Below are 60,948 nucleotides of genomic sequence, written 5' to 3' on the forward strand. Positions count from 1 at the left end.
GAACGTAGAGGGGAAAAAAACGAAGGAGAAGTGAAAAAGAAACACACACACTGGTGAGTGTACATGTAGATGAGTGTCGATGAAAAAGAAGATTTTCTGATAAATGGTTGATAGTCCAGCAGTATGCGTCTCTTTTTCCCTTTATTCTTTCCCCCTCTACGCTCAGCTGGAAAGCTCCAGGAGCATCTATAACTGCGCGGTAGTGCTGAAAGCGCAATGATAATCAAGTTTTTCTACGTGCTTCATTTTCTAAAACTAAACAACAACAAAAAATACGGAAGATGTTACAATCCGTATTTGCTAGATATATACTTAAACACCTCACGCAAAATGTTCAGCCTAGTGTCGATCCCTCCTGTGCACTCGTGCGAAAAGCTCAGTTCGTTTTCGAGACCCTTGAAGTGTACAAGAAGTAAATGTTTTCGTGTTATGTTGCTAACGTTTTCCTACAAGGAAAATTTAACCTTTCCACACTTCTCCGGTGACCTGGAATATTCACGCGCCATTTTGTGAGCTACACATCAATATATATATATTTTTTCCCCAATTTTATGAACACGGTGTTGATTAAGCGAATGTGATCGGTCGCTACCTGATCGAACACATCTTTAGGCAGCGCTGCGAAAGAATAGGACTGGACGGTATTCCGGAGGTCTGACACCTGAAAAATAAAAAAAGAAAGAGCATTAAATTACATCGTGTAATTTGCGAGAAAAAAAAAATTTCGAGCCTCGTTAAATGCCTATCTAAAATTATGAAAGAAAGGTTAATATTAAAGGCTAGCGGGTTATTTATATCCAATCAAAATTCGTACTCCTTGGTTGCGTAAAAACAAATATTGTATTCATTTTAGCATTAAAATGCTAAGCCAAGCTTAGAGGCAGAATTGACCCAAAAATTAAAGTTTCGGTTCCACGCAGTGTCCCTCAAATTAACTGCGGCGACAGTCGAGGACGTCGCACACTTCGCTGTGCAAAGACTACACACTATCGCACTGAACACGCGCAATTTCCCGCTAAATCTAGCAATACAATAATGTCCGCTAAGTTTGAAGGATAAATTTTCCTACCAAATTTATCGCCTTGGCGGAGAAATGCGCGAAGTATTTGCCCGCTAAATTTGACGGGAAACTTTCTCCGCTAAACGTGACGGCGCCCAGTGGCGTCACGGTACACCTTGACGTTACGTGACATTGAGACGTCAGGCAACACTGAGACCTTACGCAATACCACCTAGAAGACAAGCCCTGCATATGACGTTATCGTCGGTGCCTACGGGGTATTGCCTCCCCGCGACACCTCGCCAGTAACGGCTGTCGATGTGTTCCGAAGGTTACCACCCGCCGCTGTGTTCCGAGTCAAGTATTTGACGCCACGATTCGGATTCGGAAGTCGAAAGTGTACTTGCATCTTCGGCGAATTTGTGCACGACCGCCGTGGGTACCAGGAGACTGATGAAGTGCATGAATCCGCTTCCCAGGAAGAAGAGCCGGATGTTGTTCGACGTGTTGGGTACAAAAATGTAAAAGATGGAGCCGCAGAAAAGACAGGCCGCGTAGCTGTACGTGTACATCAGTCCAGTGCCCAGGGTGACGCCAGTTTCGTTGACACAGGTCTTCAGCGTGTTCAGCAGAGCCCGGTACTCTTCTAGCATCTCTTTTTTGCTGGGAAACCAAAAAAACGAAGAAAAGTGACAGAACAGCCGTGAACGAACAAACGCTGGTACAGCGACAGACAAACGGACCTTCCAGTAAGCTTCTGCGCATGCGTACACACTCTCCCTAGGCCTATCTTCCCGCTGCCGTTGTAGGGCATTGTCCCGCAGGGCCAACATTGTCAGCGTCTATCCAGGCGCGTATTTAGTCTATTTTGACGCTTCGTTTTTTAGTATCGATAGTAGGGGTATAAAAAGCACTGAAGCCCGATACAACGGCACGATGCCAACGCTTTCTGACGAAAAATGGGCCGGTTCCGATAGGGCCGTAAGCAAGCGAATCTCCGAGGTGGCCTCCGTGCAGGGGCGAGAAACATTGGAGGGTGTTTAATTAAGCATTCACCCCCCCCCCCCTCCCCCCCCCCCCCCCCCTTCTTTCTTTCTACCGCATAAACCAGGGCAACGTTTGGAGTCAGAAAAAAAAAAAAAAACGCCGCCGCCTGTGTCTAGTTGTCGAAAAATGTGCATTTGTAACGTGTCTAAAAAAAAAAAATGCTGATTAGGGTTTTTTTGGATTTGCCTCAGGGTTTTACTCTGTGAGAAAATCTCAACACGCGTCCCGGATGACTTGTTTTCTGGCAGTATGCCTCACCGGTCTGGAGGAACGAGGGTGGACTGCATGCAGGCCTCGATGTTGCTACGGATGCATCTGAGGTAGAGCCTGAACGCACCGAAGAAATAGGTCAAGCAGATCCTGGGCATAAGGCAGGTCGGCAGGATGACCAAGAGGTAGTCGACTCCGAGGACAACAGACAGACACTGAAACGATTTGGGCACGTCCTCGACATGCTTGAGGTGGATGAGTCCGAAATCGCTGATGACGGCCAGGCCCAGGCAGAAGACGACCAGGGATATCTGGACACGAAACAGACTGTGGGCACTCAAAACCGAAGGAACGCGCTGCGTGGCGTTCTATATTGCGAAAACGAAAGAGGGACACATAGAAGACAGCACAAACCACACGGGCTTTCGACCGCATTGTCTTCTAGGTCCCTCTTTCGTTTTCATAGTTTGGACATCAACATGATCAACCATCCACCCCATGGCTTACGGTGATTACATTGCAATTGCTTTCTGATTGGTTGTACGTCTTTCTTATCGGCGAATGCCGCAATCAGGGTGATGATAAGGTACTCGGGACTCCACACAGCGCTTCCTAAGCTATCAGTGACAATAGAAGCTTACAGTGCTGCCAGCCTTAGGGATTCTCCCCTAGATCAAGGAATTTCCGTCATCGTCTAGGGGCAAAGGGAAATTTGGTAAAATCTAGGGACTTTTCGTTTCATGGGTTCTAGAGGGCTTTAGAAACAAGTTTCTTTCTCTTTCCCTCTTTCTGCCAGCCGAGGCGCAGGGGGGAAAAGGCTTCTTTGTATATTTTGATGCCAGAGATAATCTCCAGTGATAACAACAGAGATTTGGGGGGGGGGGGAGGGGGGGGGGGAGGGTTCCACGAAGCAAATTTAACCTTTAAATGGCCACCCAACTACGGGAATCAATTCTGAAGCTACTCCATAACGATAATATCAATATTGACGCAAAGTAACACATTTTCTGACAATCCAGGAAATCTACAAAAGTTTCGGATAAAAATCGGGAAAGAAACAACTGCGGAGGTTGGCAGCACTCGCAGCTTAGTTCAGAAAGGAATCATTTGTCACGCTTGGAAACTTGGATGAAAATGCTTAGTTGCTCCATCAGACCGGAGCACATATTTCCCCCAGTAAAGCCTTGGCTGTATTTTATGTATTCTTGAGAATTTTTATTGTTATAGCCAATGCCCGTGTCTTAATTAACGCTTTCCTGATTAGCAAATTACGAGCGAGGGCGTTCGTACGCGAAAAGAGGCAAATAAGACTTCGCACCACGTCTGAGAAATACTTGATCAAGTGTTTCGATCTTTCTGTTTTATTTGTGATTTTGCGAGCGATTGGGTGTTGCGGCAATTAACTTCCTCCTACGAAGTAAAGACAGGACATGACTGTACCAAAAGGAGATTCGCTGAAAGTCTGCACCTTGCCGCTGCGAAATCTGTATATATAATATTGCGGTAGCGATATATGCTGTTCGGTCGCGTGGGATTATGTAATGGTAAGACCTGAGTGATGATTGGGGATGCATGGGTCAAGGAACCATTTGTAGGCTGCCTGCTTTTCTCACAAATTAGAAAACTGAAGAAAAAAAAAAAAAAGCCGCGAATGTTAATTTATTAACAGGTTCAAACGAGCTGCAAGCCAGGACACTGACGTGTCAGACTCAAGGAAATGTATGTGGGTTATGACCTATAAGAAGGGCTCTGTATTTCCGAATAAATCTAATAAACTACGAAAAACACGCGCAGGTAAAAATATTCTCTGACCAGTCTTCATCACCTTTTCCTCAAATTCTGCAACAAATTTGGTACTGTATCTTTTTTTTATTTTTTTTTTATTTGTACTTTTGTCCGCGTGACAAATGCACGTCTTTAAAGCCCTCATAAAAAAAAAAAAAAAGAGGAGGCCAAATTTTTACGACAATAGTTCAACGCGTCTGGCTCTTTCAGTCATTCACCTTCGGACCTTTCTCTAAGACAAACCTCGTTCCTACGTAACACTTGCCTTGAATTGGCCTCCTAAAAAAATGAAATAAAAATAAAATAACTCCAATTTATAGTGAACGGTGAGCGAATACTCCGGAAACCTCCAAATCTGAGGTGAAAAGTAGATTCCGAAAAACGCCCTCTTATTTTGCCAAAAACTAATACTCCGAAAGCGCAGAACCCTAGCTATGAGTTCCTTTCTTCATGTTCTCTTAAAGGAGCTGTGCAACGATATTCAGCTGGAATGTTTTTCACTATACACGAGCTTACTGGCACTAGTGGGACTCAAGGATACTCACACGCAACGCCACTGGCCAAGAAACTCCTTTGTTGCGGTGTAATTTCAAGGGCAAAAGCGATCATTTTCATTCAATCTCTCCTTTGCAAAATTTCATGACGTAACTCGGGGATCGCAGTACACCCAAGTGACGATATTTGAATGCGGTTCATAGATTGGACCCGAGCATTGCGTGGGCACTCGACTTGGGCTCGTGACAACTGCTAGCTCGAGAAGCATTCGGGTTGTGACCCGTGTCCAATCGCTGCAACGACGACAACAGCCGAGCCATAACAATGTCTGGAACTAAGCGCGTGTCCTGCGCTTTGCCAACCCCAGCGCGTGGCTATGATCAACACTGGCGGCATATAATCGGCTCCAGATCACGTGGCCACTTGTTCTGGCTGCGAGTTGAGGGGGTGAACGCTGCTCGTTTTTCCTAAATTTTTTTCTGGGACTTCTATTGCGTGGGGTGAAAAACGAACGCGTGTTTCATATGTCATTAACGTTAGGGATCCGTTTTAAGCGATATTTGTGCACAGTACAAAAATTGTTGCATCGCTCCTTTAATCTGTTCGAGGCGAAATTATATACAGGCGGTTTCATTTGGATTCAGGCAGCGAGGTGCAGTCGTATTTTTTTTATTTTGCTTCAAATTTTTATATCTCGTGGCGCATGTTCCAAGAAGAACAATCCTTCTTGTGTTAATGTCCGGACATGTTTAGTTTCTGAGGAAAAAAATCTCAAAGAAGCGGGAAAGAACAACGAGGTGTCGATGATTGTCGTGTGTGGCGTTTTTGAATCACTCTCAATCTCAAAGTATTCAAAAGAGAAGGTCTTTTATTTTTAGTGTGGTATATGTGCAAGTAGGTAAGACGCCTTTATAACTACCATTTTTTATTCGTCGCTCCAATTTTTATAAAAATCGCCAAGCATGCCTCCGCGAACAACTGTGACCTATATTGCGGATTTGTTTTTGAGTCGAATATGTTTAGTATCGCTTTTAAAATAATACCACTTGTACAACCTTTCATTGCCTTCCAAATGAAGTGAAGTTTGTGTTTTCATCATGTACGAGTACTGAGAAATGAATTATAAAACAGAGAAGGTTTTCGCTTTTTGTTCAATTTCAGCACGTTGTATAAAAAAAAAAAAAAAAAGCTTTTTTAAAACGTTTGTCGTGTTGCGTTTTTTTTACATCCTTTTTTATCCATCATACATTCCGTTCGAGGTATATGCACTAGTATTGAGGTTTAAGCCTCTAAACATGCTAAAAAAGAGCAAATGCTGATGGTGGCTTGAGGGGTTATAGCTGTATATTTTATTTTTTATTATAAAAATCTAAGGGACGTTTAATAAATAATTATATAAAATACATTAATGTCGTTAGGCGTATAATAACAAGTTTGCAATTCCAAACGCCTAAACACAATAAAATCGCAACTGCCGAAAGCGAATTTTCATACAATTTCGGCCGGTGGTGTGATTGGAGAGGCCTCAAGCCTAGACCCTATGCGCTACATAATCTTTACTATGTTACAAATATTAAAGTATAATATTGTAAAACATCTGAGTAAAATGCACTTCCTATCAGAAACCTAGATTTTTAAATGCAAAATTTTAGGTTTTTAATGCGAAGCTCACGTTGATAACTGAAAAGAATAATTTTTTAGCACATTTAGAGGTTTAAAATTGAAAACCAGTGCGAATACCTCTAACGGAATGTATCCTGGGTAAAAGAGTGTGGTAAAAAAAAAAAAAAAAAAAAACGCGACGCGAGCAAAAACAAATAAACAAAAAATAAAAAAAAATATTTCTTTGATACAGCGTGCTGAAATTGAACGAAACGTGAAAACCTTCTCTGTTTCATAATTTATTTCTCAGTACTCGTACCTGATAAATGCAAAAACTTTGATTAATTTGGAAGGCAATGAAAGGTTCTACACGTGGCATTATTTCAAAAGCAAAACTAAACATAGTCGACTCAAAAAAAAAAAAAAACGCAATTTAGGTCACACTTGTTCGCGGAGGCATGTTTGGGAATCTTTACAAAGATTGGAGCGACGAACAATAAATATTAGTTATAATTTAGTTTTACCTATTTGCCTTATATACCCCACTAAAAAAAATATAGATGTTCTCTTTAAATACTTAGAGATTGAGAGTGAATCTAAAACCAAACACGACAATCATCAACACCTCGTTGTTCTTTCCCCCTTCTTTGGGATTTCTTTTCCTCAGAAACTAAACATGTCAGCACATTAAAATAAAAAGGATTGTTCTTCTTGGAACAAGCGCCACAAAATATAAAAATTATAGGCAAAATAAAAAATACGACTGCACCTCGTTGCCTGAGTTCAAATGAAACCGCCCATACACTGAATAAACAGCGAAAATCTGAGCTTCGGACTTCGATTTCTTACCTGAAATCCAAGGCATCCCAAAGAGTAGTTGAGCAGAGTTTTGAAGGTATCCCGTGGTGCGTTTAGAAGCGGTTCTAGACCACAGCAAGTTTTAATGAGCCGGACAAGCCTGGCACGCCGTCTCAGAGCCGTCCCCAAGTTGATGGTGTATTCGAGGCAGACACAGAACACAAACGCGATGTAGGCGTAAGCGTGGAAACGTTCGACCCGGTTCAGGTCCCAGGAAAAATGCCAGAAGCCGAGGAAACTTACGGAGCCCATACCTGCACATACGAAAAGTGCGCCATATAGTATTGGTGAAAGTATTCAAATATAGATCAACTCATGTTTACACCAACAAGGTAGAGGAGCGATAAACTGGTATCCCGTTCACAAGGCAAAAGTGACCCCCACTGGGCTGCCGCCATGTTGTACAATTTTGACCATTAGACGCGTGACCATACCAAATCCTGAGGCTTTGACGGAAAATTCAGCCTATGTCTTGCGATTGCTGTAAGAAACATGATAAACTATTTTTTTCAATACAGTTAGCCCCAGAGATCAGTGTCTAGTTCTGATAAAACCCCAAAATACTGCACCGCGGCTGACGGCACCTAGCGGAGGCATTGCGAAGCTGCATGAGTTTTTTTTCGTAAAAACACGTTTTGAACTAAACACAAACGAAACATAACTTATCTCGCCGGTACTGTTATTAAAATCAATACGCAATAATATTTGCGTGGTACTTTTTTAAAATCTAGACGTAAAACTACAAGGTCACGTGTCTAGTGGTCAAAAACGTGCAACATTTTTTACCACCAGACACCGGCGAAACTTGCTTTCGACGAGTTGTATCTTTTTCTTACGGTCCGTAAAGATGTCTACGTGTTCTCAACGGCAAGTCTCCCGGCTTACACATGGTTTCAAAGCACTTCTTCGGCGAATGACGACGAACGAGCAGAAAACGTGTCTTCAGCACGCTGCCGCCAGCCTCTGCAACGCTCCAAAAAACGCAAGTTTTCAACAAGCAAGATGACCGTCCGGTGGCCGCACTTGCGGAGCGAGGATGCGCGATCCAGCAGTTGTCATAGTTATCAGTGGCGGTATCCTTCTACGTGCATGAGTTTATCTGCATCCTTATCTTTGGGGATTAATGCCTCGTTCACACTTGCGGACCGGCGGCCGGATCCGCGAGAATTCTGACGCCCGGCGACGAAAGCAGGCAGAATTTCCGGCGCTCACAGCAAGCCAATCAGAACGCACGGGGGAAGTGGCGCTTGCTGACGTCAGATCCCCGCTGACGAGCACCTTCAGTCCGAGCGCAGTGGACGCCACGAGCCATGCCAGCCGATCCAGCGCCGGGAGAAAGTCGCGTGACCTGCCGGTGGGGCGGGACGACACAGGGAGCTCAAGGTCGCGTGACACTCCCTCAACGCCGCATTGGCTGGGATGGCTCCTAGCGTCCGCTGTGCTCGGACGGAAGGTGAAACGGGGTATAGCGACGATGGCGACGAGACGCGCGCGGGCAAGAAGGAGGTTTGGGAGCTCTCGTCAGCTCTCATCTGTTCGGTAAACTGAGATACGCTGGCGCCGCGCACACCGCAGACGGCAACAAAGGTGGACGGCCCGATATTTTTTCAGCGAGCGAATCCAGTCGGCGTTGAGGGTGTATTTCGCAAGTGTAAACGACCCATAATACTAGGTCTGTTCGATTCGCCTGAACTGGCTGAGCTAGTTCAGCAGTGCAGGAACTGGCGCATTCGATTCAACCAGAAGTGGCACAGCCGCTGCACTGGTGCGTTCGATTCATCCCAGTTCTGAACGAGCTCAGACACATTTCATCAAAATCTTGCACCGGCTCCGAAGTTTGTTCAGCGTCGATGCAGAAGCAGACGACGAGAGCAGATGACAAGAGCAGGAGACAGGAGTGCTATGTTGCTAATGTTGCGCTCTTTGGACTCCCAGGAGACTTGGAAGAAGGAAGTGACGTATGTGTGAATGAACGTATCTTAGCAATACCACGCATCGCGGAAACTCACCTTCTGACGCCGTGACGACATCGCAGTAATTAACTACGACACACTTCCGACGCACGACCGTGAATAGACCTGTGCGCCGCAGCCGCGCCGCGCCGCCGCCGCCACCGCCCTGCGCCGCCGCCGGAATCCCCAGAGCCAGCACGCCGCCGCCGCACAATAAATCCGGCGCGCCGCCTGCGCCGCCATCTTTCTTTTTTTTTTTTTTTTGTATGTGTGTGTGTGTGTGTGGGGGGGGGGGGGGGGGGGTATTTGTGTTTTTTTTTCCTGCTTCTGTATGAGTTTTACCTACTGTATTATGCATAAAAAATGAATAGATACACTTGTGTCTGTGTCCTTTTCCCCTTTCATTTTTACTCCTGTATATACATATCAATAAATGTAGAAGTTCCATAGAAAACGGAGACACGGAACGATAAAAAAACGAACAAAACAAGTCTCAAACACAGTTTGTAGTTTATTTGAACAACGAACGTTGTTACATATACCTCAAGACCGTCACCACCAAAAAAGAAACACCTCTTCTTCACTGTCACCGAGAGCCGGACACTCGACAGAACCCATATGATTCATGATTCAGACATATCTAAATGATTCAAACAAACCAGCCACCCTGATGACCTCGCTTAAGGGCTGACCAGCCACATATGCGATAACAGGCCAATCCAGCTCCAGCACAGCCCTTACCATTCTTAGAAAACCCACAAAACAAGACCTTATAGAGACACAAAAAACGCTTCATATCACTGTCTAATGCCAAGGACGGTATGCTTACACAATTACCAGAGGCCAAAATACGCATGGTCTCCCTCAGAACTCTCCTACCATTGCTGATTGTTGGGCGAGTTGGTATTGTGCGTGAAAAACATGACTGCGCTTTAAGACATAGACAGAGGAAGAACACCACAGAGCGCTTTCAACTGATTTCATCGAAGAGCCTCAGCGTAGATACGCACTGCGTCACTGCACCACATCTCAACCAATCCGTGGCACCGCCGCGGACCGCAAATACACTATCTCTTTTTCTGCAAAGTCATTTGAAACCACGCATGAATGCAGGTGCACACCATTAATTGCTTCTTCCACTGTTCTCGGTAGGCACAAACATAGGACTGTTAGAGAGATAATTGAGGCGGACGCCATCAATAGTTCCGGCACGTGTTGTACACATGTTTTTTTCTGGCACCCCTATGGACCACCCGAAAAGGAGGTTAACCTTTCTAATTTGTTTGAAAACTAAATTTACACCGAACCTCCCTGCCACTGATATAAAGTTATGAGAAATTCAGGTAGTAAGGCACACACACAACATTCTTTAAAACCGTTTTTTTTTCCGCAGGAGCCGGATTAAGCGTACGTTCCTTACAGCTTGAGCACAACGTAACAATCCCATCCTGGTGTAATTGTTAAAATGGTTGTCAACGAAAATTGAGTTTGGCAGAAGGCGTTGTCGGTTTTATCCAGAAACGCCTGACAGGAGTGGAGCAACAGTCCTTGTCACTCAAAAACTCTGAGCAATTGATTGAAATATTGAATCCGCATCGTGGTAGAAGGTGAGATGTGACAACTGTAGACATCAAGGACTTATATTACTCTGAATAGGTCTGAGCTGTTAATAAGGATCAGGAGGTGGTGTGATGATAATCTAGTGAAGTTGCAGTTTGCCACTGGAATTGATGTAGATAGTTTTATCAGCATTCTGGAGTTTCATTTAGAGTCCACTGCCGTAGACATTGATGGTTCTCTTTTTATTCCAAAATAGGGTGTGTGTATCGGGTCGTGAATTGCTCCAGGGTTGTCCGAGATTTTTTTTAAAACGAGACTTATGTTCACGTCGACACGGTTGTGCGGACCTTGTCGATTGGACCACACAACCCTGCCATCGCAACAGTCGAATTAAGCACTTATAGACCTACTGCTGTACACGGAAAAGGGCCTGTGCTGGAGGTACGGCAAGGAATCAGCCAAGCCTCTGTTGGTTGCTGACAGCTGTGAGTTGAAAATAGTTAAGAGTGGTGTAATTGCGTCTGCGATGGATAACGCCTGTAAAGAATCCCGTATGTTTTGGGTTGGTGAGGCAGTTGAATTGCAAAAGATGCCTCGTTTGGACGCGGGCCATCACCACGATGCAATTGTTAGAGTTGTGCTCAAGGTGCTGAACGTTTAATCCGGCTCCTGTGGAAAAACCGGTTGTGAAAAATATTTTGTGTGTGTGCCTTACTACCATGGAATCTCTCATAACCTTATATCAGTTGCAAATAGGTTCGGTGTAAATTTAGTTTTCAAACCTCAGTACAAATTAGAAAGGTCAACCCCCTTTCTGGTAATCCTCAAGGGCGCCAGAAAAAAAAAAAACAAAAAAAAACCATATAAGAACCCAGATGTAACTTTTCAGACAGGAGTGGTGTACGGGACCCTCTCATTTCATCGAAACTCGTTTCGTGGAATTACGTATCGCAGACAACTTTTCATCGGCACACGTTTTACGGACACGCGTTTTGTCGACACGATCGTTTCATCGACACTCGTTAAGCGAATTGCAAGCTGTAGGGACATCTCGTCACGCGTGTATCATATTAGTAAGGGTTCTGATGGAGTTGCCTGTTATCGCATGTGGCTGGTCAGTCATCAAGAAGGGTCGTATGCATGGCAGGTTGGTGTGACCAATGAATCATTGGGATCTGTCCGAGTGTCCGGTCTTTCAGTGACCTACACTCTAAAAAAAAGGGTGTATTCTTACGCCCTTTGTCCCATATAAGACACCCCAAAACTTCAGACGTCGAACTGACCAACTTTCACGAGAGGCTTGATAGCCACGTGGTACAACTTATTAAAATTAAAATAGCTAATGTACGTTTTACTGACTAAAAAAAAAAAAATAATAATAATAATAATTGGGGTTTTCTTGGCCCTACTGCAAAATCTCAGTGTTTTCTTTCTGTGGTCTTTGATACGTACTTCAGCTATTTAAGAACTTATATCGCTCCGTTATCAAGCCCCTCGTAAAATGTATGGCCGTCTGCGCGTCGAACTAAAGTTTTGGGGTGCGTTATATGGGACTGAAGTGTGTAATGGTGATACCATTCTTTTTTTAGTTCTTTTTTGGTGGTGAGGGTCTTGACGTATATATAAGAGCGTTCGTTTTTCAACTAAATTATACCCGTTTTTAAAAAGGGAAGTTTTGAGCATTTATTTATTTATTAAAGTACCCTCAGGGCACGAAGGCATTACAGGGGGCGAAAGCACATGCATGAAACAAAGATGTTCGTATACGCGACGCAAAGTGTTATACGAGATTTGGTTGTCTGAGAAAAAAAGCGATGATTTTGGCGCTGGAACGTGTACGTCTTGATAATATATATAGTAGAATCCATCTACATATATCTTAATTCTCCGCATAAAGGTGGAAATTAGTAATGGTTCGCGAGGAGTCGGACTCTTTTTACTAGATTTCTTGACGTGAAAACGGGTATAAAGCTGTCTTTGAGACTTGTTGTCTCGTTCGCTATTTTTATCGTTCCGTGTTCTCCGGTTACTATGGAAGTTCTTCACCAGCTCGCCTGTGTTTTTAAAGTGTTATAACGGAATGAACGGTTTTGTAGACTGCAAAACGATTTAATGAAAACTTTGTGAAATACTTTGATACAAGAGGGCTATATTCGCGTCCGTTTTCAGGCTTCTTTCAAACGTATTTTATTTTGATCCCCACGCCCGGCTTATTCCTGTCACATCGTGTTTTTAGGAATCCTCCTTTCTCGTTTCCACGCCGGGATCCAGCATCGGGGGTCGAAGTCGAGCTCCCATCCGGTCGAGTCGGGGAGGCTCTCCTTACAGGTCTTTGCCGACAGCGTACTTATTAGCTTACACTCCCGAACTCAAAATCCTTGCGCCCTCGCACATTTTGTTAATGTTGTCATGATCCTCTGTTATGCGTCTAGCCATCGTGGAGGGCGGCGTCGGCGTGATGCGCTTGTAATCGGAGGGTCTGCCGCGGTGCAAGGCGAGTTGGTTGAAATCGACGCCAATCACTGCAGGTTGTTCGTGAAAAAAAAAAAAAAAGAAGTGCTATTGTGCGGCAGCTTGGCGGAAATCCGGTGTGCCTTGCGGAGTAAACCCGGAAATTGTGTAGGAACGCTCGTAGGAACGCTTCATGCCGTGAAGGTAAGCGTGGTTTGCGTTTGCAGCGTCACAGTTCGCGCGGACGTCGCCGACCTCGTCAGGAAGCGGGGAAAATTCCATTGGTCGACGTGGGACAAAGTTGAACAGGAGTTCGAACGGTGACGTCTGGAGTCCGGCGTACGGCTAATGGTTCACAAAGCTGGTAGCCTAAAGTTAATCGCTCCAATGGTCGATGTCGCCGTTGATGTTCTTTCGCGCAGACATGGAAGGATTTTTCCGTTGGCGCGTTCGACAAAACCGTTAGCTTCGGAAGCGTAAAGTATTGTTAGGAATGCTCTGAATGTGCCTGTCGGCGAAGTACTGCGAAGCCGAACGAGAGGTTAGGACCCTGTCGTTGTCGGTGATGACGGCTTGCGGCGTACCAAATGAGAGTACGAGTTCTATAAATCGAAGGACGTGCTCGGTCGACTTGTTAGGCACGGGGCGCGCGACAAGCGCGTGGTGAGGTGGAACGCGGTGATAAAATACCTGTTGTCGTCGGTCCTCGTTAACGGAGGATCTTGCGCTGCGGCTGCCAGCCTGCGACATATTCTCTTACAAACGAGAATAAACAAGACGCCGAGTACCTGATTCTTCTAACGGTCGCACTTTTCACAGCGGAGGCCAATGTATAACCACTCCAGAAAAAAAAAAAATGAAATAGAAAAGTGTGTTCGTCTTTATGGTATTTGCACCTTGTTTTCCAAATTCAAATGACTCCTTTCTTTCTCTCCCTCACTCTCTAATTTACACCACCCTCCCACACCCCCTCCCCTCCCTCTTCCGCGCTACGCCGCCGCTGATCCGTTGATTCCCGCGCCGTCAACGCGCCGCCGCCGGATGTACAAACACCGGCGCGCCGCCGCCGGCGATTTCTGACCGGCGCACAGGTCTACCGTGAAGACACGAAGCCAAACTAAAGTGAAGCCAAACGAGCAAACCAAGCCAACGACTCTTGTACTTGCATCGAGCCGACAGTAGCCAAGGAAGTGCGACGCTCACCGTCACATATAATTTATTTCACACAACGTCGTAAATAAAAAAAAAAAACTCTGAATGCTGGTGAAATTAGCACGTTTTTCTTTAGTTGGACTTAAAATAAAAGTGAAACCGAAGTTATGTGATGAAAACTGATAGCAGACGAGAATTTACCGCCTCATTCATGTCTGTCATGTCTGATCAGGCAAGCGAGAGAGGGCCCTGCGAGCCAGTCAATTCATTACAAAAAGAAGAAATGGACAATTTTATGTTCCAGCATCGCGAACTGGCTCGTGGGGCCTCTGGCCTCTCGCCTAACCTGACCAGAGCTGACAAGGCAAGGTTGTGGGCCGAGTTGACCAGCCGCCTGAACCACATCGGGCCGCCGCGCAACACAGAGCGGTGGAAGAGGGTTTGGCTGAACCGCGTCTGCAAAGCCCGCAAGCGGTGCGCAGTCGTCGAGGCTGAGCGGTAAGCTAGGCAGTAGATAAATACTCGGGACAGAGTTATTGATATATATTTTGTATTCACAGCCGCAAAACGGGGAGAGGCACCTCCCAGGTGCGGCTCTCATCGACCTACTCCCGTATCCTGTGCATTGTCGGGGTAGACTCTGCCCTGGGCGCCCCCGGGTTTCGTGTACCCCACTTTCCGGAGGAGGAGGTACGTACCTGACCAGGGAACAGCACAACAATCTACATGTATTGCCTATTTCTGCAGAGTTCCAGGAGGCGGGGCAAGTGCACAAAGTGAACGCTTAAATTTGTATTTTAAAATTAATGGAAGCATTGCATTAAAATTTCAATGAACTTTACCTAAGAAGTGAAGAAAGCAGGATTGGCACTTCGTTACCTACGTGGTCCCAAAAGTGGTTTCAGCTTTCTGAACATATGTTGATAGTTTTATTAGTCGGTTACAATAGTCATTGTTTAAAGGGATACTTCAACGAATTTTGAAATATTCCCGTCGTGTTCAAAAATAGGTTGAATTTAATCCACAATATCCGTAAATGACAATCGCACGTTTGTATTTTGATCCTGGTGGCTGTATTTTTCGTTATAAATGGCCCACTTTGGCAAGCGCTCGGAGAAGGCCCAGCTTAGAGCACGTGGCATCCAACGCAATCGTGACGAAGGTCGTCTCAAGACGAGCAAAGCTACGGCGAGGCTGACGTCGAGAGGATGGCCTAGTCGTTCCAGCCACCGAAGCGGCTGCTTTTGTACGAATTTTGAGTGACGGGTTAATCTTCTATAATCATCTAAGGGGACAATAGCGACTACTGCGACACACAAAAGGGATTCTCGGGAAGAGGGGAGTTCCCCCTTCCCCCCTTCTCTCGTCGTGGCCGGAGACGAGACAACCTCCGTCACCAGCTGTCAAGGTTCCTAGACGAGCATTACAAACGAGGCGTTAGCGACATCCACCAGGTGCTCTTCGTTAATCGTTTAATTCCTTTTAAAATTCCTTTTTGAGACTTTTTTTAACAAGATATCGGTATGTTCCATGTGATACTGCTCTTTTGAACACATACAGACCAAAAAATGAGCGCCGAAATTTCGTTGTAGTATCCTTTTAAAGTGATAAATATAAGCAACAAATGGTTAATTTATTTACCGGTCCCTCTCAAAATCTCGCCAACTCTAGGGTGTACAGAGGGCAAATTGACTTGTCCCTGTACAGGCTAACCCTGAAAGGACTGCACATGTGATAACTATTAAAAACTATGGGATGTGTATGTAAATAGTTCCTGGGCTCAGGGCCATATCCAGGATAGGAGGAGGAGTCTGAGCTTCAAAGTTCGTCCTGGACTGCCAAATATTTTTCCTGGGTTTGGCCCCGACTTTGCGTAGACCTAGAAACATTGATGAGAGCTGTAGTAAGGTGGTTACTTTACATAAAAAGTGATTGAAATGACATGTAAATGGGAGTGGTACACCCTAGCGTCAGCCACAGCACTACCAGCTACATTCAGCTGCTGCAATGAATCATCTACTTATCTGTTTTTCCCGATAGTATGCAACATGTACAACTCTTATAGGGTAATACGCACACGACAGGGAGCAGCTAGTTGCCTGGCGCTCACAAGAGGTTTATCACAAGTCATATTTGCAGTATTGTTTTTACAGCAAACTACAAAAGTTACTACAGGGGCAAACCTGCATAGAATCTAAAGCTGGAGCATAGCTCCATTTCATTCCATAAAAAAACATAAGAGATTGCACATGTTACAGTGCATGCAGTGCAAACGTGTAACGATAAATGTGCCACGTAGGTGCAGCCTGTGGGCGCCCCGGCAGAGGAGCACCCAGCTTCACAGGATGCGGGGGACGTGCTCAAGGAGGAGGAGGACGCGGATCACGAGGCATCTACCTCAACCCGTAAGATACCTTACTTGACCAAGGGGAACTAAAACCGTCAGCAACATGAACATGACCACACTTATTACTGATCTAAACTATGTTTTCCTGCAGAAATGCCACAGCCTCGAGCACGGCAAGCCACGGTTCGACGAAGGCTGCCTCGTCGAGTCCCTCGAGCCTCTCGACAGGAGAGGCGGGACGAGGCGGACTTTTCGGCCGTGGCTAACCAGCAGCGCCTGCTCGACGCCAACGTAGGCCGCGACTCAAAGGACGAAAGGTTCCAGGGACAGGTAATGTTGACAAATCCCTGAAGCACAGGTAATGATTAAACACAGACTTGCTTCACACATAAGCTACCAATAAGTTGGTGTCAGCAAAGTCTTTGCAACCTGCATGAGATGTTGAAAGTCAAGAAATCTGCAAATCATGTTTCAGATCACGCTCGGCATGGGGCAGCTCCTGGAGCGGCTGGCACAGAACGTGGGGCAGCTGGCGCAGAACGTGGGGCGGCTGGCGCAGAATGTGGTGCAGCAGACGCAGAGCATGGACCGGATCGCAGAGAACATCCAGGAGGGGGTCCTCTCCATGCAGCAAAACGCTGCCTTCATGCGAGAGGTTATCCTCCAGCTATCCGGCCACGCTCTGCGTCAGCCTCAACCCCAGGCCCAGCCTCAACCCCAGCCCCAGCCCCAGGCCCAGCCCCAGCCCCAGCTCCAGGCCGAGTCCCAGGCCGAGCACCTGGCCCAACCTCCGGGGGAAGATGACAACAACTAATTGTTCACTACTGTACAGTCTTTTTGTAACATCCAAGGGGATTTTTTTTTATTTTGTATATATTAATTTAATGACAATGCCCCCAGCGGCTGCAATAAAATCTTCCAAACCTGGCAAGCCTCTAAGCCTCAGCACATTAAGACCGATATCACTGACATCGTGCTTGGGTAAGCTATATGAACACATTGTGCTCAATCGCCTGTAGCCGCACCTCCAGAGCGCAAGGGCTTACCCTCACACAATGTTTGGATTTAGAGCACACCTTTCAACACAAGACGTCCTACTACAACTGAAGGAGGAGCTGTTAGATACATTATCTGCACACACACCGCAAGCCATCTTAGCACTCGATCTCAAGAGCGCTTTTGATAACGTCAGCCACAAACTGATCCTAGAAAACCTCGCCCACACGAACTGCGGCAAACGGATATACAACTATGTTAGAAGCTACCTCAGCCATCGCACCGCCACAATCGGTATTGGGTCACTGCGTACCGACGCCTTCGACACCCCAAGGGTCCGTCCTGTCGCCGACCCTATTCAATTCGGCCATGAACAAGCTCCCAGACAGACTCAATGCAATACCCGGCATACGCCACACCATATACGCAGACAATCTTACTATTTGGACAACCAGGGGCTCGGAAGGAGAAAAGCAGGAGGCACTCCAAAGCGCTCTGGAAGCTGTACAGGAATACGCGCAGCTCGGCAACCTAACAATCTCGCCGACCAAATCCGAACTCATGATCTTGCAGAAGAAAACACCCGGGCGCAGCAAACCCAGCACTCGTATAGAACTATATCTCGACGAACACAAGATACCCACAGTGAATAGCATGCGCATTCTGGGGCTCCACATGCAGAAGGATGGCAGTGCCACAACGGCCACCGACCACCTCACAAGATCCACAGGTCAAGTGATCAGGATCTGCAGAATCACCAACCGCCATCGAGGCCTCAAAGAGGAGGACACACTCCGACTGGTCCGCGCACTGATTGTGAGCCGGGTCACGTACTCCATCCCATACCTACCCCTGAAACCGTCGGAAATAGAGAAGATCGACATACTACTCAGACGAGCCTACAAAGTGGCACTCGGTCTCCCACCGACAACAGCTACCGAGAAGCTACACGCCACAGGAGTTACCAATACGACACGTGAACTTATCGAGGCCCACCTGACGGGACAACAGTATCGACTTCGGGGATCCGTTACCGGCAGACACCTGCTGTGCAAACTCGGATACCTAGGCCACACAGATGGTGACCCCACACTGCCCCTACCGGCAGCGGTCTGCGACCTCATAGAAGTCGCACCGATACCGAAGAACATGCACCCTGAGCACCACAAAGGAAGACGCCAAGCCAGGGCAAGGGCACATGCCAGAATCTACGCAGACCACCCAGCGGTTAGATATACGGACGCCGCAGACTACCCCCAGAAACAAGCAGCGGCTATCGGCGTGATCAATCAAGACCTCGAAACCGTCGTCACTGCGACAATCAAAACGAACCGACCAACAGAAGCCGAAGAGGCAGCCATCGCACTAGCCATTATCAACAGCGACCCATACACTACAATTATAACGGACTCCCAAACAGCGTGCCGAGCCTACCGGACGGGCTATGTATCTAAATCGGCGCACGATCTACTCACGAAGCACCAAGATAAGTTCCCCCCGGTCAAATTGGTCTGGACCCCTGGACACGAGTCTGTACCCGGCAACCAGCGCGCCCACGCTGTCGCTCGAGCAAATACCTTCCGAGCACCGGACTGCAGGCAAACAGAAGAGAGCAAGAGCGACGGACACCCACTGACTCAGTACGCGGAAATCACAGAGTACTATCGCCTAGAACGCCAAAAGCTCCCCCCCGCCGCACGAAGAGCTCACACGAGAGGAGGCTGTTGTCTGGCGGCAACTATAAACCAACACATATCGACACCTAAGTCTACTTCACCGATGGTACCCCGAACAATACAACAAAGAATGCCCATTCTGCGGCACGTACGCCAACCTATACCACACTGTATGGGCATGCCAACGAAACCCCGCGATTCCCCCTATCCCACACCCTACCCCTTCCCAATGGGAGGCCGTGCTGCTCAGCTCCAGCCTGGATGACCAGCGTAAGCTGGTGGACCGGGCCCGCTCAGCGGTTAAGGCCACAGGAGCCCTGGACTAAGGGCGCCTCCCCCCCTTCAGAAAACTGAATAAATAAAGTTTATTCTCTCTCAATAAAATCTTCCATGACCTGTCGACCTATGTTCTCTGGCGAATGTTGTTATCTGTATATATTGTTTTATATGACACAGTGCCTGAAGTGGTCGCAGCAACGTCTTTCATGAACTGTCAACTTATATCCTCTGGAGATTGTTGTTATTTGTAAATACTGTTTTATACGAAAGCGCCTCAAGTGGCTGCAATAACATCTTTTGTCAAACTCTCACATAAAAAAAGCAGAAGTTTGTTTTCACTTGCACATACATTTTTGTAATGTGTATAGTAGCATTTTGGGTGCAAGGAAAAAATCTGCAATGTTCGCAAAGATTTTTATTGCTAAAAGAATATCTCTGTCACAATCCACTCCTGTGTACCCTCTTTGTAAACAACAAAAATATATCAAAAACCTATAGTCACAAAGAATACATAAAAATGTGGCACACCTGGGAAGCAAAAACAGAATGGAGATGAGAAAAATGAGACCGTTTGATAAAGAGGCAAAATGATTTGATCCCAGGTTACTTGGACATACCTGTTACACAAGCCAATATCCAGTAACACATAAGAAAATACATGGCATAAAATAACAGAGTTTGCTGCGAGAAAAAAGAGGCGGCCTGTCTATGTTCGCCATATGAACTCAACTAACCGACCACGATCATGGACACACGATACTCATTACCTCATTTCTGTTGCAAAATAAAAGGTTAACCTATGGACAGGTGCACCTTTGGAACCACCCTTACACACTTAAAATCCCCAAATACATATATCGGAAGCAGCACCATCCTTCTGCGAGGGTAGCACAATGGCTGTGCTGAAAGCTGTGAGGAGCAGGAGCTCAAGAGACTGCGCAGTTCATGAACCGTCGTGCCTGTGGACCGGAAAGAGTTTTACGCACTTCTACGGGGAGCTCCCTTGGCACCAAGGGTGCTGACGAGGGCCTTGGGTGTCAACGGCACCTCAGTCTTTGCAGAACTGCCGGCATGGTGGCGGTGATGACGACGAGGGGCTCCCTGTCGTCGCTGGCCTCCCTGGCCGGCAGGACTGCCAGCGTAAGGAACTGCCAGAGCGGCCTGCAGAGGGCCCCGCGACGGGACGGCTTTGGCAGGTCTTGAACTGGGACACAAGGCCTTGCCTCAGAGCCTTCCCCCTGTCCGAGAGGCGCACCGGAAGGTGGGCAGGAACCTGCCCGCCACCTTCTGGCTGTAACCCCGCCGAGCCCGGCTCAGAACCGTCCGAGCTCGACCCAGAGTCCGACTCTAAACTGCCAGAGGCGGCATCTGGCTCCGGTTCTGGCTCCATCGATGCAAGGCATATATTGTGGAGCACTGCACACGCCGTTATAATGGCGGTGGCTGTTGTTGGATGGTAATGAAGAGCCCGGTGCCTTTGCAGACACCGGAATCTGGATTTCAACAGCCCAATGCAGCGCTCCACACCAGACCTCATCGAGGAATGTGCCTTGTTAAACCGGCCGCTGGAGGTGGAGGTTGTGTGCTGAGATACAAGCACACAGATATGAGCTGAGATACAATAGTAAGGGTGCAGGTGAGCTGGTGGATGTTAACCATGTTGAATATACCTGAGACTGGGGTAGAAAAAAACATAAAAGTCGAAGAAACAGAACGGGACAGGACGACGTCTCAAACTCAGCTACCAGGTTTATTCAGTCCTCCTCCTTATATAGTCCACGAACAGCCCACCACCAACACAAAGGGGCAACTCTAACCAGTTCAACCGCCAAACCCTCCAGACAGTCACTACCAACACAAAGGGACAACCTCTAAACAGTCCAAACGCCAAACCCTGTAATTCCAAACTAGCACTATGGACGGCCTTTATGCCGATTCACAAAGATTTTTCTTTTTGTGTATGTGTTTGTGGATCCTTGTTACTTTGGAAGAGGTAATGGTCCTTTTGTTATATTTTGGGGGAGATTGCTGAGTTATCTTTGTGAATCGACATGAAGGCCAGGCCGTCCATGGCGCTAGTTTGGAATTACAGGGTTTGGCGTTTGGACTGTTTAGAGGTTGTCCCTTTGTGTTAGTTGTGACTGTCTGGAGGGTTTGGCGGTTGAACTGGTTAGAGTTGCCCCTTTGTGTTGGTGGTGGGCTGTTCGTGGACTATATAAAGAGGAGGACTGAATACACCTGGTAGCTGAGCTTGAGACGTCGTCCTGTCCCGTTCTGTTTCTTCGACTTTTATGTTTTTTTCTACCCCAGTCTCAGGTATATTCAACATGGTTAATATGAGTTGAAACAGCACTTCGGCCGCCGCACAGTACTACCCGCGCCGCCTATCGCATCGCTCCGCAAACACGGCGCAGCCTGGGCCAGGGGGGTAAAGGTGGGTGAGGAGGAGTGGCAAATCCCGTGCGCCGACACCCGGGGTCCCGAGTGAACGATCGCAAAAGAGAGCGACAGAGCACGAGAGAAAGAAAGCAACGTTGCCATGGTAAACGCGAAGAGTGAAAAGTCTCAGCAATATAAACAGTGATAATTTAACGTTGCAAACTAAATTCTGAGCTATTCTAACGCTTATAGAAAGCAATAAAGTCATTACGCTGCATTAACTTCCCTTCTGTCGAAATCTCGGAAATCTGGTGGTTGCGCAGTTTCGTATTCCTCAACCGCGCCCACCCGCGCCCCACCGGCGAAGCCGGGTAGCGTATATGGTTTAGTTTAGAGTCAACGCGAGGCCGTACATCTGCGCGCTATACAAAAAGAAAGCTTCGAAAGGAACGCGAATATCTTTTCACCGGTAAGTTCGTGGATTGTTGAAGTTCACGAAACTGCTCTGATGATGTAACCGTGTTTGGGACCCCGAGGGTCTGCCTGCATGCTCCGCCGCTTGCGGCAGCCAGAACAGTGTTGCCAACCTATTTTTCGAAAATACCCCACGACAGCGTCCAGAAAACCCTACATTACCCTACGAATGTTTCTTATTACCCTACGTTTTACCCTACGAGGCAAATCTTTGTTTAAATAATACTGTTGCATGGATTATGATGATACAGGGTAATATTAATACAGTACAAAGCGACAGGGCACGCATGCACGCGCATACCTGCGTTATTCTAGAACACCATGCTTGCATCTTGCATGTGCGCTGTGTAGCATCAGCACAACAGTGATGTAGCGAGCGCACAGACATCCCCAACCAACATGTTTAGTCGATTCTGGGCTACGCGGAACAAGCACTCGCGGCGCCAGACAAGGCGGCTCATTACAAAAGGAAGCTAATCCGAACGGTACATTAGCTTCTTTGGGTGTACCGCCTAGGGATTCGTCAAACTAAGGTACTATTTCGACAACCAGGCTTTTACACCAGGGGAGGATAGGAAACCGGCGGCTCCTCCGTAGTCGCTAAAATGGCATTCGATGAAACGTCATTGTTTCGGCTTCGTTCGCTAAAACGTCGTTCGCTCAAGTGAACGCCTCCAGTCTCCGGGAGGCACTCACTTGATCAAATGACGCTTTAGCGAACGCCCACGTTTCACGGAATGACACTTTAGCGAATAGTCGGACGCCGCGAAGCGGCGTCTTCGAGTGGGCCAAATGGGTTCACGTTTTTGTAATGAGCCGCCGCAGACTGTCGTCGCGAAACGGCGTAAGCGCAGCGCGGCCCCCGTTATTCGCTACAACGTCGATTCGCTCAAATGTCGCTGTTTGCTGAAACATCATTCGCTCAAGCGATATGGACCCGTCCTGGTGGGCTCTGGATGGCTCCGCCTGCGGTGCCACGTGTTTCGCACGTGTAACAAGGCCCCGCCGGATGGACCAGTCATCAGAAAACAATTGGCGGGACCATTTCTACTGGGAAGATACCTCTTCTGGTTCCAAACTTCCTAAGCGCCACTCCACCTCCTCCCACCTCTCCCACTTGCTCCAGCTCTCCAATACTCTCCAACTTAGGGAGCCTACATACTCCAACTTGGTGTGTGGTGCTCTCAGTTAGCACGTCTTGCAACTTGGATTCTTTCGTTTTGCATGATGTTGTGGTGTGGCAGCACACGGGTTGTAAAACTATGCAAACCTCGCGCGGCAAATTTTTTTTTTTTTTTATGCTCGCCGTTGAAGAAGCAGCATCTGAAAATACCCTACTTTTGGCGGGGAAATGGCCGGACGGCCTTACAGCCCTACGATATACCATAAATGCCTAAAATACCCTACAAGTAGGGTAATTACCCTACGGTTGGCAACACTGAGCCAGAATGTATGGGAAAATGGCGGACCTTTTCCTCTAGAGTTAGTATGTATGATCTCTATGGCCTGGGCGGCCTGGGGCCGAGTGTGCGTTGCAATGCGACAGGTGGCGCAGGTACTGGTAGTACCAGTAGTACCGTGTAGGGAGGCTCAAGTGAGGGTGGGTGCAACTGCTAGATCGGGGATCACGGGACATGGACGCCATTTAATTGATAAATTTTGCTGGGAGTCTATAGGAAGCGAGCAAGCCGGCCGTGTCGCGGCGGTCGCCTATTGTTCGCCGCGACCTGGCGGTAGCCGCCGCAGGAGCATCGGGCAGCAATGGCGACGAACAGCACGGCGGACAGTGTCCCCGTCGTGATTACGACGGAATTTAAGGCAGTTACGAGTTCGGAAAGTTCCTTCGGAAGCCGGTGCCGCCGGCTCAGAATCATCGCGAAGTAATAGCAACGAACAGCACAGAGGACAGTGGGCAACTAAGAATCCGGAAAGCTTCTCCGGTAGCCGGTGCAGAATCATCGGGGGGAAGCAGTGGCGATTAGCAGCACAGCGGACAGTGTTCCCGGGGTGATTACGACGGGGTTTAAGGCGGTTACGAATCCAGAAAGCTTCTTCCGTGGTGCCAATATCACGAAGAGAGAACCGTTTCATGAATCTGGCCGTGTGTGCGACGTGAAGGAGGTCCGTTTCGACGGACAAGTGGATGTCACGGAGCGCCGTAGTCTGCAAACAAAATTAAGCGCGCCCGCAAAAAAATTTTGTTGGCGTTGAGTGGACTGCGGTAGTTATGTACGTTTATTTCTGTATCAGCTTGACAATAACTGGGCGATTTTTTTTTCGCGCCGTTCCGCGATTCTCTTTACTGTCTTCCTGTAGGCTGATGAAAACATCCAACGGTAGGCTTAGGAGGGCGACCGCATTCCGCTTCTCGATTCCGGTGAAGTATTTGTTGCATACTTTAGAGTTTGCCGTCGGTGTCGATGCTATTTCATCGTCGCTAGAAGAGAAAAAAAGTTAATTGTATTATTCGTCAGCAGCTTAAACAAAGCGCGAACTGGAAGGTAAGAAACACCACTAACCTGTATGGACGCACAAGTCGTACCCAGGTCGCGCAGTACTCCGCCTCGTACGGCTTCGAAGGGACGATGTAGTTAGTACTTCGTGGCGTGCGCGATCTCGCCGACCACGCAGCAATTGTTGCGGCTTTCTTGGTGCGGAATAGCCATCTCAGAAAATACAGCGCTAACCCCCCCCCCCCCCCCCCCCCCAAAAAAAAAAAAATTGGCTTGCTCTTTATGTTTATACAGCCTTGATGGAGATGCGCCTCAACGGGTAATCGGTCTCTTAGCTGTAGATGAGAAATTTAGCCAGTGCGGTACAACCGCTAACCTGGGATTTTTAACGCGCATCACGCAGTAGCAGTGTTGCCAGGTCTACTGATTTATCAGTAGATCTACTGATTTCGTTCCGGGTCTACTGATTCACTGAAAAAGAAGAAAATCTACTGAATTTTTTTAGTAAACATATTAAAAATTTATTATTAGGCCCCCTCAGTTCCCAGGGTCGCCCATCAAAGGAAACTCATATTCTCCCACAATTAAAAACGAAGCACTGGCTGGACGGCCAGAAACCCAACCTGTTCGAGCGATTTAACCGTATATTCATATCTATTCACACAGAGCAGGTTCGACCAACGTTGGGTTCGACGGTGACATCCGGGCCAGAGCCACATAGGGGGAGAGTTTGGCCAGTCTATGATCTCGCCGCCGTAACGTCTCCCTCCCGAGTGAGCCAATCAGCCTGCGGCGCTAAGCGAGAGGTGTGAGCGCATGCGCATGAACTCTCGGCTGCTTCCAGCTGAGCTGGGAGTGCCGCCATTTTCATTCATTCGCCCGGCAGTATGCATGGGATCGACATCCAAATTTCGGTTGTTAACTTTTATTTGCCAGGCTTTGGCAAGAAAATAATATAATGTTATTCCTCGGTGGCTTAAAAAGCTAACGAATTAAGTTTCTCCACATGCGAACGCAAACTTTGAGTCAGGCGAAAAAGATATAAGCCCGCAGCAGACGACGCGTAGCCTCGACAGTGCTCCGCGCCGACAGCGTTGCGTCAAAAACCTTCCACAGCCCAGTAAGGAAAAATGGCAGCTTGCAGAGGACATAAAATGAACATACACGCGCGCACTTGCTGGAACGTCTTGTTTTGGTTTCGTTTCACTAATACCGACAGGTGGATGTCCCACTGTCGCCCTCATCTGTTGATCCCAAAAGTGGGTCAGTCTCGATTTCAACGAATAATCCTCGAAATCGCAACACTAGTCAATGCTGATAATATATATATATATATATATATATATATATTCACGGTGCCATTTTACTTTGTTTTTGTTCTTGTTTTTTCGTACTTTATTTGTGTTTATTACCATGTTATTTTTTGCTCTATAGTATTTCTTCGAAAAATGGTTTAATGGTAATGGCAAAGGATGCCAAAACACAAATTTCGTAGAATCTACTGATTTTTGTGCAAATCTACAGACTTCTTAGAGATTAATCCGCTGACTTTTTTTTTCTTCGTCTGGCAACACTGCGCAGTAGTGATCACACGAACGCGTGCCGTTACAAAACTCATCCAGATCGAAACGGGCGGGGGCGCGGGGATCGAACCCAGGAGCTTCCCAGCGCAAGCTTTCGCTCCAGGCTCCGAGCTTAGACGCGTTAGCCCACTCGGCCACTTCCTCCCTTACAGCGCTAACCCACTACAACCGCTACAACGCTCAACTTTAGCTCAACCAACGCAGCGACTGGCAGAAGATGCCCGATGCAACGGACCCGTTTGCCGCTAGGGGCGCCCTGGTCGGGGCTTGAATTAGATCCGCACGGTTCCTATGGGGCAAAGGGTCGTTTTCTTTTCTAACTCAGGTCATAAGAGCCCATCAAGGTGCTTGAATAATTTACACAAGGTATAATTGATAACCTTTCCATAGCCACCAGTTTTGTTCCGATAGACTAAGTATTTTTTTAACGCGAAAAATGGTAAATTTCGCCATCTTGGACGTTGCTGCTGGTCTGGCAACCCTGCTTAGAAGGAAGCGAGAGAGGCTGCGCCAAGGTGTTCGTTGCTTGCAATGGGAGGCGACAGGAGGAAAGGCGCATGGAGCAACAGAGTTGCAAGAGAGCGGGCGTCTGCTCTCGTGCAGGCAACATTGGCGCATATCCTTCACGAATCCTCTCCCTCAGGCGCCGCCATTAAATTGCAAACGCTCTCCAGGTTTTGAGTTGCGCCCACCCTCACTAGAGCCTCCCTAGTACCGTGCGGCGTCCGGAGCGCTGTTTCAGCTCATATTGTACAACATAAACGAAGAGAGAAAAGAAAGAAAAAAAAAGAAAGAAAAAAAAAAAGGGGGGGGGGGTGCAGTGTCAAGCGGTCAAGCTCGCTCCCTTCCACAGTCATCCCCCCCCCCCCCCCCCCCCCCTGTGAGAAACGTACGTTTATATACAGGGTGTCACAAAAGAAAATTTACACGGTCTTTTTTACCGAAAATATAAACTAGGCATCGCCGAACGCTCATTCTCCGGCCAAAGGTAGCGCTAAAGGTCACAACCAGATGCCAAAGTTTCAGCCCGATCCGATAACTTAATCAAAAGTTATAAGTGATTTTCTGAAAATTTCAATGGGAAAATGGAGTCCATTTTTGCCCGTTTTCGGTTTCTGGTGCCATAGAGCCCCATGTGTTTGAAAACTACGCCGGCCGCCATTTTCCCATTGAAATTTTCAGAAAATCACTTATAACTTTTGATTAAGTTATCGGATCGGGCTGAAACTTTGGCATCTGGTTGTGACCTCTAGCACTACCTTTGGGCGGAGAATGAGCGTTCGGCGATGCCTAGTTTATTTTTGCGGTAAAAAAGACCGTGTAAATTTTCTTTTGTGACACTAGTTGGAAAAATAGATGAGCAGCCCTTTATGCCTACCCTGCATCCGCATCGTCGTACAATACAAGTTTCGTTCAGAGGGGTTACTTACCACCATCACGCAGCCTTCGTGACGGTGGGGTCGTACTTGGACGGGCCGACGATGCTGATCATCGTCCCGTCGATGCACCCGATGACGCCCGGAATCCTGCCGAGTAGTTGGAAGCCCCTCTCCAAGTCGTCCCTCTCGCTTGCCGTCGGGGGTAAGTGGATCCAGCTATGTTGGATCCCCAGACGGCGCACAATAGCGACGGACACGGCCCGCAAGGCGATGCTGACCGTGCCTTGATCCCGTGCTATGTGCTCGTCGCTCGCCATTATACCTTGGAAGCTCCCCGTAGCGTAGAACCGAAGGGCGCACAGCACTTGGTCCTCCACAGTCATGACAGTACTTGACGAACGCAGTCTCTGCAGCTCCGGCTCCTCACGGAGTTCGTCACACAGCCACCGCACTAAAGACTTCGCCCAGGCGGTACTGCTTCCGGAATACGTGCTCCGGGAGTTCAAAAGCATCCCGATGACTCCGATTGCGCCTTTCCCCCGGATATAACAACTCAAATATCGGGGTGCAGTCTATGGTTAGACGGGACGGCGCGGACGCATTGCACCCCATCTTGCATCGTTCTTTCAAAGCGACGTAACAGCAAAGTATTCATATGTCATTTTGACGTCACGTCCGTTAATGGTGGTGCTTCCGGTTTACCGATTTCCGCTCACTTTTTCTTTGTTTTCTTCTGCAGATACCGTCATCAGCAATTCCACCAATCAAAATCCAAAGAGCGTTGTTGGCGTCACTTCCTTCTTCCAAGTCTCCTGAGAGTCCAAAAAGCGCAACATAGCACCCCAGAAGACACTTCTTGTCCGTCTCTGCTCGCGGTGCCATTTCTGGCAGATCTTACTCAGATATCTGCAATGCTTAACAATAACGCCGAGATGGAGTGGCATTTCCTCTCGTTTATAAAAATAACGTACCTGTGGTGGACGCGGAATCGAGATCCTAACTGAGGGTGAGTATCTGCTCGAATATGGTATTCCGAAAGCGTTTCACGCACCTTCTCGCGCAGGTTTTTCTCTCTGTAGTAACTGTTGAAAGATTGGCTCACGTAAATTGTTTCTTTTTAATTCGCAGTGTTAAAAATCTCCTTGAAAGACACGGGAATGAAATGAAGTGAAGTGGACTTTGTTGGGTCCAAGACTGTTAGATCCCTATGTCAAGCGAGTCTCTCTTAGGGAGAGACCCTTGACGAAGCGATCCCTTCGGTCGACAGACGAGACGCGATGTTCCCGGTGGCGTCCGAGGCCAGCTGGACTAGAATTTTCTGAGTCTTGGGGTCAGGATCCCGCAGGAAGGATTCCCAGGCGCCTGGTTGCCTGGCTTGCTTGATGAACTCCTTATTCTTCGAATGAAGAAGCAGCTCCAGGCACCCCCAGAGTGTATGGCAGAGTGCGGCGATCTCGCCACAGTTCCTGCAAGACGGGTCGTAGGTATCTGGGTGCCACGAGTGCAACTGCGCCGGGTTGAGGAAGGTCTCCGTCTGGACTTGACGGAGAATGATGGATTCTGCCTTGCTGAGAGTGCTGTGAGCCTTTGGGTAGGCTCGGCGTTCTACTCGGTAGTGGTCCAGCACCCCCTTAAAGGTGTAGAGGTTGTCGTGGTTCCACGACGCGAAGGTCGAGTGCTCACTTGGTGTGCTAGCTCGGTGTGTAACAGCGCGGGCTGCACTCCCAGGCACTCTCGTTGCCTGGGAGTGACGCATGGGCTGGAGACCACAGGATGCGGACTGAGTGGTCGATCAGACGACGACCAGTGGAATTCTTGAGGGCTTTGTCAGAGATGTGACCACGCATGTACTGGCGGATGGCCATCTGGGAATCACTGACTTTCGTGGTGCTGAGGGTGAGGGCCAAGGCGATGGCTGCTTCCTCTGCCTCTGCACTGTTGCTGGTATTAATGCTGCCTGCCGTGAGGATTTGGCCGGAGCGATTCGTAACTGCAAGGGTCATTCGACCCCTGTCAGCTGAGGCTGCGCCGACATAGGTCACCTCGGAGTCGTCGAAGCCTTGCTCCAGAGCCTTGTCTCTGGCCATGCGTCTGCCTGCGTCGTGCACTGGATGCATGTGACGAGGTAGAGGCGAAATCTGTAGCTGTTCGCGTAGCTCCTTTGGAAGCCAGCCTCGCTTCCTGTGCCCTGTTGGGTGGTAGTTGATTCCCGAAGATGTGAGGATGGTTCTCCCCGCTGTGGTCAGAGATAGCTTTTCGTAGTGGGCTATCCTCTGTGCCTCAATGATCTCCGAGATGGTGTTGTGAAGCCCAAGCTTATCGAGTCGCCTGGTCTCTGTTGAAGGTGGTAGCTGAAGGGCTTTCTTTTATACGCAGCGGGTGATGTGATCAATGGCATCCTTCTCCGTGAGTGTCAAATCCAGAAAGGGTGCGATGTAGGCAATCCTGCTAACCGCGAAGGCTTTGATAAGGCGAATGACATCCTGCTCTTTAATCCCGTACCGTTTTCTGGCGATTCTTGCTATGAGTCTTTCTACTTGCTGTGCGTGGTTACGGAGGACTCCGATGCTGGATGTGTTCTTGCCATCTTCTTGCAACCACAGACCGAGTATCCGAAGTCGCCGGACCCGTGGGACGTCTTTGCCTCCGACCCGCAGTATGATGCTTGAGGGAGTTTTCACCGTGGTGCCGGCCATGAGTAGCAACTCCGACTTTTCCTGAGAGGAGGCTGGTCCGCGCTCCTTAGCGTAGGCTTCCACGATGCGTCTAGCCTCTTGCAGCGAGTCTGGGATGGCGCCATCGCTTCCTCCTACCATCCACAGAGCGACATCGTCTGCGTAGATGCTGTGGTGAAGGTTGGGGATACCTTGTAGTTTCGTCGGCAAATCCTTCATGGCGATATTGAAGAGAAACGGAGAGAGCACTGCTCCTTGCGGTGTGCCGACTCCGCCCAGAGTTTGCAGGTCAGATTGGAACCCGCCGATCGAGACCTGCACCTGCCTACTTGATAGGGAGTTCTGTATGTATTTGAAGAATCGCTCGCCCACATCAATGGAGTTTAGCCCGCGGAGGATGGCTGCGTGGCTGACATTGTCGAATGCTTTCGAGATGTCCAGCCCGAGTATGGCTCTGGTGTCCCTTTTGGGTGCGTATTCCCGCGCCAGAATCTGATGATACAGTCGTAGCATCACGTCTTGCGTCGAGAGCATAGGTCTGAACCCGACCATCGTGTCCGCGAAGATTCTGTGGGCTTCTGCGTACCTGTTAAGGCGATTGAGTACGACATGCTCCAAGGCCTTCCCGAGACAGGATGTGAGCGAAATGGGGCGCAGGGCGTCCAGTTGTAGTTTCTTCCCAGGCTTGAGTATAAACATCATCTTTGCAGTCTTCCAGGATTCTGGGATTTCTCCTTTTTGCCAGCAGATGTCGAAGTATGATGTTAGCCAGTCAATCTCTCTGTCGCCCAAGTGGCTCAGTAGCTTGTTGGAGACTTCATCAGGTCCCGGAGCGGAGCGGGTCTTGAGCTCTCGGATCGCAGCCATGATTTCGAAGGGTCGGAACTCTTCGTCTAGCGTAGGGTTTGGCTGGCCCGTGTATTCCATCGCAGGTGTTGGCGGAGCTCGTCCAGTATACTTGTTTTGTACTGCTGGGACAAGCTCTTTTCCATCCCCCTTGAAGGAGTACAGGATACACTCCATCTGATTTCGGACCGTGGTTAGGCTTTGTCCGGGGTCAAGGAGATGTAGAAGGATGTTCCAGGTCTTTGGAGTGTTGGGAGTTCCTTCGAACTCGTTGCAAGTGTCTTCCCATTGTTGAGTTGTGAGATAAGTGGCGTGACTCTCGATGGTCTTGAACAATGTTGCGATTCGTTTGCGTAGCCGACGATTTCCTTTCTGTCGCCTTAGGCGTGCTTCTAGGTTCGTCTTCGTTTCCCATAGGTGCAGGAGCCGACTGTCCGCCGCGGTCAGATTTGCTTCCTCGGGAATGTTTCTTGTGGCTGGGGCTTCAACTTCCCTGATGCCTGCAGTCCGCTGATCCAGGTCCTTGATCTCTTCGTCTCGGTCCACTTCGTCCAGCTCCTGCCAGAAAATGTCCCACTCGACTACTCGCAGAGGCCTTCCCTTGGGCTTCGTGGGGCCGCGTCTCAGGAGAATGTTGAGGAGGTAGTGGTCACTGCCCAGAGTTTCCAGGGTGTTGTGCCATTCTGCGTCCAAGCAGTGACCGAGTGTGAGGTCTGGTGATGTGTCTTTGCATCCGCCCGTGGCTTTCCGAGTTGGCTGCGTCAGGTCTGTGGGTAGGGCCAGTCTCAGGGTGGCAATGTCCTGCGAAAGCTGCCGACCCTTGGCGCTACCTTGCGGATAGCCCCATGACATGTGTGGTGCGTTAAAGTCACCAACGATGAGCAGAGCCTTTCCCTTGGCCATGTCTATGGCGCCGCGCAGGAGCTGGTGAAATGAGTGTGGTGTCTTCGGAGGACTGTATACATTGAGGATGAAGGTGTTGCGATGGCTCTTTTTCTTGCCCGCCAAGATTTCGATGAAGGTGTGCTCGATGTTTTCGATACCGGTTGAATGAAGTTGTGCTGGTAGGTTGCATCGCACTAGCGTGGTGACTCGTACGACCCCTGATGAGTTGGTGTGATTAAAGGCTTGGTATCCCGGAATGGTGATGGCCTTCCACGTTTCTTGTATGGCTAAAACGTCTGTTCTGCGTTCTGGTGGTAGGGATTGTAGGTACTGGTGAAGGTGTCCCCTCTTCGGAGCCAAGCTTCGACAGTTCCGCTGCCACACAATGCAACCTTTACTTGTCTTGGACATTGTTGGGTTGTGGGACTCTGTCAAGGATGGTCTTAAAGTAGTCCTTTACTTCGCGCATCTCGCCTTCCAGCTGGTCTATGTGTGTGTCTATGTCTTGGTTGGTCGTGTCCTGTTGCATGGCCATTCCTTCATCCTTCGTGGTTGTGCCCGAGCGGGTAGAAGTGAGTGGCGTCATGTTGCGGCGGACAGCCCTCCTCTTGGGAGTTGGTCCTGCTCCGTTTCTCTGCAAGTCGAGTTGCTGCTGTACTGCGTTATACCAAACTTCGGCCTCCTTCCTTCGTCTTCCGGACTCTGCAGTTTGTAGCAGAAGTTGTGCTACTGTGTCCTAAAGGTTCTCCACCATATATCCTTCAACTCTGCGAGCTTGGTGGAAGTCTTGTTTGCAGTGCGTGAGGTTGGCTTGGTCTTGGGGTGACCGGCTACCACCTCGCTCCACCCGACGCTGTGTCTGGCCTTTGATCTTGACCTCGACCTGCTGGGTCTGGCTAGTCGACGTGGAGTTCTGCTCCATGACCTGGATCAGCCCCTCGATCTTGATCTCGCGCGGGGCGTCTCAAGTGGGGGGAACTCTGAGCTGAGCAGGGCTGGGCTCTCGACATTGGCGGTATCTGGTGGTGCGGTGGGTTTCGCCTTGGGTGGAGTGCGAAATAATTTCTTGCACTGCTTTGCTCCCGTTGGGTGACCCTTGCAATACATTCCACAGGTGGGCACACATGTGTGGCCTTGTTCGTGGTTGCGCGTAAGTACGACATCTCGTTCGGCCTGTTCTTGGACACACATCAGCATGGTGTCCTAGGTTACCGCAGTTCTCGCAGTACTCTCGTATCTTCTTGTGGAGAAAGCATCGCGTCTCCACTCAGTCATATCGTACCCAGAATGGAACGCGGCGACCCTGAAAGAGGATGATAACCGAGTTGGACAGACCCATTCTCCTCCCTTGTACAATGCTTGGGTTGCCGGGGTGTACCAAGCTCGTAGTGATTATGTCATCCGTGTCTTCCGCAGGAATGCCATGGATGACCCCTTTGACGGTATCGTCTGGTGCTACCACGTACGTTGCTACGGGGTATTGGCGACCGTCAACTTCAATGCCTTAGATAGAATTGAGTTTTCCCGCTCGAGTTTCGTCGGGCGTGCTGAAGATCAGCGTATTCTGTTGCTCGTTGTACCTAAAGGTGTCGGTTCGGAATAGTGCGATGCCGTCTATTTCCGCCGCCTTGGAAATACTTCGTTGGAGAACTATGCGATTCACCGTTCGCAAATTCAATCCTCTCCTAAGTCGGAGAACTACCTTGATGTCGTGCTCCGGCAATCTAGTCGGCATTTGCTTAGGAGTCGAGCGAGGCCTATTTGCTTCTTGGCGCCAACCGTGAGGCTTAGCAGCGTTCTGGAGAGTTCTAGAGGCTTCTTGCTTCTTGTGTAACGCCTTTCGGACCGCCGTTGTACATCCAGCTCCCTTCGCATAGAAATTCTTCTCGGAGATGTCTTCCCTCAAAACTACAGCTCGACCCAGGGAATACGTAGGGTCACCGGTGGGTTCTTCTCGAGGCGCCGAAGTCTCCGACGCAAGCGACGAGCCGTCGACTTCCATGTCAATCGACCTGTTAGGCCTGACTAGTGTTAGGCTTAGCAAAGCACATAACGTAATCCAAGAAAAAGACCCGAAATCTCAAGAAAAGTCGCTTACTTTTGCGATTTTCGACATCCAGGGGTTGAATGTCGGCTTCGCTGACCACAGACGCAAAAAGCAAAGCACTGGCTAGCACATTTCCGCACAGAATTTACCAAAAAACTGCGGAGCCCATATGAAGCCTGCCAGCAGGCCTCCGGGAATGGTATTACGCTCTTGATAGCCCCCGCCTTCAGTTTCTCCGATACATTGCACAGGTCTGGGATTTAGTGCATAAGCACTCGCTTGCCCCGTACCTGAGCATAAAACTGCATGCTTTGTCCTCTAGTATCTGTGGACGCCCACTGACGGGCCTGGGAAAAACGCCGTGAATCGGCATTGGCCTGGTATAGTTCCGCGCAGACCTTTCGTGAGAATCAGAATAAACGCTTCAACTTGACGCTAAAGTGACGGCCGATAGCTGTCTTGGCCAAAACGCTCTCGTCATACCTCCGTCTTCGAAGTGGCGGCTACCGACCGCGCGCTGCCGCTAACTCCTGACGCGATATCATACTGACACCGCGAACCTATCGTCGAAATGCGAAACTCTCAGAAAAAAAAATGTGTTGCTTGTATGTTTAGATAGCCTTGACGCTAGTGTGCCTCCACGGGAGACTTGTCTCTTAGCTGGAGATGAGAAATTTAGCCAGTGTAGTACAACCGCTAACCTGGGGCTTTAACGTGGACCACGCAGTAGCGATTACACGAACGCGTGCCGGTACGAAACTTAAAGAGACCGAAACGACCAGGGGGTGGCCATCAAACCCAGGAGGTTCTGCAACGTAAGCTTTCGCTGCAGCCCCCCCCCCCCCCCCCCCCCGCCTCCCCCGCAACCCGGTAGACTTGGTATGAATCTGCAATTGCTAAACGGGTGTGAAAGATACGACCGCTTCCGGAAACGACAGGAAGCGAACGGCAATTAAAACGTCAGACAGAAACACATTTCGTGCACGAAAGTGTTTAGTACATTCGAATAAAGAAGCATCGAAAGAAAAGATTTCGTTTCTATTAAATTAGCCAGCGCCAAAAGTTAAGCCCGGCGCGGGCCAGTCGAGGCGCTTAGCGATCTTGCCGACTTTCTCGCCGAGTGTCCAACTTAGAGCCCCTGGTGGGAAACGTAGTAGGCCACTTACCAACCTCAATGAACCACAGAATGCACGAGGCGTACACGTATAAACCGAGCTTTGTGCATTCCAGTTTCCTGCAATCCTTCTGTCTAAGGTGGTCGAGGAAATTGGCGCCGATCATCCTGCCGTAAATGGCGAGGTATTGGTACCCAGCGTAGAACTGCCCGCTCGCCTGGTCGTCTCGTGTCCTGGGTCCCAGTTGAACGGAGCAGTTCTTCATTTGCTTCATGTTCCTGTCCCCAAAATAAAATGGATACGTATGCTTAACGCGTCTGGAGGAATCCACTAAGTGTCCAAGAATGTCACGCCACACTTTACGGCGTCTGACGGCAACTGAGAAGTTAGCCCAAGGCCGTGTTCCAAAATTTACTCGATCTTACTCCAGGGTAAAGGTTTTGTACATTGGCGTTCAAAAACCTACCCCTGTCTACCGTTTTTCAATCTGTGTTGTGACGTGACACGACCCGCCGGCCCGCCGGAGGAACTCTGAACCATTTGGGTAAGATTGGGAACACGGCCCAATGGCCCTGGAGGAATCGATGGCATGGATGCATAAGGCTGAACTCTTTAAATCAGGCAGTGGCTTGCGCCATCTAGCAAGGCTCCTCCCCCACATGGAGACGGCACCCAACGGCAGGCGTATACGAACTAAATTTGGAGCTACGTCCTTGCTGCTCTCAGGTCGATCTGTAGCCGGCGCCAGTTCTGTGCATGTATGAGCTGCTTGCGCTTGCGCAATGTATACGCCGGCTGCTCGCAAGTGTCGTCTGCTATTTCACCTATCTCTGTTTTCTTTGAAGCACATGCCAGTCACGGCCGCCAGGGTGAAGGAGAGCTCGCGCATGTTCAGAACCCTTCTCAGAAAAGGTTAGTTATCGGCAGCCTGACACCACATGGATGCCGGTAGAATCCGGCCGTGCTAGAGTAGCTAAAGGTGTACACACCAACTCAATATTCATAAACAAGCGTAATGACACACCAGATCTGTGGGAACTCAGCATGCGAAAAAAGCTCGCTTTGTTAAAAGCATAGAATGCTTTTTAACAGAACCTACTACTCCCAGAAATCTGTCCGTAATCTAGTCTGTCTATGCATTTATCCGCTAAATATAGAGATAAACTAACGTAACTACAGCATATTTACAGAAGAGGGAGTGGCATAACCTAATTGGCTTGGCCACGGCTGAATAATACAGTGGCACATGAAACGACAGTAAGGGACTTGATTGCTGCAGCCGGGTCGAGAGATATATCGGTACGAAGATCACTCGCGGAGCATAACAGGCCCAACTGACGAGCAGGCCTGTGCTAAGGTTAATTTAAAAGTGACACAATGCATGCTGTACTCTGTGCTAGGAAGTAATTTTACTTTCTTATCTCCTTGACTGCGCAATGATAAATGAGTCTTGCTTTAAACTTCGACTAAAAAAAAAAAGACATTAGAGCCACGAAAGACTGGCTTACCGCGTCTTGTTTATAGAAGATCCGTCGGTGGCTTAAGCCCTGCTGGAAACAAAATGCTTGTGATTACCAACTCTCTTCGTTCGGTTGAAAGTACTGCAACATGGTAGAATGATACTACCGCAATTTCCAAAACGTTAAGGTATATCTACTGGCTGAGAAGTCAACACCGTATCTAGGGGCCGGCTCTCATAAAACAGAAATTAGATATTGACTCACAAATGGGAGCCAAGCAAACGAAAAAGTGATCGATATGCGCATAGAATCTTTTGGTATTCACTCTGGTGTGCTGAGTGATATCCACCAGATTCAACACACGTAAACGCGAATATTGCACATGTTCGCTACCCCCTGTTTAATGCAAAATATGTTCTTTCCATGTAGTATAGATAAGAGCTGGCGAGTGTTCCTACAGTATAGTGACCCCAATGTTTTTATTTTCTTTCAAAATCACCTCGTTGCCCTAGAGTCCTTGGCTTCAAAATGGCGTCCTTCTCCAATCGCATTAAACCTGGCAGAGTCTGCTGGTCTTTTTTATATTTTTTTTCCCAGCTTCAAGATGGCCGACATCATCCAATCAGAAATCTCCACCGGCTTGATTTTCTACTTCAAACGGACGCTATGGAATCCAATAATCTCGGAACATTCAGCGGCGCAAGTGTAAATGGGAATCACTCGACTATTCGCACAGGACGGCAAATAAAATCAAATCCGCCCGCCATTTTTTTTTCATGACAAGCCTGTCCTTAACCTGTGCTGTAGATCATGAACCATTAATAAAACGCCACACACAAAAAAAAAAAAAACCATTTTACCGGCTGGACTAATTAAATGGTTGGTGGAGACGTTTTGGTGTCTCTATACGATTCGCCTGGGTACCAGCTAGTACGGAGATTTGAAACAAAAAGCAAAAGCGCGTGTTTACATGAACGCATTAACGAAGCGAACAGCAGACGTAAACCTATCCTTGTTCAGCGGCTCGCCTCTACAAAAAGCACCTGACTAAATTACGTCTTTTTGTTTTCCTAATCGATTGATATTATAGAACTTAAAATCCAGGTCAGCGCGCAGCTGTGGTTTTGAACGCTGTCTATAGGGAAGGAAATTGTAGTAAAGCTCAGAAATTAATACTTCTGTAAAGCTCAGAATTTAATACTTCTAATATTTAGTGGCGACACCGTTATAAAATTTACAATGATATAGATGGATGGATTCATGGCGGCTGTTCACTTTGAACCTGGCGGTGACTTACGCCACCTAGCGAAATAGAATTCTTAGATCCATATTAAATTATGTTTAATCTAACTCAATATACTACTATCGCAGTAGATTATATACTACTATTACACAGCATACTACCGTACAACATTCTGTATAGAGACGCCACCTGTTCGTAATATCATATACTAGCAAAATGTTACGTTAGAACCACCACCTTCATGAATTCGAACAGGAAGGTGCCTGCAACTACTCGTACGACGCTTATCCTATGGTTTATTATCGACAACTTCTGGTGTGTAAGGTGTGCGAGCGCTAAGCCCAGTTTCCTAGGAAACTGTTTTATCGAAACATGTGATAAAAATTTCCAGGTCTTGTTGGTGGCAGGGACTTGCGTTACTCGTTTCGAAGTCAGCATGTGACCGATAATGAGCAAATCAATCACTGCCGGCTAGCTGCATGCGTAAGACATTCTTATGGCGTCCATGAACTTCGCCGAGAACAGCGTATGGACCCGTATGGATTTGAATAACTAAGACACCGTCACACGTCGATAGTCTTGACATAAGACGTTCTTCGGAAGCGCTCTTTCTTCTGCGGGCAGTTTCGCACCCCCAACGGGCCACAAACAGCATTTTTCATACTCTTCAGCTTTCAAACATCAGCATTCGTAGCCTTCTAATCTGGGACTCACTTACGTTCTACAAGTGTCACCTCTTGTTCCTTGTTAGGTTAATTCATCTTTTTCTGCTTCGCCCCGTCTCTGCCGTCAAAGGCAACAGTCGTCATTGAGGAATACTATAATCCACATTATTGCGTCCGCGTTGCTTTATTTCTCACATAAACCTCAAACGCGTCTATCCTCCCAGCGCAAACCAGAAGCGTCTCGGTGGCGAAAGCACGCTTTTTCGCATGTCTAATCTAGCAGAGCAATTCGACGCCGTTGCCAAGTTCGGCCATGCAACTGGGAGTCTCTTCATCACAAGGACCAGCGATGGGACATCACCTAAATACAGAACCATGTTCCGGTCGCTGTACAGCTTGTACGCGATGTTCATTGTCGGAGGATGCGTCATCTACGAAATCTTTCTCTTGCATTTCAAGGTCTCCGGTAACAGCAGCTTGACAACCTTCTCAAATACCGTCTTCAACACACTGCTTGTCATAATCGCCATCAGGATCGCGGCAAACGTCTCGATTATTTTGAGTTTATCGGGCAAACTCGCCGATGTCCTCAATCATGCTGAGGACTTCAAAGCGTCCTTGCCAGTCAAGTCTGGGCTGCAAAGAAAAAATCGGAGCTTCATCGACCTAATTCGCCGCTTCTTGATGTTCCTGTCCTTTGCAGTGTTCACGCTCAGTCGCTACCTCTTCTTCGGCGAGCTAACGTCGGAGCGCCCGCCCTCGACAGCCACAATGGCGACCTCAGCCTTCGTTATAGTGAGCACCGTTGTCCTCACCTCTGCCTGCAACTTCGTCCACGCCATCGCCACATTAGTTTATGATCTGTTCACGGACGACCTAGGGGATCTCGTCGCTGTCGCCAAGGTGCGGCTTTCACCGGGAAGCATGCTCTGGGGCCCTAGAACGGCTAGGGTTCTCGAGGACACGAGACTGAAGTACTTGGCCATGCGGAAGATAATACAGGAGCTGAACGACGTCCTCCAGTATTCGACCTTCGTGACTGTCACCTGCACACTGCTGACACTCTGCACTTGCGCCTACCTCATATCTGAGACGGAGTCCTCATGGGGAAAGCTGGTGTTCACGGCAAGCTACGCAGTAGCCAGCAGCTTGGAACTTGTCCACATCACAGTTTCCATGTCGCAGCTCAAAGAGCAGGTAAGAACCAATTGTTAGAATGGACGGCTGAGCTCGTTTTGAGCCCTAAAGCCCGGTCACACAGCTAGTAAATCGAACAAAAGAAAGGCTGCAGACATCGTATGGAGCGTATTTCTTCACTGCATGACAGGTCCTGCCATATTGGTCGTACAAGAGCCGTTTTGAGACACGTTTCGAAGCATACGCACGTGTGAAGCAAGCATGCTTCCAACATGCAGAAGGAGTGTACGCAGATGATACTGTTACCATGTTTGCAGCGTGTTTTTGTATGATGTATGGGCAACTAGTGTGCCTGCAATTAAACAAAAAAAAAAAAAAAAAACTGCCGGTGATTAAGAAATTTCAATCTCGCATCTCTTGTGATCTGGTAATATGAACACAGAAATGACATCTCTGTGAGGTTTCTTTTTTTTTGCTACTACAAGTGTATTGTGTTGCTTGCGGTGTTACGGTTGTATATTTTTCTACGCCTATAATATCCCCACAAGCACGATGCACATAGTTTAATTAGCGAGATCATGAACATATACCACAACGACAAACAGGAAAATTATGGTAAGGTGCCTTCGTTTCTCGTGGCTTAAACAGTTTGGTTACTTTGTACACATTGAAAGAGAGAGACAATAATATTGGGGAAGCTCCGAAAGTGAACGTCAGATTATGGAAAGTTGAAAAGACTCCTTAAGCGACAATATGGTGACCGGAAAGCGTCTCCAACTGGCGTGTTTAGAGCGTCAAAAAAATTGGTTCCTAGATTTTCGCCTGGTGACGTAGTAGAAGTGTCATGCTGCCGCTGGTCGCGATCCTAGCGGTGTCCCAGCAGCGGTGGTGCGATGTAGTAGACGTCTGTCCTGCAGCAGGTCGCTCTCCAGTTTGACAATCTAAGGAAGCTTCAGCAGCCAGGAGTTGGGACGCCGCGACGAGAGCGACACTCGCGTTCGCTCTTGCTTTTCGCCAGCATTTCTACGACCAACATCCAGTATTGCGATATCCGACGGCATATGACATTCCCTCTGCAGAGGGAATGTCATATGCCGTCGGATATCGATATGGGACGTCATTTGTTGCCACTTCGGGACTAATTTCGATGTATTAGGGGGGGGGGGGGGGGTGTAAGACGTTAAACACACCAGTCGGAGACGCGCTCTAGGCACTATGTAAAGATATAAAGCACTGACTACAGAACTTTTTTGCGTGCAATGAACCAAGCAAGACCTCATTACAGCTCAAGTTGTCCGTAGTCGGAAGAGTTATCTGGAGCGAAAGTTTGTCTGCTTCTTTTGGGGAGGTTGTGGTGGCGTCAGATAGCCGAGCTCTGATTGGCTGTGAATGAAGGATAGTGGGTATGCCTCAAGGCAGCTTGCTTTGAGGTCTATCCACTATCCTTCGATCGGAACCAATCAGAGCTCAGCGTCTTTCTGACGTCACCGCCACTCCTGCGCAAGACGCAGACGACTTGCACTCCGCGTTACTTCCTAAGCCGAACGGTTTTGCCCCCTAGGACTGTACTTCCAGACGCAATTCTTTCCAAGCCCATGCTGGATGACAGATCACTTGATCTAAGCCAACGATATCCTAACGGACAGCGTTAGAAACAGATCGTGTGGCAGGGCTGAGCCTCTCATTATTCCTCCGCATCCAGTACGATTGTGGCACTCGCCGATGATATAAGGACGCCGAAGAATGAATTACGAAGCAAGAAGCCTAAAAAACGATCACAACCTGCGTTTCTTTCTTTTTTTTTTTTTTTGCAAGATAAGAGCTGAAAAAAAAAAAAAAAAAGCGCAGCGCGCAATAAAAAAAAAATCGCCCCGTGAATGTTTAATGCGCCGTGGTGTTTTCGGGCAGACTATACGGGGAGTAAGTGTTCCGGAATGCGTGTTTGGCGCATCGGAATGCAAGTAGGAGCTCGCCAAGCAGAGGGCAACGCAGAGAAAGCGCAGGAAACACGCGATGACGAGGCAGCCGAGTGCGCACACCGTCATTGGGTGAGGTCAGGGGGAAACAGAAGCTCAAGGGCGCATTCGGGGAGTAAACAAACGCGCCAGGTACGGAAGAAGCAGACGAACTTGCTCGCCGTATGGCACCCTGCAGATCTAATAGCGGGTTCGTTTCACACGCACTGGCACGGTTTGAGTTCTCTCCCAGAATGCATCGCACTCGCAGAGTGTTGCACGGAGAACTTGACTCAAACGAACTCGCCCAATGCACCGAGTGCAAAAGACTGATGCTGCCGCCATCTATGTTGTAGAAAGAGTACCGCCCTCAAACTGAAACCAGCGTTTTTCTGTTCGGTGTGATGGGTGGGAATGCGGGAGTGCAGTCACTACCAACGTTTATCTACAAACGTTGAACGCTGCAACCTGTGGTTTATAGTTGCGATGACTTCAAACAACTCGGCTGCCGTAAAGAGAGTTAGCTACACACGGCGTAAATTTCCGCATCCGGCTGTCTACAAAACATCTGGTTGCGATCTTTCAATTCTCATAAATGTTGACACTGAAGAAAACTGATGATGCTGTCCGAGCAGAAGCTTGATCCGTTCGAGCATGGTATTATGCGTGAACCACTGAAAAGGATATGGCTTAAAACTAGTATGTTGAAATATCCAGCAAAACTTATCGTGGGACTTTCAATTTCGGTCGTCATTACAGCTGGTATCAGGTATTATTAGCCTTGGGGAGGACGTCGAGAACGAGAGCTTTTTCGAACAAATTACGACACGGCAAGTTAGCTGACGTAGGTAAATGTTAAACATGATGATGTTGCCCAAGCCTCGAGTAAAGTCACCATGTTTAGCTTTCCCGTATGCCTATTGGGCAGTCAGGTTTCTGCTAGGGGAGTTTTGTCGACAAATGTTCAACTTTTCACCCGCACACGGATGAGGATAAACATCTCGGGTGCCGCTGATGCGTTTGTTCTGAGCTTTTCTTGACACACTGGTATATTTCAGCGTCTGTACGGCAACAGAGCGACTTAAAACCTACAAATAAAGCACGGGTTGTTAATTGCTTCTTTCATAAAATAGCAGACGCTAACAATTCAAGCTCGCGTTTGATTATGTTGCCCGCGGGACGAGATTTCTATCAGAAATCTATTTTTTTTCTTTTCGGTTCTGCGACACATTGTAGCAGACGAACCCTCCGTCGTCTGCTCCCGCTCCTCGCCGGCCTCGCCGGTGCGAGGCATGACGGGATTGCATTTTGGCGCACGCCCGATTTTCTCGGTGCAGCGAGTGCATGCACGCGTGGACTGCCGCCGCTGAAACGAACTCGGAGAGTGCAACCACTTGTGGAGTGGAGTGCCTGGCGAAACGAACTCGCTTTTCGCCGCGAGTGGGCACGCGTGGACACGAGTGCCGTGAAACGAACTCGCTATAACTCAGTGCCGATACGCGCGCCTCTCGCGGCGGCGTCGCGCGTACTCATTGGGAAGCGATTTCGGCAGTCGCAGCTCGACTGCAGTGGTGCAAGGTAAACATGCCTAGTTGTGGGTTACCACATTGGCGGAAGTGCGGAAACAGTATGAGCAGACTCAAAAGTGGTTGCGGGCGGCGCTCTTCGCTGGGTGATCGGTAGCGGCTCCTAGCGGACGCAGGGTGCCCACAGTCACTGACACTCGGAGCTTCTTATAGACACCTAAGACACCCAGGGGGTGGTTTATTATCGCTACGTTTCTTGCTTTGTGATTTGTTCTACGGCATTCTTGTCGGCTCATGCTGAAAACTCATTGGCATGAGGAGCAATGATAAGATTATCGGAACTTTCTACTTCTTGCATTTCTCGAGCTGTCTGTGGTTATAGATCCGACTCAGCGATCTAAAATATGACCACATTAGATGACGTGTTCATGAATGCTTTGTTCTTTCAGGCTTCGCGATTGTCTCTTGTGTTGGAAGCGCCCCCGATATCGCAACTCCCGAAATCTGTGGTGCAACAGGTGAATATATGTACTATCTCTAGTAATTAAGTGCCCGCTAATAAAAAAACAAAGACCTTGATTTTTTTCAGAAAAAAAACAAAAACAACAAAAAAAAAAAAACTATACGTTTCTGTTGAAATCTTAAACTTTAACCGATTGCGGCTCCCGCGGTTGGGACAAGAGGTCAGATTTGTAATTCAAGGTTATCTAATTCAGAACTTAGCAATTACTTTCCTGAAATGCACAAACGGCGACCGTGTTTTTATTTTGATGTTTTCGTGGGCTCAGTTGACTTCCCTTGTTCATGAAAAGATTCCGCAAATCAATTCTAACATTTGTACCAGATAACGACGAGTTATGAAAGTTTGACATTTTGTCTCAACCTATGCCGCAATGTTATGGCATAGCTTGAGTCTGCGGCTATACGTGGCATATTTTTGCGGTTCAAAAAGCACGGTTATTTTTTATCAGCCCATATTATGCACGTACAGTAGTAAACAAAAAAAAATATATTTCTGTTTTACGTGGCTTGCGCGTATTGAATTACGCGTATTGACTCCCATCGCTACCAAACCGCATCAAGTTATATTCGTTCGACCAGATTACTTTCTCTCTTTAGTCAGGCGTCAATTTGAGGTGCACATTCGTCCACTTCAACCTGGATGCCCGCCTCTTTCTGTTTTTTATTGGCTTCTCAGCCGGCCTACAGGCATTTAGCCCAGCAGCTCGCAGACGGCATCTCACGGGCCATGGATACACCCTGAAGCCCGATTTCTAAGAGAAATCCTTGGAAACCTCGATGGCCGACCGTCGAGGATTTCTGAGGCTTATTGCCCGTACAATGTTCCAATTGACCGGGGGGTCGTGGACCAGGGTCATCCTACAGAATACCGACTAATGACAACTTCTCTGAGCCTGTTGCCTTAGAGAATTTCAGAAACCGTTGATAGTGCTACTTTGAATTGCTCAGAAAGCCATGGTGTAATTCTTCCCAGACTGGTGACGGCGGATGATTGCATTCTGAGCATTCCTCGATAAAATACACGCACCACTTATTTTTTGTTCTGTTGCTTGCAAATGATGCATAATTCAACAAGGAATAATAAAAAACAAAAACACGATAGGCATTTAATATTCTTTCTGAAAAGTTCCAAAATGTAGGCGACTCGAGACGGCTGCAATGTGAAGAGAAAGAAGCCATAAGAAAACAAAATAAAAATCACCGTTCATACAACATTCGAACCCTGGCGGCGAAAAATGCTGCATTCTGGCGCACTTTATAGAAAAAATACTAAAATTATTAGGGGTAAATTGTTAGACGGAAACAGGTGTTCTGCCCGAAAGAACGAAATATCATATATTTTTTGTTTGCTTCTGTATATAACGAAAACCATCGTAGGTCTTTTTTTTAAGTTTAAGTGGTTGACTACTATTTTTAGAACATTACATTTATCTCGTTCAATATCTTGTAGGTGCAGTTGTTCAAAGAATCTCTGGACATTCAACTTTTTTGTGCCAGTGGACTTGGATTTTTCACCGTTGATAAACCGCTGTTGGTTTCGGTGAGGATGTCTTCTTCCCTTCAGTTTTAGGGGTTTTATTTTTTCAGTCTCATAATAAATGGGCCCTTTTACTGAAAGAGGGCGAGAGAGAAGAGGGGAAAGGGCTACCTGCGCTTTCCCCCTTGCTGGTACGTTAGAAAGAGTGAAAGTCCCGGATGAGAGACTTCGCCGCTGTTGGGTGTATGCGTTGCCCGAACTTCGTTTGCGCTTTCTTTTTTGATTTAAACTCCCAAACTTAATTAGAGTCCCGGGCTTCGATGGCGACAGTCCCTCGGTAATCGGGACACCATTTCTCGGCTATAAGATGCACAAATAACGACAGAAAGCTTCGAATACTGCCGGAGGACGTATGTAGCTTGCACGGAATCCGGCAAGGCGAGTGCGGCTACAGTGTTCTTTAAGCTCCATCGCTTTCCACATGACCCCGATTTCCGGCGGCACTGGGTTGCGTCCGTAAACCGAAAAGAATTTTCCCCCAACGTCATCCTCTCGACTCTGTTCGGAACATTTTGTGAATTGAGCGCGCACCGAACGCTGTACCGCAGATGAACGTGGGGTACGCTCGCGAGGTGCGTGCAAGTTTTCTAGTTTTAGTTCCTGTTTCAGCTTGTAATATTTTTAACTGAATTTATCTTGATATTGATTACATGAAACGGGGACACTGACTTGATTTTATCATCTACAGCACTGAGTTGAAGGCTCATTTCAGACGCCTGGTGTGACTGGAAATTGTCGAAAAGTTAGTTTTATCGGTTCTCCTGAATCGCGATCTCCTGCGTGATACCAGAGAGCCGTGAACCCATGTTGACCGTCCCAACGCGACTAGATTCTTCTTAGTTTCAAAATAAGAAGCCGGCCGCATTTGCCGGCCGTCCGTGCAAGCGACAGAGGTCCTCGGACAGTAGTCCACGCTTACTGTGCACCCCATAACCGAGCAATAGTGTCCCGATAACCGGGAAACTGTCGCCATCGAAGCCTGTGGCTCTAATTAAGTTTGGGAGTTTACAACAGAGAAGAAAGCGCGAACGAAGTTCGGGCAATGCATACACCCAACACCGGCAAAGCCTCTCATCTGGGACTTTCACTCTTTCTAACTCCCCAGCGAGGGGGAAAGCGCCAGCGCCAGTATCTCTTTCCCCTCTTCTCTCACGCCCTCAAAATGACGCTACCGATGATAAAATGGTCCATAATAGAGAAAAAATGTTCTTCAATATTACAAAAAAAATAAAAAAAAATAAAAAACTTTAAACTAATGCCTCGCACCCCCCCCCCCCCCCCCCCTCCAAAAAAAAGAAAAAAAGAAACGTGGTTTGGGTATTAAGATACGATGAGAATATAAATTATTCAAAGATATGTTACGCTGGAAGGTCCGCAGCAACCTCTTCTACTGTTTCACTCAAAATCCACAAGATGGCGTGAGCTGCCATTTGGTCCAACGTGTCTAGCAGTAGACATCAACCTATCCAGCAAAAAAATAAACCCTATTGTTAATAATTATAAAATATACCATTTGTTCGTCAGTCTATACGTCTCTGTAAAGATCACATGACTGTAATTAGGAGGAAATATGCATTTTCATTGTGATGTTTCTGATATTGGTACTGACTCGAGAACCGTTTTCTTGCAGACAGGGGCCTGCGTGATGTCGTACACTATCCTCTTGGTTCAAACAGGAGATGGCTATCAGTCCAAGCACGAGATCCCGCCCATAAGCTCTTCAGGATTTCCTTCTGCATGACTGGGACAGCAATGCCCTAAAACAAGGATACGTTCACATTTTAATTGAGGAATATAGCAAATCAGAAAGACCCTTTTATGTCTACTAGCTGTTGATAACGTATTTTCTTGTGTAGAAAAAAACAGGTAAAACACGCATATGTAAATATTAAACGCACCATGCACTGAAACCTGCTTCTGGAAACGTTAAAAAAATGTTATCTAGAAATGTGTAACTTTAGTAGATGCGCTCATTCTTGGTTAACTTTTTTTAAGGCTCTAGTGCGTCGCTATACCTTGGTGTTGGTGCCGACAAACGAACGACAAAGATTTAGCGTATTCCGTTACAATAATTTAGGTAATCCTCTGTACATGTAAATAAATATGCATATAATGCAAATTTAACCTAATTAGTTCTCAGGACGCAAGCGCTATGTCGGTGATTGAAACGGGTGTTGGAAGTATACTACAAGTTACTACACAAGTTTGTTTGCAAGCGTGTCTTTAAACCGAAGATAGCTTTTGTGTTCTTACACGGTACTCCCGATTTCATAAAAAGTCAATGGCACGAACAACTGTCTAAATACCGGTTTAGAAAATCTCAGCAAGGAAAACAAAAATGAATCGATATTATGGACGCCCTCAGCATGCGAAATCTGCAATCAAAGAGGGGCCTGTGCGAACGCCCTTTGAAGTTTCCGATAATAAACAGGTAAACATTGAACGGATTAGTCCCGCAAATAAAGATGAAGAAAAATACAAGTTGATTACAAAAGTTGTTTCTCCGTGCCACCAGCAAAAGCAGTAAAATGGCACGTGCATCTTTTACGAAGCTCCTGTTGTTTCCAGTTTGACGTCGCCGTGGCAACGGAAATCAACGTGCAAACATTATGTCTTTTGAGACAGGTCATAGTATATCCATCAATATCTGGCGATTTATTTCTTCAGCACGCTAAAGACGGGTAGGTCGAGCGTATTACGATAACTTCAAGGCGAGTTAACTACATTCAACAAAAAGAACCATACCGGAGCAATGGAAGATTCCCAACTTTACAACCGTGAGGTATATGTTGGCAACTTTACCAAACCTCTCAAGTTTCGCGCACCAGCGTATGGTAGTGTCAGGAATATACTTCAGATGTATCGCTTAACTGGCTGTTGCCCCATAGATGGTCTGTGGCATAGGAGGCTTGAAGAATTGAAGACCCGGTTTCGCGTGTACGGTCTGTATTCATGCGCTTGTATTCTCCTGGCCATCTGCACCGTGGTTGAGGCTATACTGGACTCTGGAAGTAGAAGAAATCTAGAAGCTAAGTCTAACATCTTCAACAGTGTCATATTTTCAATTCAGAGTACCGTCAACTTTGGAATCATGATGTCCCGAGGTCCCCACTTAGTTCTTCTGCTAAGACAGTGCGCAATGTTCGAATCTAGGAGACCCGCACCACGGAACCTCGTACGGAAGCTGAAGCTTCTGATTGTGGCCACTGTCATTTACTTCGTAGTATTCTTCACGCCCCTGGTTTCTCGAAGGATCTACAGGACTTTCTTGGCGCACGGTGTTTTCGAGTTTTTGCTACGACTCTCTGTGACCATTGGCGCGCTGTATCATTTATTCTGGAGCACAGTCAGTGGATCGATGCTTGTGATTGTGGCGCACCTCCTGAAAGGATATCTTGAAGAGGTCATCAAGGACATCAGAGCTCATGGTCTGTTGAATTCTCCTCTTGATTATTTGCCATTCGTTCAGGTTAAAATTTAACATTTCTGACATCGGTGGCGTGCTGCAGCCACGCAGTAGCAGTGAGCATAGAAGGTATAAATGTCGCGACTTTTGCAGCCTCTACCGTAACATCTTCATTAATAACGGCTGTCAGAAGTTGAGTTACACAAGGAATATAATGTTTTTACGCAACTATATCTCTACTTACGTTTATTGAATATGAGAGCATTGTATATCGATTTATGTACTAGAATAATATAAAGTACCTTGTCAAAAAGATAGTCGTAGTCAATCATTTTTGCACTAACCGAAACGACCGATTTGAGATCGTTTTGAGCTGTGCCTGATGACGGTATGGAAAGAAGTAACAACGCTACTGTGTTTTTTTTTGTCATTTCAAAAGGCTGTCGCTACTCTGCTATTTTGTCATGTGTCCGACATAACATATGCTGTCAAGAAGTCTCAGCATCGGTTGCGCATGGGCCGCTTGCAAAACGTTTCGCTCAAGTTCTCTTATAGAACAACAGATGCTTGCAGGCAAGTGATAGGTCTGATTGACTTGCAGAAGCAACGATGACTCGTTCACGCCTAGAACATCAATGGGCTTTCCTTCACAAGATTCGGCGAGACACTCGCGAGATCAAAGCTATGTTGCAAACGGCGAACGAGGCGATCCAGTTGGGTGTTCTAGTGACGTACGGAGCTGCCATGGCTTGCAGCTGCTGCTGCGCTTTCTACATTATAACCACAGAGTCCTCTCTTGAGCTCCTGATGAAGATCATGGCGATAGGATACTTTGTCCATGCGTTGTTAATGATAGCCTTCGCCACCCACAGCTCTCAAGCACTTACTGACAAGGTATGAAACTTGAAACCTTTTTTTAAAATATTTTAGATCTTTTTTTCTCGTTTAGCATACTCATTAAAGGTTATGCAACTTTGTTTCGATCTACTCGCGATAATTATAAAAATATCGGCACTTCGACGGATGTTTATATAGTTTTAGTATTTCCCATGAAGCGTGAAAATGGACATCACATTATTAAACATGGTCAATGTATGACAAACCCTTTGAAGAGCAGGCGAGATATTACCCCTTTAAACGCTGATTTATTCCAGCAGGTGAGACACCAGGGCACACAGGTTAAAGGTTTCGTACAGAGAAAGCAAAATGAAATTTTATGTAGCTAAGTCTCATGTAGCTAAAAACTCCATCTCGAGACCACACCTATCGTCAAAACCAGACCAAATGCTGACGAAAACCGGTAGTTCGTCGGACCATGATCGAACAAAACAGCATATGCATACTTCTTATCTTGTATAGTAACAAGTCACTAGAACTCGTTGGCCACGTCAATTGATCTATTGATCGCGCGAACGTAACTAGGTGAACTGCCTGGAATTCTACACATTCAACTGTCTTTTTTGTCTTTACTTTGCGTACACGCCAAAGGCACGAGAACTCAAGGAGAGCATGCAGACGATTGGAAACCAGAAACTCCCTCGCAAGGTGGCCAGAAGCGTAAGAAATTTCACATTTTTATATTGGCTATGTATAATGGTTTTGTGTATGACTGCCTCATCGGGTATTTTTTTACTTTAGTCATGCTTGGAAGGCAATGCATCATTGTCTTGAGCAAATTGTCTTATACGCATGTAGCTATGCAAAAATATCATGTAAGAAGATCAGTATTCACATATAACAATACGCGCAGTGCAAGCGCGCAAAAAACACGTCGCTTCAAAAACAAGGGACATGCAGATATTTCGTCAAAGCGGCTCCTTATTCAGACGTTAAATACTGCCAAAGCATATGTGCAACATAAAAAAAAAAGTTTACACTATGTTTACCTAATTATAAGTTCATACGTGAGGAAGTATACCGACATTGTTTTTTTTTTTTTTTTTTTCTTTGATATTTACACACAGCTCCTGACGTTCCAGCTGTGTTTCGACGTCGACGGCTTTTCATTCAACGCTTGCGGGTTCTTCACGGTGGGGCTCTCGATTATTCAAGCGGTGAGTTTTGTCAGTACCAGACAGAAGACAATTCGTTCGAATTGCGCCAATTTGTCAATGAATCCCCTACCCGCACCAAGTTGCAGACACATTGAAGCTCGACGGAGGTCTCTACTCTGATCCGTTGCCTGCCGCTCTACCTTTTCACTTTCGACGACGGCCGCGTCTCGTGGCGGTCTGCCAGGCTTTGTCTGTATAGAGGAGACTATGGTTGTACGCGCTCCTCAAGACAAAGGAACAAAACCTTGTTCCCCGTTCCTTCTGATTTTCGGAACCCGTTCCCGTCACATGTTCTATGTGTGAAAAAGGAACTCGTTCCCGGTACAGTTAAAAAAATGAAACGTATCGTTACATGTACGTTACATTTGTAGTTTGCTGATTACCATATTTACTATGCATGATTTGCTGACTACCGTATTTAGTTCGATCGAGCAAAGTGTTCTTCTTTCTATCCCATCAAATGGAAACATACGAATTTGAATGCCGTGACGAAAGAGCACCAGGAGAATAAAGCAAGCGGAAGCAGGGTCTCATTGGTCGAGATATTCACCTTTAAAAATCGCAGCTTTTAACCATATTCATGTTCGTGGTGGACGATTCAGAGAAGCAAAATGTACAGCTATCCCCACATTGCACGTGCGTTTTACAAAAAAAAACCTTGCACGTTTCAATCTGACAGTCTCCTTTTCGAACTTAACAGCAGTTGCTTCTCGATGTAGCTGTCCGTAAAGTGAGCAAGTGAAGAAGAGGGTTGGACTTTTGGAAGGTCAGTCTTGAAAACTACAAGTCCTTCTTCGTGAAGGTTAGATTCGTTGTTCAGCTTGAAGGTGGCAAATAAGGAGGAGATCAATGGAGGTTAATTTTTGTGTTTTCAGTGACAAATGTTCAGAATACAAGGTCGCGTTCAATGTCTGGTAACCTGTTCTTTTGTTGTACTTGTAGGTCTTTTTGTGGAAGTTCAGTGATAGATGTAGTCGGCCTTAAATTTCTGGGTGTATGAGGATTCGTGGAAGCAAAGGAAGTAGCCGAATTTGAAACGTCCCTCTGTCTGTGTCTTTTCCTTCGACTTAAAGTTTTGCTTTTGGTTCCACAGTCTCGGGCACTGAAAAAAAGAATCAATGTCCATTAGCTCTCCTGCACCCGACTGTTACCAAGCGAGGACCATACAAAATAAGCCCTAAAATAAATAACCAAAGAGTTAACGAGGCACTGCTCTTCGTAGACGTATTATTTTTATACTTTTAGAATTTTCCTCTCGAAGATAAAATAAAAATTACCTTACTGAATGAAGAAGAGGAAAGTCGATCCTTTTTCCGTTCCAGTGAAAATATAACGAGTTCCCGTTCCATTTCCACCGATGCAAAATGTAACGGCGGCATTGATTCTTTCCTCTTAAAAGAAACGCGTTCCGGGAACGCCGTTCCGTACACTGCAATTAAGAAGTCCTCCCTAGTCTTCGCATCGATTGAAGCACCGCCTTAAGGAATACTACAACAAAAATTTTGGCGCTTATTTTTTGGTCTTTACGTGTTCAGAGGAGCAGTATCACATCGGACACACAAATATCTTGTTAAAAAAGGCACGAAAAGGAATTTTATAACAAATTAAACGATTAGCAAAGAGCACCTGGTGGATTTCGCGAAAGCCTCGTTTGAAATGCCCGTCCAGGAACCTTGACAGGTAGTGACGATAACTGTCTCGCCTAGAACTATGCATGCTTTGAACCTGACGCCATCCCAACAGCACAAGAGAAGAGGGGAGGGAGGAACTCCCCACTCATCGGGACTTTCTTTTGTGTCTCTCAGCCGGCGCAATTCTCCCTCTACAAGATTATAGACGATTAACCCGTCACTCAAAATTCACACAAAAGCAGCTTTGCGGTTATAGCTGCGGTGAACCGATCATTGGCGTGCTTCGACCACTTCGGTGGTTGGAACGGCTAGGGCATCCTGACGACATCAGCCTCGCCGCAGCTTTGTTCATCCCGAGACAATCTACGTCACGATTGCGGCGGATGTGACGTGCTCTCCGCTGGCTGCTCTCCGAGTGCTTGCCAGAGTGGGCCGTTTATAAGGAAAAATACAGCTAGCCATCAGGCTCAAAATACAAACTTGGGATTGTCATTTACGGGTATTGTGGATCATATTCAGCCTATTTCTGAACACGACGGGTATATTTGAAAATTTTCTTGAGGTATTCCTTTACGACAGCCCATAACAGCAATCGCTCTTAAACCACGTGGTCTCATCCCGCATCGTAAATCAGCGCCAGGTATACATGTTCGCATGCGGCCGCGCTCCGAGAGCTAGTTTGGCCCAAAATGGCTGCACCCGGAAGCCGCAGTTGCAAACATCTATAAAACACTGATATTGGCAGGTAGAAGAAAGAACGCTACGACCACACCCTCTGGAACTGTGTGATGCGAACCAGGACCAGCTAGAAGACAATGGCCTGTGCATTACCTAATTGTTCGTTGACCCCCAACCCAAGTGCAAGCGTCGCTCTTGTTGTGAGACGCTGGCACAAGCGTGGCGCCGCGTGTACCCCCCACAGTGATGACGTTTAAAAAGGGGCCCGGGGGGGGGGGGGGGGGGAGGGGGTCAGGTTTTCTCTTGTAGGTAGTGTTGTTCAGGCTCGGTCATTAAAACAAGTACAATACCTGCATTTTGTACTCTAGCATCGTAAGTATAGTGTATCCCTGGGGCCATTCTAGCTCGCGTAACCGCGTCACCGCGAGCGCTAGTTTGACGCTTTTGCAGCGTCTGGACGAGCGCTCGCCGATGCCGAAGTATGCGAACCGCAAGTTCGTCTGCTTCTTTTGCAGTGGTTGTGGTGACGTCAGAACACCGAGCTCTGATTGGTTCTAAGTAAAAGATAGTGGGTACAGACCAGGGTGTAAGATAGACAGGTGGGGAAACGGCCCATAGAAGCCTACCGCAGCGCCGTGACCGGATTGTGTACTCGTCTGCTTGCGGGTACCCCCGATTTGCGACAGATGGCGCTGCAGCGAGAAGAAAAAAAATCGGAATCGGATTTGCGTGGAACTTTATGGGAGACTGCGCAAAATAAACCGAGAGCACGACAATATTTCATTAAAAATCCACAAAAAACCCTCTCCGTCAGTTTAGCCGGTCGCCATCGGTCGCCCACCCGGAGTGAGAGTTCGCGGTGCTCCACATAGATGGCGCCACAGGAAAAGAGAAAACCGAGGGGGACACAATGCGGTCACTCATTTGGCTCTCGTTTCCCCACCTGTCTATCTTGCACCCTGGTACAGACCTAGGGGCAGCTTGCTTTGAGGTCTACCCACTATTCTTCAAGAAGAGCCAATCAGAGCCCGGCCTCTTTCTAACGTCACCGCCACCCTTGCGCAAAAGGCAGACGACTTGCTGTCCGCATATACCGACGTCCGCCAGGCGCCACGGGCCTGAATAGGCCTCTACTTTGGACACAATGAAGTTATTTCCTCCTTCCCCTCGCAGAAGGCTCGAACTCTGTAAGAACGGGACGCTATTGCGGTTTGGATAGAGAACGAAAGTTTGAGAACATGTCGTTGCCTGGACCAAAAGAAAATTGAGAAATACAAAAGTTTTCTGTCCACCGACGTCCACTTCATCCTAATATCGTCAAAACGAGAACTGAGACGGAGGACGCATGTGGCATTTATATGAGCGAAAAACACTTGGCAACGAGAAAGAAAATAGTGCTTTCTTTCTTGACAGAAATTTGTTTTAATATGTGTTATATGCGCTCGCAATGTCATTCCTTGTGACGATATTAGGGTAGTGTGAACGGCGGCTCATACAGAAATTTCGCCTTCCTGTTTTATCTTTGGATCCAGGAAGCCTCATGTTATCAAACTTTCGCGTTCTATCACAACCGCTATAGCGTGCCGTTCTTACAGAGTTCAAGCTTTCTGAGAAGCATGGTGTACAGTACATAAGCGGGCCAAAAGACACGGTTCTATTTTCTCACCGAACGCCGGTTACTATATCATTCCGATAGGAAGTGTTGCGCGCTAGAAACACCATCAAGTCTCATCGCACCTTCATCGGACATGAAGGAATGTCTAAGTGAGTTTCTTGTTTGTTTTTGTTTTTTTCAGATGGTCGGCGTGGTTGTTACCTACACTCTGGTACTCCTCCAGACAAAACTAAGCGGGGTGTCCGTACACTCTAAGGAATGCAGCCGCATGGACAACGGAACAGCCTAGTTCAAGCCCAGCTCATCGTGGATGTATTGAACTGTGAAGGAATACAAGAGCGTCTTAATAATAAAAATAGCTAAAGTTGCGTCCCATCATTGTGTTTTCCAGCACTGGATACGTTAGCTTGCGTTTTGCGTTTACGGCGTTTTGTTTTATGGACTAGAGCCATGTCACCTCGGAAGATAACGTTCGAGTTAATGGATATATATAAAAATAATATATATGAAAAACATTGCGCGCTGTTTGAGCGTAAGAACGTTAGTTTGGTGAACTTAGAGATGCCAAAGTAGCATTTGAGGTCAGTGGAACTTTTGTATAAAGCGCGAGACACATGGACGGCAGAATCGTCCGATCCGACGTCCGATCCAACAGTACGAACGCCGCTCCGAATCGCCGCACGCGACAGTTTGAGACACACGCTTCCGAACTTGCATGCGACACGACGATCCGTTCGGCTCCGCCCAGGAGATCCAAGCACTCCAGCGGAGGTCCGCGTTCACAGATCTCTGGTCCTAGATTGACGGTTTCGCTCACACGAGCGAAGTTAGAAGCTCGTTCTCGTAGGCGCGTGCATTCTTTGCCGAAGCCATATTTCTCGAATGGGTCAGCGGGATCCACGCTTCCGGCTTCCCCTCGCCGTTCGCTTCGTCCCGCCAGACTCAGTGCGTCATCATGACGTTCGCGCTAGCTGTGCTGTCATTGGCTGGACGCATCCGACAATCCGTCCGCCGTGCGAAACTATCTGGCGCGTTGGACGCACGTCGGATCGCCGATCCGGCGTCTGAAGCGACCAAATTTTTCGGATCGGGCAGTCGCATTGCCGGATCGGACGTCGGATCGGATGGATTTTTCGCGCATGTGTCTCACGCTTTATGGTTCCGAGCGCTCCCAGCTTTCGCACCAGAATGAATTTTTGAAATTTAATTTCGTATTTTGTTACCTTCAATTGACATTGTCTTTAAGCTATTTAAAAAAATAGTAATGTTGTGAATGTACGGGCGCAAACGAGCTTGTTTAGATTCAATGTGGCATAAATCCTGAGACTGCTGGCAAAAAACGACACGAACACCAAAAAGTTTCCAACAGAGCTTAATTTTTTTTTTCCCCGAAAAGTCCTCATATAGGCAGGCACCTTGACATGCCTACTTATATAGGCGTGATCATACATTAACTGCGGAATTATCTGAAGATGTCAAAGTGCCTATATAAATATTTTTCGGAAAAGAAAAAGCTGTGTTCGAGGTTTTTTAGTGTTCGTGTCGTATTTTGCCTGCAGTCTCGTGGTTTATGCCGTGTTAGTAATGTCCAAACTATCATAAAATATGTGATTTCGTTTTCTGTTTTGTCTTTAACATCGCTATGTTTTGTGCGTATGTAATGTTAAAATGTTAATTACATTTGCCGTGTTTTTTTTTTTTTTTTCTTCTTTCCTTTGAGACGTGATGCACCACCGCCGGGAAGACATATGTGTCTGTTTGTGGGCATCAATAAATGAGCATAAATGTAGACCATCAAGGACAACAATGTTCGCGATCGTGTCATTTATTTTTTTACAATTTTTTAAATGAAGGGGCTTAAGCCGGCGTCACACCGCTTGTAAGTACGTCATACCAAAAGACACGGAGTTTTTCCGCAGACATTATGACGGAACTGTCTGCGGGCACGCCCCACGCATATTCCAAGCATGTTTGCTTCACGCATAAATGTGCTTAGAACATGTCTACAGAGCAGTCTTTGTGCGACTGATCAGTGGATGTTCAAAGTATGTTTGCTTCACGCGTGCTTCGAAGATGTGTGCAGACCGTTTTCATATGATTAATCAGTATAGAGCCGATCGACACTTACGTTGCCCATCACTATGTAAATGTATTTATTATAATGAGTAAAAAAAAAGAGGCCTACCAAAGGCTCCCCTGTCGAAATTGTGATACATCGAGAAAACAAGTGAAAGACCTAGAAACCAGCGAAAACGTTGAAAAGTGCGATCAACAGTGGTACGACAACGTTAATTTAACTCATATAGAACGGGAGGGGAGGGTGGGGGGGGACTCCCCCTTGCTTACCCCTCCCCCCCCCCCCCCCCTACCTTCCACGCTTCTAGTGGTTTCTTCGCCACTTATTCGAGTTCGCAATTGCTTCTGGGCATTTATATTGGTCACGAGGGTGGCGTCAGTGTTCGGTGTGAACTCGGCTCGGCTCGTGTTGAAACCGGTAGCAAGTTACAGCTCAAGAAGGTAGGGCGAGGGAAAGGGGGCTGGGGAGGAAGAAGCAGACGGAACGCGGAACGACGGACGCAACGAGCGCCGTCTGGAGGGGTTATCTGCGGACTACAAACGCAGTCTGGCCTCCACCCGTCAGAACGCATTCGTATCGTGCCTTTGTATCAGCTTTTATTTAAGAAGGTCGGAAGTGTGAGCAAAGGTGGGCGCTGACAATATTGGCCGTACGGGACGGTGCCCTCCGAAAATGGCGACAGCGAGAAACAAGACTACAAAAGCCTTGTTTCCCGTCCCCTACCGTCCCGTACGGCCAACTCGCATGCGCAAAAATTTAATTAAGAAAAGAATAGAGAAAAAAAAGTTTGTTAGAAATTTTTGTTTAGAGCCCAAGAACATCGTCCGTACTCCCTCAAGCCATTGACTCCGTAAGTGTGACTTCATGGGTCCAAACAAACCGTTGCTAGGGTCGTTGTTATGGACAAATACATGTGGCTAGGTTTCGCTACGAAAGCCCGACCGTTCTAAAATCAGGAGTAGGATTTAAACTTCTAAAAATCACAGATATAGAAAGCTTGAATGTCATATATGTTTCGAGAGAAGTGTGCCAGTAATCGCTTGTTTCTGAAATATTTACGACTGCAACTTCCGGTCCTCGAGATGCCTGCAGCCAACGTTACTAAAACACTCAGTTGGGAAACTCGCCGTCGAAACCTGGGCCGCTGGCGTCCACCGAGACCGAGCTAAATGCGACAACAGCGCCACTCTTTATCGTTTGTGTGTACTGTGGTCACCTTGAGCTTTTTGAGAGCCTGTTTTTGCGTAAAAACAAACGGAAAAGGCTCTTTTTGTATGAAATTTATTGGAGTTTAATACCAAATGATGGGCGCGTGATGTTTTTATAATTTTTAGTTCGCAAGGTTTTGAGGAACAAATAATAGTGTTGTTATACAACCATGCCTCAGCGGGCCTTTCAGGTAGCGCGTCCTGACCTAGGTGCATTTTAATTTCAACACTTCCTTTGATTTCCTTCACCCAAGACTCTGACTGGCTGACTAGTTCGACGCGGCGCGTCCGCCGGGGAGACGGGGGTGGCACCCCTGTAACCTCTTCCGCTGTATCTGTTCTTAAAGCCAAAATAGAAGTCACGTGCAGTTCCTCGAGTGGCCGCTGCGGGAGAAATGGTGGCGTTGTGTTCGTCATTAGCTCGGTGCTCGGAGACAGACTGGGGCCACTTTTTCAAAGCCGTCTCTGTGGGAGTTTCCCAACTGAGTGTTTTAGTAACGTTGCCTGCAGCAGACGACGAATGCAAGAAGTATGCCGTCTGCCACACGCCGGCAGGCCAAGCCGGCGCCGTCGTTTGAATCGTGTGAATAAGGACGATATTCTGATATTGCATTTGTTTTAAATATAATGATTTTCAGTAATTTAAAAGAATTCATAGTGGAGTGCGATGCAAAATATGGCTTATCGAAAGTCCGGGCGCCGATCGAGATGATCGTCTGATAAAAGATCGCATTGCACCCGTGAGAAAGCACTTCAGGCGATCGGTCGAGATTTTAAATTTTGTTTGTGGACTCGCGCTATGTGAGGGTGCGTCGTAGCTAGTTGTAACCATCGCTGCAATGGTTACTGAAAGATCGCGATATACATGGAATTCTTTAATAACCTGACAACCTCGATAATAATAATAATAATAATAATAATAATAATAACAATTATAAACGAATCACCTTGACGGCGTACGATTTGTTTCTCATACTGACCTGCAGTACGCCGGTAATGCACTTCAGGTCGTCGTCGTAAATGATCTGCGTGACGAGGTTTGATTTCACGGCATTTTCACCCCTCTAAACCAAGCTAGGTACTTCACAAAAAAAAAAGAAAAAAAAACGCACATTGCGGAGGCCTTTACGACGACGGCAATGCACTTGTTTTTGTCGCTTGTTTACCGACGCAATTCAATGAAGACGCCCGCTGCAACAGAGGCCAGCAAATCTATCGTGTCGTCTGCTACCAAAGCAAAGCGGAGTGTAATACTTCAGAAATGGCTTTCATTGTAGCAATACGACACTGAGAAAACAAGAACATCTCTATAATTAGATACCAAGAGGTTAGATTGCTTACAAAAAATAATTCACTTATTTTTAAGCAAGAATCTAGCCTCACGTGGAGTCTCCATGCATTAGTCCATAACAACATCCCTAGCAACGGTTTGTTTGGACCCAGACGCCATGTTGTGACGTCATCACTTACGGGGTCAATTCGTTTTTAAAAGGCGTTCGATTTGGGGGAGTGAAACCGCGCTTCGGGGTAGTGGCGCCATCTTACAGTGTTCGCACAAGACACACTGCCTAGGACGGACTCCACAAGAGGCCGCCTCAGGCTTGTAGCTTGCAGAGCCGTATATTGGTAGCTTGTAGCACAAGAAAAAGGCGTGCTCTGTCTCCTCCTTTTCTTCTCGTTTTAGAACTACAGTTGCTTCACTCTCCTTCGTGTTGTATTCAATGTCAAAGACACTCGATCGGTGACCTATGACCGGACGAGGGTCATCGAAGTTCTCAAGTAACCCGAGAAAGAGCCAGCAGACCGTACAAAATTAACCCTGGCGGAAAAAAAAAAAAAAAAAAAAAAAAAAAAACGAACAGAATATTTAGGCTGCCAAAGAATAAATGAATCCCTCCTCTGGGGCCGAGACGAGAAATCCGTTAATTCAACGTGGCGAAAGGTAATGTCACGTCGGAGCGGCTCAGCGTTCCACCTCGGGACGAGTATATTTAGAAGGGCCCAGAATTAAATCGACAATCGTGCGCAACGGATATAGCGAGAGAGTGGTCGGTCCGCCCATCGCGCGATCCTCAATGCAGAATGCGTTGTGCCTAGGTTGAGACACCTATGAAGAGCCTTTTATTTAATTTCACGTGTTGAGTTTATCCGGATCTTCGCGTTCCGTACACATACACAATTCGAATAGATAGTTGTTTTAAAATTGACCGAGCTTCAAAGGGAACACTTATTGCACCCTCAAAACTTTCCAGGTCTGTATTTGAAGTATTCACATATATTTATTTTTGATTGATTGATTGATTGATTGATTGATAACTGCACGCGAGTTGTAATATAAAACGCCACAGTCTTTTTTATCTTTTTTATTCTCTTATATTTTAGGTTCTTATCCCTTTGATCTTGATGTTTCTTATAGCAAGTCACCATCGTATTTCGTCTTTTTCTTAAGACCCAAACCGGAGACATGTGAAAAGGTACTATCAGCCACCAGGCATGCGCAAGTTATTAAAACAAAATTAAGTTCAGCTACTGAATATTGGTCACAAAAGCAATTTTGAGTAGAGTAGAAATTACTCCAATGTAAAGTAATTGAGTAAATTACTAACTACCGCAAAAAAGTATCGAATTACTTTGAAGTTACTTTTATATTTTTATGGCAACAAGAAAGCACATAAGTTTTGATCTGTTAACGGAATTCTAGCCAAATATGAAGCGGTTTGCGTTTTCACAGAGATGCTTTAATACTGGTGCTGCTTTGTCATGTCTAATTGTTTTGTACTTTTTTTTTGGCGAATTATGTACTGCGAATGTATAATTTCTACTTTGAGGTTTAGCACTGCCTGAGCTTGATTTTTCAGACTGTGTTTGCTTATTTAGAGTATTACGTTAAGTACATCTAAAAAAAAGTACTTGAAGTAAAGTGCAAAGTAAATTATAGGTTATGTACTTCAAGTAAACTAGAAAGTACACCTGCTGCACTGCACTTAA

General features: G+C 47.2%; 5 protein-coding genes across 5 annotated transcripts in view; 4 read left to right on the top strand and 1 right to left on the bottom strand.

Moving 5' to 3' along the window:
- Positions 1–2,577, bottom strand: part of LOC115315736 — a 7,914-nt gene extending 5,337 nt beyond the window's left edge. The window contains exons 1-3 of the mRNA XM_042293283.1: positions 2,306–2,577; positions 1,408–1,663; positions 593–661 (exon numbers count right to left, since the gene is read on the bottom strand). Coding sequence (XP_042149217.1) covers positions 593–661; positions 1,408–1,663; positions 2,306–2,415 — 435 coding nt within the window. The 5' untranslated portion in view covers positions 2,416–2,577. The remainder of the gene's footprint in view (positions 1–592; positions 662–1,407; positions 1,664–2,305) is intronic.
- An 11,704-nt stretch (positions 2,578–14,281) lies between these two features.
- LOC120837444 lies at positions 14,282–17,407 on the top strand. Its single transcript, XM_040206807.3, has 5 exons — positions 14,282–14,610; positions 14,673–14,802; positions 16,412–16,517; positions 16,611–16,789; positions 16,935–17,407. The coding sequence occupies exons 1-5, from the start codon at positions 14,285–14,287 to the stop codon at positions 17,271–17,273; spliced, it is 1,080 nt and encodes a 359-aa protein (XP_040062741.3). The 5' UTR covers positions 14,282–14,284; the 3' UTR covers positions 17,274–17,407.
- An 11,127-nt stretch (positions 17,408–28,534) lies between these two features.
- On the top strand, positions 28,535–45,324 carry LOC8023916. Its single transcript, XM_040206810.1, has 5 exons — positions 28,535–28,684; positions 36,092–36,158; positions 39,318–39,811; positions 43,682–43,750; positions 45,205–45,324. Exons 2-5 carry the CDS (start codon positions 36,095–36,097, stop codon positions 45,322–45,324), a joined length of 747 nt encoding a protein of 248 aa, XP_040062744.1. The 5' UTR covers positions 28,535–28,684; positions 36,092–36,094.
- Positions 45,325–46,608: 1,284 nt separating this feature from the next.
- On the top strand, positions 46,609–49,597 carry LOC120837445. The gene is made up of 2 exons (XM_040206811.1): positions 46,609–48,719; positions 49,299–49,597. Exons 1-2 carry the CDS (start codon positions 48,044–48,046, stop codon positions 49,595–49,597), a joined length of 975 nt encoding a protein of 324 aa, XP_040062745.1. The 5' UTR covers positions 46,609–48,043.
- A 64-nt stretch (positions 49,598–49,661) lies between these two features.
- Positions 49,662–55,094, top strand: LOC121046021. The gene is made up of 3 exons (XM_040499624.1): positions 49,662–50,254; positions 50,662–50,751; positions 54,857–55,094. Exons 1-3 carry the CDS (start codon positions 50,207–50,209, stop codon positions 54,962–54,964), a joined length of 246 nt encoding a protein of 81 aa, XP_040355558.1. The 5' UTR covers positions 49,662–50,206; the 3' UTR covers positions 54,965–55,094.
- The last annotated feature ends 5,854 nt before the right edge of the window (positions 55,095–60,948 follow it).

The sequence above is a fragment of the Ixodes scapularis genome, unplaced genomic scaffold, assembly GCF_016920785.2.
Source record: "Ixodes scapularis isolate PalLabHiFi unplaced genomic scaffold, ASM1692078v2 PGA_scaffold4__175_contigs__length_147842914, whole genome shotgun sequence".
NCBI classification, from domain to species: domain Eukaryota; kingdom Metazoa; phylum Arthropoda; class Arachnida; order Ixodida; family Ixodidae; genus Ixodes; species Ixodes scapularis.

What these genes read in the sequence shown, in the direction of transcription:
- LOC120837444 (XM_040206807.3), top strand. Translation starts at nt 14,285, where the DNA reads ATGAAAACTGATAGCAGACGAGAATTTACCGCCTCATTCATGTCTGTC. An exon ending in CGAGGCATCTACCTCAACCC is followed by an intron (nt 16,518 to 16,610) that starts GTAAGATACCTT and finishes GTTTTCCTGCAG; the next exon opens with AAATGCCACAGCCTCGAGCA. An exon ending in ACGAAAGGTTCCAGGGACAG is followed by an intron (nt 16,790 to 16,934) that starts GTAATGTTGACA and finishes ATCATGTTTCAG; the next exon opens with ATCACGCTCGGCATGGGGCA.
- LOC8023916 (XM_040206810.1), top strand. Translation starts at nt 36,095, where the DNA reads ATGCCAGTCACGGCCGCCAGGGTGAAGGAGAGCTCGCGCATGTTCAGA. An exon ending in CAGAACCCTTCTCAGAAAAG is followed by an intron (nt 36,159 to 39,317) that starts GTTAGTTATCGG and finishes TGTCCTTTGCAG; the next exon opens with TGTTCACGCTCAGTCGCTAC. An exon ending in CGAAATCTGTGGTGCAACAG is followed by an intron (nt 43,751 to 45,204) that starts GTGAATATATGT and finishes AATATCTTGTAG; the next exon opens with GTGCAGTTGTTCAAAGAATC.
- LOC120837445 (XM_040206811.1), top strand. Translation starts at nt 48,044, where the DNA reads ATGGAAGATTCCCAACTTTACAACCGTGAGGTATATGTTGGCAACTTT. An exon ending in CAAGGACATCAGAGCTCATG is followed by an intron (nt 48,720 to 49,298) that starts GTCTGTTGAATT and finishes ATTGACTTGCAG; the next exon opens with AAGCAACGATGACTCGTTCA.
- LOC121046021 (XM_040499624.1), top strand. Translation starts at nt 50,207, where the DNA reads ATGCAGACGATTGGAAACCAGAAACTCCCTCGCAAGGTGGCCAGAAGC. An exon ending in CTCGCAAGGTGGCCAGAAGC is followed by an intron (nt 50,255 to 50,661) that starts GTAAGAAATTTC and finishes ATTTACACACAG; the next exon opens with CTCCTGACGTTCCAGCTGTG. An exon ending in GGCTCTCGATTATTCAAGCG is followed by an intron (nt 50,752 to 54,856) that starts GTGAGTTTTGTC and finishes TGTTTTTTTCAG; the next exon opens with ATGGTCGGCGTGGTTGTTAC.